Source organism: Grus americana, chromosome 1, assembly GCF_028858705.1.
Source record: "Grus americana isolate bGruAme1 chromosome 1, bGruAme1.mat, whole genome shotgun sequence".
NCBI classification, from domain to species: Eukaryota; Metazoa; Chordata; class Aves; order Gruiformes; family Gruidae; genus Grus; species Grus americana.
In genome coordinates this window covers 50,010,229-50,082,317 of record NC_072852.1, presented here as the reverse complement: position 1 = coordinate 50,082,317, position 72,089 = coordinate 50,010,229, and the positions used below count along the sequence as shown (strand labels likewise).

The following is a 72,089-nucleotide window of genomic DNA, read 5'->3' as shown; positions in this document are numbered from 1 at the left end:
GAGATCAGTGACAAGTGGCATTCCTCATGGGTCGGTACTGGGGCCGGCACTGTTTGTCAGCGACATGGACAGTGGGATAGAGTGCACCCTCAGCAAGTTTGCTGACAACATCAAGCTGTGTGGTGTGGTCAACACCCTGGAGGGAAGGGATGCCATCCAGAGGGACCTTGACAGGCTGGAGAGGTGGGCCCATGTGACCCACATGAAGTTCAACAAGGCCAAGTGCAAGGTCTTGTACGTGGGTCGGCGCAATGCCAAGCACGACTACAGGCTGGGTGGTGAATGGATTGAAAGCAGCCCTGAGGAGAAGGACTTGGGGGTGTTGGTTGATGAAAAGCTCAACAGGAGCCGGCAGTGTGCGCTTGCAGTGCAGAAAGCCAACCATATCCTGGGCTGCACTAAAACCAGTGTAACCTGCAGGTCAAAGGAGTTGATCCTGCCCCTCTACTGTGCTCTTGTGAGACCCCACCTGGAGGACTGCGTCCAGCTCTGGGGGCCCCAGTACAAGAAAGACATGGAGCTGTTGGAGCAAGTCCAGAGGAGGGCAATGAAGCTGATCAGAGGGCTGGAGCACCTCTCCTATGAGGACAGGCTGAGCGACTTGGGGTGGTTCAGCATGGAGGAGAGAAGGCTCTGGGGAGACCTTAGAGCAGCCTTCCAGTACCTGAAGGGGGCCTACAGGAAAGCTGGAGAGGGACTGTTTATGAGGGAGTGTAGTGACAGAACAAGGGGTAATGGGTTTAAGCTGAAGGAGGGTCGATTTAGATTAGATATTAGGAAGAGCTTCTTTACTGTGAGGGTGGTGAGGCACTGGAAGAGGTTGCCCAGAGAGGCTGTGGATGCTCCATCACTCGAAGTGTTTAAGGCCAGGTTGGATGGGGCTTTGGGCAATGTGATCTAGTGGAGGGCGTCCCTGCCCATGGCAGAGGGACGGGAACTATTTGATCTTTGAGGTGCCTTCCAACCCAAACCATTCTATGATTCTATGATTCTATGTTTCTATGATTTAGTCTTGTAAGAACTGGTTAAAGAGGATTTCCATAGGAAGAGACGCTATATCCCAGTAGATGAGCAGAAAGGAGGAGGAAGGAGAGCTCTATTGATATGTTATTCTGAAAACTCAAAACCTTAGATTTGGGAATATTCAGTGAAGTTAATGATGTATACATATGCTAAGGAGTCAAGTCCTGCTGGAACATGGACTTCATTAAAGAATGGGGTGATATGCAGGAGCTGATGAACCTAGCCCAGTCTAAGGTGAATCACATTCAGTTTGATCCCCTTCAGAGATCCACTTCCATAATGAAGTTGAGAATGTCATTATGAAAGTTTTGCTCAGCTGTATCAATTAATATATTTAATTAGTTCATCAGTAACTTCTAAGCTAAATATCTCTGTAAAATCTGCATTGCAGATCCACCAGGTACACGTTCTTGAAACATGGAATGTTAAGAAGTCCAAATTTGTTTACATAAGTTTGAAATTTTGAAAGTCTATTTCAAATCATGTGTAAAAGATCTTTTAAAATAGCTCAGTTACTTTGATGTTTTTCTGCAAGATTCTGGAATAAGGGAAAATGGCAACAGTGAAAATTTCCATGCACCCAGTTGCTTCCTTCTTCATATTGAACATTTACAACTTAAAAAAGGGATTATTGCATAATTATTTCAGTTATTATTTTGATCCTAGGAAGCATATTGTATAATAATACCATCCAGCAGTTCAGTGTTGTCTTTTGTAATGGATGTTTAAAAACTGATAACCTGTATTAAGCAGTTGCAACATACCATTTCATTTCAGGGGACTCTTTCATAGTGCTAAGAAGTAATAGTTTAAAAAATGATTGAGGAGCTGATTTGAGACACCTCAAAATAATCTTCAGAAAATGCTGAACACTCAAACTCATAAAAGTAGGCCTTTTCTTGAGTGGTCTGTAAGCAGTAATTTTGAAATCTTGCCCAAAGCCTTTTATTGAGAGGACCTTATCCTCTGATCAATACACCTGTAAATATTCTTCTTTAAATTAAGCATGAATAAGTAAATAACTTTTAAATAAACACTTCCCCTAGTGAAACTCTTCTATTTCAGCAAGCTATTTAGATGTTTGTGTACTTAAATGAAACACAAATTTTAGCAGTTTGTACAGACATCTAGTTCAGTGTCTACTTGTAATAAAACCTTTGAATAGCTGTAGCTTGATGCCAAGATAGACCATCACTTACAGAACAGGTGTGTTCATTTTGCTATGCAACTCATTAATATTTCCTAAATCCATGATGTAGGTTCTGATAGAAAATTGGAAAAAAATAAAATGCTATGAAGATAGATACCATAAATGGGAAATTAGAATATAGATCTTTTAGTAAGCTAAAGAAAAAGGCTTAAGGCAAATGTTTACTACATTTCATCACTGATAACAACCATGATGTTTGTATCTTCAGAGCATGAGTGCAAGGACATTCCTCAGCAGAGCAAGACATGGAGCATTTAATCAAAATCTTATCAGTGGTATTACATTCTGTTTCTGGCAGGAATGTCTTTGAATTGCTGAGATTTTGTGAGATTTGGCTGATGAAACCCTCCCAGTAATGTTGTTTTAGGATCTAATGTTTTCCTGCTTGAGTAGATCCTAAGAATTCTGGTATTCTCAGTGTAATGGGACAAATCCAGCACCCATCCAAATCAAAGGAAACATCCTTCCTTGCTGCAGTACAGTAGCATTAGCACGTCATCTACCATTGAATATCTGTAGGTCCTTGAGATAGGAGGCTGCTGTCCACTGAGTTCCTGTACAATCAGTGGACACAAAGTTAGGTATTGCCCTCTCAAAAGACACTCCTTTAACAACCAGAGAGAGGGGGAGAGACTTAAATCGGCAGGGGGCTGGAAAGCAGAATTTTAGCTTGGGAATACCAGTAAACAAATGATGACTACTAAAGGAGTGCTTCGATGAGTTTAGCTGCTTGATATGTTTATGTTTATAGGTAATGCTTTCAGATTAACAGTTTGCTTTTTCAGATTAGTAACATTTAAAATTATTGATAAATACATTTGCAAATCTCTTACACTGCTCATGTATTTTTCTTATTTCTAATTAAGGGTGTGCTGGTTGCTGAGAATGTCTACAGTATAGTTTCTCTCTAACACTTCGGTAACTGCAAACAATGTCTTAGTTCAATATTCATATGTGCTAAACACTTCAGCTCACATAGGAATCATTGCCGTGATTTGAACTTCACTTCCATTGAATGTTACAGAAAGTTCACTGACAGAAAAAACCCCAACCAACAAACAAACAGTGTAATATAACCAGAGAATTCATTAAAAATGTCATTTGAATACTGCCAGAAACATTTTCACTATTTGCCCATCTTGACTGAGGACTGAATAATGTTTATTCTCATAAAAAAAATGTGCAGGTTTCTAGGTACTTGACTACTTGAACTATTTTATTGTGCAGATTCTGTTCTGATATAACCCTTGTGCTGTGACTTACCGATGTCTCAACCAACTGATTCATTATGATCTTATATACTGGTGCTTGTTTTCTATCACAGAGAGAACGGGATACTATATAGCTTTTCACAGCAGTAAAGCTTTAATGGTTGAACCTGCTCCTTTATCTTTCTTGATTTACAATGCAGAGCGCAGTTTGCATTTAATAGAATAATAGGTATTGTTTTCTTGTTCTCAGAATCACCAGCTCTGCCGAGAATATATCGATGCTATTTTAAATCACAGAGTGTTTTCGTCCTTTCTGCTCTGCATAAAATGCACCTCTGGTTTCTCATAAACACAGTGGAGAAGAAAGTATGTCACTGAGGCACATGGTTACTAGAAATTTAAAATATTATTCCTGTATATTTTAATGCAAAAATGGCTTAAAAACATAAATACTGATGCAAGTCCTTAACTTCCATTTTGCAAGTACAGTGGAACCCCAGCTAACTGGCATATTAAGAATAATTTCCTCCAGCATATCCTGGAACTCACTAATTTAAACAGGTTGGTTAGTAATAAGCTAAATTACTGCCACCTTTGCTCCTACTGCTCATGTGGCAAACAAAATATTTTTTTCTCGGATACAACTAGTTAAAAGCTCCTGATTTTGCTTTATCTTATGCTAAAATGCTCACTGTGATAAAAAATCAGTAACACATACAAGCAACATGTATTTACACTAATAAGTACTGCATTGCAATAAGACAAGCTCATAGTGATCTGAAAATTAATGTAATTTGGGTTAAAAAGATAGAGTTATCTTTTCAAGAGACAAGTTCACATTAGTAATGTTTGCATCACTAGAATAATATTTTGCAAATAAGTTTCACTGGGTATTGAAAGCCTGTTATTGCATAAACAGATGACTTCAAATTTTCTTTTTTTTCCTGATTTTTTGTTTTCTCAGATTAGTTAGCCATCTTCCTAAGAGGCTGGACTGTATGTGAGTTCAAAAATTTCGCCAAGGACTATGAAAGAGCAGACCAGATTTTTGAGATTGGACTTGGAGCAGAAGGCTGAATTTTCTGTCTGAAAATATGTCTGTATCAGATTTGCCTGGAAAAAGGTAAAATTTACCTCAGTCTAGACTGTGATGGATGGTATAAATGTTTTATGTGTTGGCTAAAGGCCTGTACCCTGAATACAGTATATAAGTTTTTAAAGCACAGCGGCTGGCAGCAGAGCAGAAGTCAGCCCATTTACCTTGTCTGAGTGGGGCAGATAACATGAAACAAGTGTGGCAGGAAGGGAAGGAGGAACAAGGACAGACACTTAAATCTTGAGGAAATATTGCAGAGGAACCAAAAAGGACTGCGTACAGTTTGCTTCAGCTGAAAGCTGCGGGAAAGTCAATGGCTTGGAGAGCAAGACTGGGGGAAAGCAAGGCTGGCGACGATGGTATTAGTTTCAGTTCTTTAAAGCGCTCACTTTAGAAAGAAGATTTGAAGAGTTTAAACTCAAAGCTTTAGCTGACTTAAAGTCCCATCACAAAAGCTTCTGACAATACCTGTACAGCTCTTGGGTGATTCTGCACCAGGGTTATACTGGTTATTGGCCCAGAAAGCATAGAGGAATATTGGGAATAATGGTTTCAAGGCTCCATTACATTGAAGTAATAATTTATAAAGCAGTGTAAAGTATTAAAATTGGTAGAAAATAGAGCATAATCAAAAGGTTTATTTACTTTATTATACATTATATCATATTTTAAGCAGGGAAGACTGAAATCTACTTGTACCTTTTTCACCTTATTGTGCTATAAGATTATGTATTTGCTTTGAGATAGAATGCACATGCTCTGAAGCAAGAATTCCTGCGCATGAGACAGGGCTTTACTAAGTTACTGCTTAGAGAATGGATGTTTTAGACAGCACTGGTACGGACAGACAGGCATGTAGCAGCTCTAGCAGAGAATCCCAAACTGGAGGGTCTTCAGCCTCGTACTGAGGGAAGATACCACACAGCAGCAGAACAGCAGCATCTTGTCATTATAAGTGGCAGCATCTGTTGGCTCCCATGCAAACACAACTGCACGTAAACTCTTATTTGAAAGAGAAAATAACAGTGTGATATCCCACTTTTAAAGGAAGGCCCTGGAATGGGCCATCGTGCACGGACAATCTCCACTGGAATTAAGTAGAACAGGAGAAAGAAAATTAGGCAAAACAGAAGAAAGAAAATGTTATCCTTATTTTATGTTTTAAAAATGTATAAAGTGGTTATTTGACCAGAACAGAAAATTAAATAATACCTTTATATGGCCAGCTCAGGATTGTCATAACAAGAAGAACTTCCCCACCCCCACCCCATGTTCTTCTGGCCACTCTTCTCCATCCTTGTTATTCTATAAATTTGAGTGGGATAATTGCAATCCATATGTGTACAACAGGGGTGGGTTTATTTATGGTATCCTGTGAAAAAAAAAGTGAGATTGTAGAGTAAAGGCTGAGATTTTAGAAAAAGAAGAAGATCAGGATTCCAGTAAAGTTATAAAATATATGCAAACTCAGTCTTGAGCTTTAATTAGGTATTGCATGTCATGCAAGTCTTGATCTTTAATTAGGTATTGTATACCATGCTGATAAAGTAATAATGATGACAATGATTGTAAGGAAACAGCTATGAATAAAACACTTCAGAAGCATCACAGAATAAAGGTCCCCCAAGCAAAATGATTGCCTTTGGTAGGAATATTGTTATTAAAGGGGAAAAAAAAAAAAAGAAAAAGAAAAAGAGAGAGACTAGGGTTATTGAATATTTTCTTCCTCCTTATAGTATTAGGCAAATACCTTAGTTCATTCATCTGTTTTCAGACTCTACCTGTCATTACAACTGTTTTTCATTATTAGTCATTATTTATAATTTTGACATCCTAAATTCTATTTTTCGTTATATTTTCCCAAATAAATAAATAAATAAATAAATAGGTTGTAAGCATTTTGGTGCAATAAAATGTTGAAATATACAAAATTCTCAAGGATACTTTTTGTTTAAACGACTCGTAGTTTATGAAAAGGTGATTGAATAGTGAGCAAAGGATGTAGGCTTCTTTTATTTAATACTTTGATTTCAAATTCCAAAAGGGTGTTATCATTTAGCTATGCTACCTTTTATCTATCTAGCTATGTTATCATACACTGTCATCATAGCACAGCTTGTTATCATTTTTACTAGAATTTAGTGAACTTTATTATTCCTGCCATGAATGAAATCTTGTTATTTGTTTTCATTCAAAGTTAGGAAAAAAAACAACTGAGAAAGAAATCGTTTTTGAGAAGCTTTTGAAAAATCATGATGGCATTGACATTGGTATTCTTGACAAAAACCACTTTGATTTCTAAATTGTTATATTTCAATTTCTTGAACAGACACACAAAAAAATTGGCTCAGGTCAACTCAACACTAAATTTCATTTTTTGTATCGTGATTTATTGCCCGAGAGCAACTGTATGCAGCTGGGAAACACTACAATGCTGAGCTGACTCCAAACATTGTATAAATATCTATTTGCTTTTACACTGTTCTTACATTGTCTACTTCAAAGGCTGCTAAAGCGACTGCAATGTTCTTGTTGCATTTAATGGGGTCCGGATCAGGTCTCACCTTAAGGAAATGGGAACTGCTGACACCAGCATATTCCACAACCAATTTTCAGTACTGAGTATTCCAAGAAACTTGGACTTTTGGATTTTATTAATTTAACTTGAAGAGGAAAAAACTTCAACAAAAACCTTTGAGGAAAAAAAAGGTTTTGAAAAGCCTATGAGAACAAAGGTAAGAATAATTTTGCTTCAAATAGTGTATGTAATATCTTTTAGCAAAGCCAGGTAATTTTAACTTAAAGACATTGTGAATTCAGGTGCATTTATCAATATAATGACTGTCTATAATGGGCTTTAAGCTCTTACTGCTTGTTACTACCTTCTCTGAGAGCAGGCCTTAGAGAAGAGTCTCTTCTTGATGAAGAGATATGGGACAAAGAATTTAGTGAGTAAATTATTGATTTTTGGAAGTCTGAATTTAACTGTTGCTGCATTTCTGAAGGATCACCATGTTTATACTAAGAATCTCTAAGAAAACTCACTCTTTCTTTCTTTCTTTCTTTTCCAATGGTTCTGACCAGATAAAAATAAAACTTTAGATATAATTTCATTCACACTGAAATTTTAGTTTTTTCTCTTTTAAATCTCCTACAATTAGACCCTCATTCTGGGGACATGCATATGCTTACAACCTTTTGTGCGTAATTCCACTGAAGTCAGTAGGACTACTTGTATATTTAAATTATATGAAAATATGTATAACATCATATATTAGAGATGATTTTCAGTGAAGTCATTCACAGACAGAAGTTCTGATAGACTAATCAATGCCAACTGAAGACTAAGGAAATAATGGTCCATCTGGGTATCCACAAAAACAGCTGAAGTAAAGATCAAGAACTACTTTTACTCATACTGAAAAAGTATTTAATTCATGAGTCATCCTGCTGGTTTCAGTGAAGCTTTTGCTGGCACGTGATATAAGAAAAGGAGGTAAAATTCTTAGTATGCGATTCAAAGCTAGAAGCAACACCTGAATGCTTGCTTTTGCTGAGGAGCTTCTCTGGAAATTTCCCTTCAGCATTATGATTTAAATATTATTTCATAATCAAGTGAGACCTATAAGTAAATAGATATAGTTCCTTTTCCTGTAGTTCCAGATCAATTTTTGTTTTCCAAAAATATTTTAGCAATATTTGCATATCTGTTAGCATTCAGTATCTATTAACAACTTGGTAGATGACAAGAGGCAATTTGGTTTTATCATTAATTTAGTTTTTCAAATCTGTTGCCATTTCACAGGGTGCTTGGCTTATGAAAAATAGTTATGGTGCACTCCAGCATAAAGCTGGGCACAAGTATACAAACTATACAGCATTCTCTTGTACAGGATGAAAAAGCAAGGGCAAGCCCTGAAACTTCTGGAATGCAGAAAGAGTAGTAATATTCAAATCTAATGTAATCTTAAAAGTTTAGGAATTTCTGATTCCCCGTGAGGGGATGTAGAATGCTTTCCTTCTCTTTCTTGTTGATGAGTTTCATTTTTATTTCCTTTTTCCTTTCTCTTCAGGTTCTGACTTCCCTAAGCATGTTTGGTATGCACATCTGCACTTCTAGACTTGGACACTAGTCAGTGATCAGCGGGTGGCAGCCTGTCCCAGTGTTACACACCACAATCGTGATCTGTTATTACTTACTTTCCCATTTTGGGCCTCTCTCAAACAAAATCTGAGTGTGCGGTCCTGAGATCTAGTTAATAGTGGGATTTATGTGGTTGAATTAGGATGACATTATAAAAAAAGCCCAAACAAAAACAAAACCAAAAAAAGAACACAAAAGCCCACCACAGTTGACAATGAGCCCATGAGAAGCAAAACCAAAGAAATAATATTCTTGACTCTTTGCCAAACAAAACATTTCACAGAGCTCCCATTAATGGAAGAACAAAAGAATTGGTGCTTTTATTCCTTTTTCCCCTCCCTCCTCTCCGTTTGACAACCAGTTCACAGTTGACTGTGAGCATTTATTCCTACTTTCTCCCTCACGCCAATGTGATGTACAATATTCTTCTTCGGTGCGTTAGAATTAGGGCTGGCAGGGGATGGTTTCAAAACATAATTTCACACATCTTTTTTCATTTCTTCTCCTGTGTCCCTGTGCTGCCTATATAACCAATGTCGGGAAAAGAGCTCCTTGAGAGGATGCTTTCAGTGCAGAAACCCAGGTGAATTCTCTCAGTCTCTCTGTGGAGATTCCTGTCTATCCATTGGCTATATTTGGAGCCTGAGAAAACTAGCTTGCTTCTCATATAACAAGCTACTGCATTATCTGGCATAATATAAATACTCCCCAGATCATGAGAAGCTTCATTTGAAGACTTAGGCATCAGAGCTTGACTCTTACCTGGGATAAAAAGCCAAACTTCACAGCAGATGAAGAGCTACAGTGCAGTATTGCTACAAAGGATTTGGCAAAGTATTTTTGCCCCTTTCTGGCCGCTAATTAACCTGCTAATTTAACCAAGAGCAGTGGAAGTTTTTCACCATGACTGCTGCTTCCAATAAACATTTCAGGGCTCTGAAGCGATTAACAAGGGAAATGTGACTGTTACGTGTTCGCATTTGATACATACCATCTAGTGTTTGTTACATCTATCTTCTATTTGAATGGCTCCTAATAGATCTAGAACATGGTTCTGCTTGATAATAGGTAAGAAAAATCAACATGCAGTAAGAGATAAAGTAAGATTTGAAACAATGTGCATTTTGAAAATAATTCTGCCAGACAGTATTAAAAGATTTGACATGAAAATACTATGTTTTTGTAAAAAACCGCACATATCTAGTCAACTGACTTACAGCTTTAACAATGAAGGTCTTTAAAAAGAACACAGAGATATTTCACAAAAATCTTTTAGAAAATATTAGCGTTTATGACATTTGAAGTACAGCTGCTTTGGAGGCCAACATCTTCCAATATTAACAGGCCAAATGTGGCCTTTATTTCATAAGATTATCCCCACAAATCCATCATCAATTTCATTAGGGACTGGGAGCAGTTATGTCAAGACACATTTTTTTTTGTGGCTGCTTAGGCTATTTTATAAACACTGCCCTGAGTAAAAGCTGGCAAAGCCAATGGAAACTGTGATTCAGAGCTGTGATTCCAGAGATTACTGAATCTTCTCACCTTGCTGGGTTTGCAGTTTTTTACACGTCAGAGAAGTGTAGCGGGTGTCTGCAACAGCAACAAAATTACAAAGAACTTACCAGGGTCACTCAAAACCAGTTTGATAACTGAGGAGCATAAATAAGAAGCCAGGAAAATTACAGATGATGAGCAAAGAACAAAAAGGTTGTTGGAAAGGGGCCTGTGGTTTTTCAGCATGGAATGTGCACATCTTTGCAATTGTGTTTAATTACCGTATTCTTACGAGCATTCATTTTAGCCCACAGAGTAGAACTGAATTTTGAAAGGCATTTGTATAGGGAAAGGAGCTCAACTGAAATCCAGAGCCCTCACGGGCTGCAAGCATACAGGATTAGGGCCTATTATAAATATTTTAACTGAAGGCATTTGGGCCTTTGCCCAGCAAAACAGTGATGTACATGCTTAGTTGTTAATGCTTTTTACCACGTTCGTACCTTCCTGCGATTAATGTCTCACTCAGATTGGGGGAACTAAAAGCTTAGGATCATGCACGTGTTTAAATGCTTTGATGGGTCAGAGTGAAAGATGGCGAGTCTTTTAGACCAAATCTAGCACAACACTTCAGCTCCAATGTTTGACTTAGTAACATGTAGTCTCACCGAAGGCAGGCCCACACACATACTGAATTCCTCATTTGGCTGGCGCCAGAATTTGGTACTCCTTTCAAGAAAGAGGTGAGATTGCAAGAAGAATAGAAAAAAACTTAAAAAAAAAGAAAAAAGAAAAAAAAAGAATGAGTGCATGGTTTCTGTAGTACTTGGCAATATTTGATTTCTGGCACTGTAAGCATAAGTCCTAAAAAGGAAAAGACAGGAGTACAGCTCCCAAATATAACCATTTTGGGAAGCATTTTATGTATAGCTTACATGACCTGTCTTCTCATAACCTCAAATTTTAGCTCTGTCCCTCACATCTTCTAGAAAGTTATCTTTCTCCTTGTTCTCTTAATAGCTAGGATGATGTTTTATCTATTACTCCAACATGTGCCTTGCGGCAGAAGAGACTGATCAGTAGAGCAGTTTTGAACAGTCACTGTCAATTTTTAGAATCTGAATTTTGATGTTCCAAACTTAAGAGTCCTCAGGACTTCCCGTCTGGCACCAACTGTGTCTCTAAGTTCAAGCTTGCTGCACGTTTCTTTACACTTTCTCAAAGACAAAGATCTTTTGTAGGCAACAAAATAGCTATAAAACTGAAATTACTGTATATTCAAAGCTGAAACAGGCTTTTTTTTTTTTGATGAAGGAAAGAAATTGAAGTAATTTCTGCTAAAAATATTTCCATTACATTTACCATTGACCTGTTAAATCAGTCTTCTATAAAATGTCTAGACAGACAAACTGTATTTAATGTGCTCAGTATTACTCAGCCTAGCAGGGGCAGTTTAAATAATATTGTTATGTTTATTGAGTACAAAACCCACTCATACACTGTGCAAAAGATTAGTGTAGAAAGATTTGTAACTGCATCTTGAGATAATAAAAATTAGTTTCCTTTCTGTCAGGATGACCGTGCGGTGCAAATCTGGATGCATGCACCAGTAGATGAAACCTTCACATCAAGCCTGGGTTGCATGTTGGGTCCTGCTGAAGAGACGGCCACAGCTGGCTCCACGGCTCAGCAGCAGACACAATGCACACAGATCCCCTGGCTGATAAGCCCGAGGGAAATCTGCACGCCCTGAGCGCATTGGCATCAAGGTTTCTGAAAAGTTAAAGATATTATTCTCCATAGCATTGAAAAGTTAATTTGGGGAGTCATGAAATTATGAGGACCTCCTCAATGGGACGTACAGGAAGAGGCCTTTCCTCTAACTGCAGTTTGTTTGATACCTGCCTTAGAATGGGATGAATCACTGTTTGCATTGACAACTTAAGGAACTTAAAAACTAGTTTAGGGGAAGGAATGACCATTTACATGTCCAAGAGTTTGGTGACATGATTTCTATCTCTTATACTGAAGTATTGGTTAAATTCACTATCACCTGAATGAGAAATGCTGGAAACAAATAAGCTGGCATATTTTTGTGCCATATGGTTCTACAACTGAAGGAAGTATGAGAAATCAAACTCAGTCTTACTTCTTCAACCACATACTGAAATCCAACTTTGATAACTAAGTAGCTGTAAATCATCTTAAGGATATTGCACAGCATAAAGACTAGACTGCCACAAGCAGGCAGACTGGGTCTTCCTAGAGTTGTGTGATTATTCTTTCATTTTTACTTTTTGATTAATTTTGATTATTGTTATTAGAAGACTTTTTGCATGATTATGACAGTGAAATCAGGATTCTGCTTTCTGCCAAACATTTGGGCTTATTCAGTGTACCTTGTCATGGTTTTGCCCCAGCCAGCAGCTAAGCCCCATGCAGCCGCTCGCTCACCACTCCCATGGTGGGATGGGGGAGAGAATCGGAAGAGTGAAAGTGAGAAAACTTGTGGGTTGAGATAAAGACAGTTTAATAAGTAAAGAAAAAGCTGCACGTGCAAGCAAAGCAAGACAAGGAATTCATTCACCACTTCCTACGGGCAGACAGGTGTTCAGCCATCCCCAGGAAAGCAGGGCTCCATCACTCCGAACATCCTCCCCCCTTCCTTCTTCTTCCCCCAGCTTAATATGCTGAGCATGACGTCATACAGTATGGAATATCCCTTTGGTCAGTTTGGGTCAGCTGTCCCAGCTGTGTCCCCTCCCAACTCCTTGTGCACCCCCAGCTACTCGCTGGTGGGGTGGGGTGGGGTGAGAAGCAGAAAAGGCCTTGACGCTGCCTGAGCACTGCTCAGCAGTAACCAAAATATCCCGGTATTAGCAACACTGTTTTCAGCACAAATCCACAGCACAGCCCCATACCAGCTACTATGAAAAAACCTAACTCTATCCCAGCCAAAACCAGCGCATACCCCCATTCTATACCCGGACTTAATTTTCTTCCACGACCAGTGCTGTGGAACTAGCTAGATCTGACTGTCACCTCCTTTGCACAGCTGCTCAGGACACTTGGCAAAGGAACACAACACAGAAAATTTCTTAGTTCTATTTCTGCCCTTTCCACCTGTCTTGTGACATAGCTAGCAATTTATGGGTACTTGTGATGACTTTGCCTCCACAGCAAGTTATCTGAATGCATGTGCGTATGTGCTAGTGATAAATTCAGTGAGCTAAGTGTCCAAGCTTCAGTCAAGGCAGATTTGAGGAAGGCTTCAATTCCCTAAACATGGGTATTAATGCTGTTTGAGGAGGCAGGAGAATCCAAGCCACAGAGCTACCTGATACAACGCAGGGCTTACAGGAAGTCTGCACATTTGTGAAACAGCGCGGAGGTGACATGGTACATCCCGCAGCACCTGCAATTCCACCAGCTGAATCTGTTTAGGCAGCTGAATCCCACTCCAAGACAACGGACCGTAACTTAGTTCTCCCTGAATGAGGCATCCCTGGCTGCTCAGCTGAATTGCCCTCTGGGTTCCCCTGGCTGTATCGTCTAGACATCCACAGACTGTGGCAGCCCATTTAGCTAGCTCACCTAGCTTAGCTATAGACACCTACATCTACACCTATGCTTAAATTTTTCAGTCTCAAGATAATTGCCACTGTAGATGAAGCATTCACTTGGGAACAAAACCTCCCCACCTGAAATTCATAAGCTAACCCACGGTAGATGTGCTGTCATCCTGGCAAAATAATAAAATTCTTACCTGTTTGTCAGATAATTTTTTTCTCTGATTTTATGCTGTGATTCTTTCATAGGCCGGAAGATATTCTATAGAAAGCAAAGCACATTTTTTCTCCTTCTTTTTTGTTCAGTTCTTCCTGACAGAAAATGTCTTTAAAATATGTATTGCTGAACATGATGTAGCCAGGCAAATTGTGATAATGGTTTTACATATTTTAAGTCATAGAAATGTTAACTCTTTTTTTTTAAAAAGAAGACTTAATGTACTAGTATTTATGCATCCAATGCATAACAGACTGAAAGCATGAAACATCTGTGCACACATGAGCACAGAAGCCCATGTGATAAATGTTCCCTCAGCGAAGAGAATTCATTATCTGAATCCAGAGGAAATACTCAGGTGTTATTTTAGTTTGCAATGCCTCATAACCTTTTCAGCATTCATGTATGGTACCTAGTCTTAACTATAGCAAAATATATGCATTTCGTTGTTCCTTTTCTGTCAGCTAAGCCTTGCAATGGAAACTTTTGAATAAAAATCTGCTGAACCAGTTCTTTGTCATAGGTTATAGGCTTTTTCTCACTCATCCATGCAATACCTTCACTAACCATATTTCTTCATGTCCAAAAAGCACTGAAATGAATCAATTTAGATGGCTGTTTTCTTCAATATTGTCAGATTTAATGATAACAATGCTACTTAAATACAGCATTGTGAACAAAAGAACTATTCTAAGCAGCATTTGTTTATTTATTTATTTTTCCCTATGGCTTTGGTAAGTGATTTTGACTGGTCATTAAAAACTGTTTGGCGATCTTAGAACTTTCTTGTCAAATCCAGTCAGCAGCAAAATCTGATTGGTGCTTTGCAGAATTCATGTTTAAACTGCAGAAGTTTCTCTAAAAGTTAAGTAATTTATTGGTCTGAAATCAGAAACAATCCCAGTAATTTAAAACAGAAGACAGCAGACAGGAGGACAATGAATATGTCTATTTTGCAGTCCTCCACACTTTTATGAACTCAAAGTGGATTATTCCATATTATGAATTCTTACAACATACCTGTAGGCACGTCTGTTACCTTACAAAATTGGACATCTGGAATATACATGTTCTCCTATGAAAATAATTCAAACAAAAAACATGTAGAGATTTGCACTGACAATCACATCATTGAAGACATTCTTTTCTGTCCTTAATTATCCATTGATTAATTTTGCCATGACTGCTAATGCGCAAAGCATCCAATCATTTTTTACTTAGCACTATGTCTTATGCGTCATTATTATTACTATTATCATTATTAAATATATTATATATTATTAAATTATATTATTATTAAAGTAAAAGAGGATCGATTTAGATTAGATATTAGAAATAAATTCTTCACTGTGAGGCTGGTGAGGCACTGGAACAGGTTGCCCAGAGAAGCTGTGGATGCCCCATCCCTGGAAGTGTTCAAGGCCAGGTTGGATGGGCCTTTGGGCAATGTGGTCTAGTGGAGGGTGTCCCTGCCCATGGCAGGGGGGTTGGAACTAGATGATCTTTGAGGTCCCTTCCAACCCAAACCATTCTATGATTCGATAATGACAATGATGATGATGCCTTGTGCCCATGAGAATAAGTTTTAGATCCTTTCACCAATTGGCACTCACATGACATCATGATAAGTTAATCCTTTGTGAGAATAAGGACCAGCAAAGTTAGACATGATGCCTCCACATTGCATTTTGAGCTCAAAGGAGAAATTTTTGATCCTCCCTAAGGTCTTTTGGCCCATTCTTCAGGATGACTGGAAGCTGTTTCAATCTCCGGGGCAAAATACGCACATGCTTTCTCTGCCATCCTTACCACTTCAGCCTACCCATTTATTTCCCATTCTGCCCTGTGAGAATCCTTCCTGTTATCCTTCACAGAGGTGGAAATTTTGGGGTGAGACATAAGGAGAATAGGCAAATGGCACATACAGAAATTTGCTTGAACTAAATAGCTTCTCTCAGCCCTCCAGGCTCTTTAACATTGTGAAGTCCCCATGGAAATATGGTAGCTGTCCTTCCTATTGGCCCACATACACCTGACAGCCCCTTCTCAGAAGGCTTTCTTCATGGCCAGTTGGAGCATCCTCTTTCACAGTCACTGGGCTGAGTGGCGTCTTCTGTGGCAGGGCCCAAGACAGACAGCAAGAATGTTTTGAGAAATGCCCTTGTGCTTCCTCACCCTTGCAACTCATGTTGTTGTTCTTACTGAAGACAGTAAAAAGAAGACATTCCAAGCAATGCGAGGGAAGACAAAAAATTCTTATCAAGATATTTTGGATATCTAACAGCCTTTGTTGATATCATCTAGGTCAGGACAGGCTAGGGACATGAGGGAGTAAATCTGCTTCAGAAGAGAAGAGAATGGAGATGACATTTCTTAATTGAAATCATATTTATTTTTCTTGTTTCCTTTTAGTTATCTAAGAACAAGTGGATGTAACATGCTTTTGTAATATGAGCTCTTCTACAAATATGTCCAACATGCATGGGATACATATTTTTACTTTTTATTTGTCACCAATGCAAATCTGTCTTCAAAAATAAGTCCATTAAGTTGTCAAAATACAAGTATTCTATTAGAGTTGTGGGTGTGTGATTTGTTTTCTTCAAATCTCTTTGTGATTCTCACTTTAAAGAGATTTTATTAGGTATATGCGACATCATTGTAGTTTCTTATCTGTGAAAGCATTCAGACACAGCACTTCCAATTAGGGTAGTAACTCTAGCAGTATGGAATAGTAGCTTCACTGGACTAGAAAGGATTTTTCACATCAATAATAACTCTGGAGAAAAAGTGGAAGAGAGTAAGGAAAAAGAGATGGGATAATGATAGAAGGCATAGCTATATGTGGCTTCACAACAATACCAACATTTTGAGGATAAGGAAAGTGAACATTGATGCTACATCAACCACAGATATCATGCTCCAAAACAACCGTAGGGAAGCTTTGTCACTTAGGATAAAATTAAAGTAAAAACTGGTATTAGAAGCAGGCCTAATCCTGCAAACAACTTTGCCAGCAAATATATGGCTTTATCAGACATAAGTGGTCCTGAGCACTCTGGAGTTGCTACAGCAAAGACTTTAATCATGTGCTTTATTTCAGTACATCTCTTGACAAAAATTCAATTTCTCAGACTGTAAATATGTGTTTAAGTGCTTTACTGGGTGAGAGCCAGACTACTCTGCATCTTTCAGGATCAAGTCCTGGGTAACTACTGCTTTGAGTGTCTTCTGTAGGATGAATTATCACATTACTGAATGACCTACATGTAATAATGAGCATTACATGCTGTTTGCATGGTAGCTGTTTGCATGGTATGCTGTTAAGTTCTCAAAGAAATAAGACAAAGTGTTTATAACACAACAGCAAAAATCAATATTAAAATGACCTGGAAAATAAATAATAGATTGAACCATCAAATTTATCCTTATTATAAAATACTTCATAATGGCAGTGATTGGCTGTTTGTGGATAGCTGAGGGTTACTAATATGATAGATAAGAATACAGCTGAGAACATTCTAGCCATTAATAGAAGAACTAGCGATTAAACTAGGAGAACAATAGATTGAAATTTTTGCCTCAAATCTTGGGGACAGAGTTAATACCAAATTTTTCTTTCTGCCATATTCCTGTATCTGTTCAGTTTTAATGATTTTTTAAAAACTACGCTGCCAGGGGTTTGTGCGAGTTTATTTGCTATTTCCTTTAAGATGCAGATTGTTTGGAATGACTGATTTGTTTCTGTTCCCATTTTTTAAGTAATCCCTTAGCTGCTCCTTGTTAATACCCACTTTGGCAAAGTCTTCTTTATGTTGCTTGTTACAGTCAGATTTTAAACAGCGATATTTTGCCAGTTTTTGAACTCTACAGATTTAAAATTTTTCAGAAGTGCATTTAACTTTTCGTTAAAATACCCAGTGTCTCAAACGAGAAATACTTTACACAAGAATTATGTTATTTCCCACTGCTTTCATTGGCTTGTTGTTTTTATCTTTCTGACCATAGCACATTCTTTCTGAGTATGATTTCTATGCAAATCACAAGTACATTTATTCTATTTTTGGCTGCTCTTCTGTGTGTCACTGAACACTGAGAAGTAATTTGCTACTTTAAGTTATATTTAAAGTTATATTTAAAAACATGCAGGGCTTCTTGTTAAATGATGGAATTCTCATTATGACTTCAAATCAGCATACTGCTCATACATATGCGTGACTTTAAGCTCCTGTTGATTCTAATTCAAAGGCAGCAGAGAATAGTTTTGTCCTAGAGTAACAGATGCTCTCATCTGAGTAGACTGAGCTCATATATCTGTTTTGTTTATGAATTGCTTTGAAAGTCAAAATAAGGAACCCAACACAATTAGGGCAGCATCTCAAACACTTGCTAAGTTTGGGACAGTTCATCTTCATTCAGGGTCTGGTTTTAAACTGCTACTAGCTTAGTTATGGTTCTATCTGATATCAGACTAGTACCATGCCCTGCTCAACTATAAATCAAATACAGTTTCATTTTTGTAATTAAAACTGTTACAGTTGTATACTGAAAGGTCTATAATGCTCTCCATCTTCACCAGTGCGTTGTGTTAGCCTACCAAACTTAGCTGGAGTTTAAAGTCCTGATTCTCCATGCTGACATATACCCTTATGCTGGATAACTCAAGACAGGATACTGCATTAGATACATGCATGGGTTACTGCTCTAGGCCCAGGTCTGGACTTGTCATTTTTGTTTTGTGAACTAGACTGCTGCTCACAAAGCCCCAGGCACATGCTCAGCTGTCAGCATGCAGGACCAGTTGGCTGCTGGAAATGGTTCATCAGAGGTATGAAGCTTTGTTTCCTCCTACCCACAGGAAACTAAGTGATGGTGGGATGGGTCTCACTGCCTTGGAGGAGCAGGTTGGGGAAGGAGTAGGCTCTTTGCAGCCCTTTTCCCTAATGCTAAAGCTTGCCTATGTACAAGTCTGCCTAGGATAAATGACCGGTTTCAGGTCTATTACCATTCTGAAAATACATACCTGAATTTCAGAGATCTAAATAATCAAGGAAAAAAAAATGGTACCCTGTTGTTTGTCATCACTGTGCTACCTATACATGCTGTGACGCACACTGTATGCATGTATACGCATATTTTGTGAAACTTCCATTACTCGTTTGGTATTCTTCCTATGTCACTGATGATAATAAAGTTCCACCCTCTTTGAAATCAATGTGAGTCAGCTAAACTCCTTCAGAGTTTTTAGTATTTAGTGTTTGGAAAATCCCACTATGCACCAATTTACATATTTTGAAATATCTTCCATCGTCAGGCCCTTACTTTATAAAGTTCATTTTATCTTGTGATCAGAGGAAACTGTCTAGCCTTTCTATAGCACCTTAGTAAGTTTGTCACCATACTGTTATCCTTAAGTCTTCCGTGTGTGGCTCTGTAAACAATTTCACAAAACTTATTTCAACTTTGAACATCTATGAATTAAATCTCCTGAAATAAAATTAATAATAATAAAAAATAATATTCACTGTCCAGGATAATCTTATGATTTCAAATAGGGGTTTTTTGTGAGTGAAACTGGCAAGTTTTTTTCTTACATAAGGTCTTTATTGGTAGAAATGAGTATATTATTTAACCAAGAGATTTTGCAGGAGATAATCCATGACTGAATATCTACCCTGCTACTTTGCCAAAAGCCTCTTTAGAAACATTTCAAAGATCTCATCCAGTTACAGTCTTCTGATATTTTTTTCTAAATGTTTGTAAACTGAACTTTACACAGTGCACATTATGGTGGCACCAGTTTATGGAAAATTCCTCTCTGTTTGCACTCTTGCAGATTTGCCAGATTGTGGTGAGTTTGTACCAGAAACATGACTCAGACATAGGGGACTTTTCCAACCCCAGAAAATCAAATATTTATCCTCACCTCAGCAAAATATGCATTTTAGACATTTCACTTAAAACAGTATATATACAGATTTTTTTTTTTTTTAAAAAAAACCCTTTATCAAGATCAGTTACTCATATCTCAAGTCAGAATGTGAGAAACATATTAGAAGAACTAAAGAGCAGAAATCTGATTATCCAGTCTCTCATTTTTGCTACTGTTAGAAGAACTGAGCATTTAGGAGTACTTTCACAAAGTGATTTATATGCTGTGTTTCTCAGCACTACAATGCCTAACTTTGAAGCATATACTCTGAGACTGGAACCTGCAGTCTGCTGTAAATACCAAATCTTCTCCTAAACTGGGGAAACACATGGGACTTCACACAGGATCACAACAGTTAGTGTGTCAGACTGGGAGCTACCAAACTTGGCCAAGAGGAATACTGAATGTAAGGGTGAGTTTTACATCCCACCATTACTGGATGCCTAAATACTTATCTTTAGACTGCAATAAGACAAATATGTCATATTGAAATTAAAAATCCAACCCCTTTTAGATCAGTAAGGCCAGTAACTAATTTCATCGAGTAAAGCTTAGTGTGAAGTGCATTTGAAATCTTTGAAAGGTGGGTGCCCTTCTTCCAGACAAGCTTTTGAATCACTGAGCTACAGAGCTTTGACACCTCTTGTTTGCTAAAGCCCTGCAAGCTTCTGAACTGTAGGATGTCTTCAGCAGGATAAGCAGTGATTTGTAGGGACCTGTGGACCTGTGGAGAGAGGAGCCCATGCTGCAGTAGGTTTGCTGGCAGGACCTGTGACCCCATGGGGGACCCCATGGGGGACCCACATTGGAGGAGTCTGTTCCTGAAGGACTGCACCCCATGGGAAGGGCCCATGCTGGACCAGTTCATGAAGGACTGCAGCCTGTGGGAAGGACTCATATGGGAGAAGTTCATGGAGGACCATTTCCTGTGGGAGGGACCCCATGCTGGAGCAAGAGAAGAGTGTGAGGAGTCCTCCCCCTGAGGAGGAAGGAACAACAGAGACACCATGTGATGAACTGACCACAATCCCCGTTCCCTGTCCCCCTGTGCTGCTGGAGGGGAGGCGGTAGAGAATTTGAGAGTAAAGTTAAGCTTGGGAAGAAAGGGAGGGGTGGGGGGAAAGTGTTTTTAAGATTTGGGTTTATTTCTCATTATCCTACTCTGATATGATTGGTAATAATTTAAACTAATTTTTTGCCCAGTTGACTCTGTTTTGCCCATGACGGTAATTGATGAATGATCTCTCCCTGTCCTTATATTGATCCATGAGCTTTTTGTTATGTTTTCTCTTCCCTGTCCAGCTGAGGAGGAGGCGTGAGAGTGGCTTTGGTGAGCACTTGACGTCTACCCAGGGTCAGCCCACCACACAGGCTGAATAACTCATCTCACTTTCTGGGAGAGCACTCTTATCGTTAGCTGCTGGACCCTCTTTCCATCACCCACCGTAAGGGCAACATACCAAGAATTCCTATCCCATCTTCCTCCAGGTCCGGTTTTTTTGCTTCTCACTGGAGGTTACTCTCCTCCCTACTCTGCTAGTCCAGTTGTTCATCTGATAGTTCTGTTTAATGGTGCATGTTAAATATAAGAACTAGCTTTTGAGGAGAAGCTTTATTTTAAATTGGACCATGTCACTGGTCTGTTTTATTGTCTGGCCGTGCAAGGAGTTGCACTGGCACAGCTGAGGATCCTGGGCTGCATATAAAGAAGTGTAGCCAGCAGGTCAAGAGAGGTGATTCTGCCCCTTTACTTCACTCTGGTCTGGTGAGACCCCATGTGGAGTACTGCGTCCAGCTCTGGGGTCCTCAGTGCAAGCAAGACATGGAGATGTTGGAGCGGGTCCAGAGGAGGGCAGCAAAAGTAATCAGAGGGCTGGAGCACCTCTCCTGTGAGGACAGGCTGAGAGAGTTGGGGTTGTTCAGCCCAGAGAAGAGAAGGCTTCTGGGATACCTTATTGTGGCCTTTCAATGTTTAAAGGCGGCTTATAAGAAAGATGGGGACAGACTTTTTAATAGGGTCTGTAGCAATAGAACAAGGGGTAGTGGTTTTAAACTAAAAGAGGGTATGTTCAGACTATATATAAGGAAGAAATTTTTTATGATGAAGGTGGTGAGACACTGGAACAGGTTGCCCAGAGAGGTTGTAGATACCCCCTCCCTACAAACATTCAAGGCCAGGCTGTATGGGGCTTTGAGCAACCTGGTCTGTTGTGTCACTGCCCATGGAAGGGCAGTTGGACTAGATGGCCTTTAAAGGTCCATTCTGACTCAAACTATTCTGTGATTCTATGATTCTATGATGATTCTATGCTTCTATGAATAACCAGTAAGAGGACATCATTAATAAATGGCTCTAGGCAGGAGGGAATAGGGGTTTCTTAAAAAAAAATCTCTTGAGGTGAAGGATTTACAATGTGGAAATGCATCTGAGAAGGTAACAGAGAGTCTTCAAAAAAAGTATAGACACAATGATATCTATGTTTATCTAGATGATGGCAGTTCTGACCATGTGAAAGTTCTATCTGCTTCAGCCAGATTGTTAGAAAGAGGATATACTGTTGAAATTAAGCCCAAAACATAGCCTACCGGGCCTTCTTTTCAAAGTTAACACATTAAATGTCCAATTAGAAAAACAGTGTCTGAAACTGCAATATATGTCACTCTTCCTTCTTTGATTTTTATATGGACTGAGAGAAGCTGATGCTTTATGCTATCAGGAATACTCCATACTGTGGAAGTCATACAACAATCCTTCAGTACAACTTTATTCCACAGGTACTCTTCTGACAACTTTATCAGACCCTGCTGCTTACTTACTGTCTGACTTATTCTCTGTCATCAGTTCTCCTGGGTCACTTCACATCAACTTGAAGATTTTTCCCTTTCAGCTTTTGCTAGGTTTTCTTATTGCTTCATATCAATTACCTCTACCCAGTCCATTACAGAACTCAGTTCATTAACTTTTAGATAATCATTTGTCTTTTCTCTTCAGGGAAGGTTCAAAAGCTATCTATTGCAGCATACATCTTGATACTTTAAAATGTCAGTGGTTAATTAAAAACAAAACCATTGCTAATGGTCTTATGCTCTTATTTCAAGCAAATACAAAAAATATGTTCTGGATATTGTTTTTATACTAATTTTGTACCTTAGCACACTGTATATGAAGAAAACTTGGTAATTTTAGACTACGAAGCCCATAAATAATGGATGAAGAGTGGTTAACTTTTCTAATTTACTCTGCACTCAGAGATCTGTCAAGCAGGATTTCATATGCAAATGAGAAGTGGAATAAGTACCTGTATATAGCAATCTTTTGACTGAATTCCTCTGAATTGCAAAAGCTTTCTTCTTTTTATGTTTAGTACACAGAGACAAATTAGAGGCTGTCTTTTACATTCCTTTCTATTTGATATCCATACAAGTGATATAAACCAAAGAAGGGGAAGCCAGCTTGCTTCCCATTCATATGAAATCATTTTTAACTAGCTGCCACAAAACCTTGAAGCTTATGATGCCCAAAGATGTGATTCCTTAAACTGGAGATATGGATAAAACTAGGGCTGAATGTTGAAAAATTATCACACCTTTAACAATAGGCATAGGGAGATTTTGCACCTCCTGAACATTTCAGAGAGGATTCAGCAGGAATAAAAAGGATAAATTGGCCAAAAAATTTACTGTGAGCTAGGAGTCCAGAAGAAGCATGGTAAGAAAAATGTCTCTAATGGGATTTTAGGAAGTTCAGGTCAATTTGGGCAGTGTCTGCAGTTCCGTATTTTATAATCAATAAGAATTTCATGAAGAGACTTTCTTCTAGTTGCTTAGTGCTTGAATCCTCTGCTGGATGAAGGTTCAGTAGGAGACCAATGCTCAAAACAAGAGTGTTCCTCCTTTGCTATGTAGTGCTTTGAGATAGTTTTCTCCAACACAAGTGGAATGACCAGGTTGCCTGAAGTTTCTGCTCAGCCCATGTCATTCCGTCTTACAGCCACACATGACAAATGGCACAAACACTTTGAAAGCAGTGGAAAAGAAGACAAAGTAACTCTTGAAGAACCAGCCCTGACCAGGATCCCAGTTTGCAGGCTGAACCTATTTTAAAATGTTTCTGAGCCAAACGCTGTGTTCAGTTCAGTCTCCAAACCTATATGCTTAAAAATTTAGAATGGAGAGCTTGGGTTCTGCCAGTTAAAAGGAAGATGATGTGTAGGTCCTGAATCCAGAGATCAGATACAAGGTTTATATTCAGGCCTACTTATTGGAGATACATAATGTAATATAGCTAAAATATCATTCAGGTGATAGTTCATTAGGCAACTGATTGCTTTTTATCTAAATGACAGAGGCTTACCCTTTTCTTACATGTTTACATATGCAACTGTTGATGGATTCAGAAAAAAAGTACATGGTTGTAAGAAAGACTTGTGGCATGTAATATGTAATGTTATGTAAAATCAGTTTTTAATGTCAAGAAAATTTTGTATCTAGTTTGGCAGATAGATAGCATTTCTTTGTCAAATAATTTAGAAATTTAAAACAAAGTGTGAAATGTTATTGTTTTTCTTGGAAACTCTTTTTATTCTTCATCCAGAACTTTTGTTTTTGCAGCCCTTGCAATTAAATACCACAGTCCATATTCAGAACACATTATGCTGCATATATAAAACTCTTACTTCCTGGCAACATGACTAATTCCTAATTTTACTACCCAGCCTACTGCTTCCTCAAGAGGAAAAAGTCAAAGCATTAATGACGTTGTCCATGCGGGAGCTTAATGTACACTACTGAATGCTGTTATTAAGGCATGTAAAAATGATCTAATTACCAAAACTGGCATCAAATTATCCTTGCTAGCAGGAAGCAAGCCCACGGTTTAGGGAGTACTACAAAAGTGAAATCAGCGTGCACCTTTTATAAGCTGCATGATGTTATATACATCTCTCCTTCCCTCACTAAGGGGGCAGCAATAGCAGGCACAACGTATAGGACACGGACATTTTTGCTGTGTCCTCGTTGCTTTGTGAGTTCATAAGCAAACAGATAATGCTTTGCAGCTAGCTAATCAGTCATGGAAACTCCTCTGCACACCTCCCAGCATGAAGCCTTTTGAAGAGCGCGGGTTTTCAGGGGTGGCAGAAGAGAACAGGATGGATTTTGAACTGTGCCAGCTGTTTTCTGCTGGCAACAGCTATGGTGGGTATGCCTTTTGGGTCAATTTGCCCCGTACCTTAAGTTTCGGGGTAATGTTTTTCACAAACATAGGATTCAAAAAGGTCAGGTAATGCTCAGAAACATTTTTCTCCCACTTCATAAAGTGAGTTATCCACAGGCGAAAAACACTTCTGAAATACAAGACTTTCTGCTTGCTGAGCAAAATAATTAGAATTTCTTTTCAATGCTTATTAAATGTATATATTTTACAACTTTTGTGCACCAGCAGCCTCACATTACATAACCCGTTTCAGGAACCTTAAAATTAATTAAGTGCTTTTTTGCTTATTTTGTTTGGTCTACTGCAATATGATATAGAAAAGAAGCTAATGAACTGTGGAGGGGTTCCCTCTTCAGGAGAAAAATCTCAGACTTCCACTGGGAGCCAATTTTGTGATACTGATATAATGATATGAGTACAGTTTAAATACTTACTGTTGAATACACTTTTCGAAGCAGCGCATTTCTGATGGAAGCCCGAGGGTCTGAAATATTGGCAGTGCTACTTTGCCTGTGCTTAATGGCATAAAAACCCCTTACAAAATAGGTTAAATGTAGGTAGTAAAAGGCAGGGGGATTTTTTTTAATTTCCCTTGAGATACAATCAACTGTTCCTCAAGGCTGTTTGTAGTTTCGTCTGTGATTTGGAAGGAGTTCTACTGTTTAATGGCAGTAACTCTAGTCAAAACATGGCTTTGTAAAAATATATATGCAGCAGCGTACACTATAGGAGGTGAATAAGGAGCTGAAGAAAATTGGCTGTAGTTCAAAAATGCATGGTAAATGCATAGCTGAAAATGCTTACCATCCAGATGCGAAGGTTGCCATGAACATGTTTCCAAGGCAGTCTCCCTACCTACACATTTTCTAAGGTATCATTTACCACTGTGAGGCTTCTTTGACCATCTGTATGGGATTTACAGAGTCCGGGCCACTTAGTAAGCATAATGGCAGTAGTCCCAATAGCCCCATTACGGCTTAGAGAAACCTGGGAATCCAGGACTGTATGAGTTGTGCATGCACAGAATTACCCTCCACTGTGTGCAAGGTGAGGTGATGGACCTGCTTGTGTGACAAGCTGGGCTGGATGTGCTTGCATAGCAAGTCGAATCTAGTCAAAGCGATCAGACTTTTTCCACATCTATGGGCATCAGAGAAGTGATTCAGACATGACAGATCCCATACACGTTGGACTCATAAGTGGAAAGTGGTTGCAACAGTGGTTGTTGGTTTCATACATTGCACACAAACAACTTGTTGTCCAGTCAGAAATGTGGAGGCTGAGGCTACGTCTTTTTACACATCAAATGTTGCTGAGCATCTACATCGAACCTCTAAGGTGTGAGGGCTAAGCCCACGCTGACAGCAGGGGAGACTGAAGGAGCTTTGGACTTCATAGGCTGAAGTCTGCACCTCATAGGCAAGGTTAAACACAAACATTGAAAGGCTGACAGGCTGAAAAAGCTGCTGTAAGCAGGGAGGAGAAGAACAAGAATAGAAACAAACACAAGGCAATTTTAGAAATTCACAGAAACATAAGGGAGAAGAGCTGTAAAATTTGGCATGTTCTTCTCTTAACTGAAGCAAAGAAACGGACCAACTCTGCATGCCCTGCACAGGCTGAGCAGCTCTTACCTGCAGTTCAACATCCACTCATACAAGTCTGGTACGAAGTTGAAGAAATTGCAGTAATTTTTAAGCCATATTCTTTTATCCATTATTGGATACCCCATATCCCTTATTGGTTACCCCACCCCCATCTGTGTTTCTTTTGTACTTTGGAAATAATGCAAAAGGCAGAGAAGCTAACTTTAATGGGGAGCTGGGATTTTTCTAAAGTAAGGAATTTCTGGAACAGCAAAATACTTCCTGATTCACCTTATTTACACACCCAACAGACTGAAGGTGTGGCTGTGATCCAAGATGGTGCTCCAGATGACCTGAATTAAATGTAGTTGGAAAAGAGAGTTACCATATATGCCAAACAGCAAAAAAAAAATTATATTAATGTTTAAAAACTTAATTTTTATTCAATACAATTGTCTTCAGGATGTGGGATTCTTGTATTTCTTTCTTTCTCTGAAGAGCCTAGGATATTTTTTATCTTTTTTTTTTTTTTAATCTCCTGTTGAAGATGGGAAAAATTTCTCCTGGTGTGATAACTTTCTGTGTAGTAGAACCTCCACAGTCAAAGGTAAAAAATATATTTTTTTCTCTTCTCAACCTTAAAACGTTTTCTACATTTTAAATACTGATATTAGAAAATTTTACCTTCCACAATATCTATGCAGGACCTAAGTCACAATGCTTCCCTAAAGTTTCTGAAGTAAGTTGTGTAATGGTATCACCTCTACTGTATATTTTTTCCATAGTTCTAAGGCAGACAATTCTGGTTTTCAGTCAGCCGGACAAAACTTGTGCTTGTGCGAATGGGAGACATTCCACTAATTGTATGCTTCTACCGACGCTTACAATTTAACACAATTACTAATCTACCAAACCTTTGGGAAAACAAAAACAGAACAAAACCCAACAATGTGAATTTTCTGGAAATAGATCTAAAGTCTTGAAGTTCACAAGGAAGCTACAAAAATATGCAGATAATATTAGATTGTCAAATCTTCTTGCAGCTGAAGTGAATTGTATTTTAAAATATGCCATCAAATTTAGGGGTCTTTGTGCCACTATGTTCTAAACAGTGCAGCTGGAAAGACAGAGACTTTGATCTTCAGAGTCCTGCTTGACTGCTGGGTGTCAGGACAACAGCTCTATCCCCACACCACGTGCTGTTTGGCAAACTGTAAACAACCTATATCTCTATTATTGTATTCTTTGGTATGTTCCTTTGCAAAAAGGATGTGATATTTCCCATTACATGGAGACAGCAGTGTAAGAACCGCTCAAAAAGAGATTAAGAAACAGAGAGAAATGCTTTCCAGTTTTGGAAAAAAAAAAATGTTGTTCTTAGGCTGACTTACTTAACATTAGAGAAAGAAGTAGTATAAGAAGAGAAAACGTTTGTTCTTACAGAGACATCTGGGTTAAAACACATTTGAATACCATCTCTGACAGCTATTTAATTTCTTTACACGAGAGGCAATAATTTGCCTTACTGTACAATCCATTATTGACAATGTGAGCTACGAAGCACAGGTTTGTAATGTGGAATATTCAGATAATTTCTCTATTAGATATCTATCAGGAGACAGGCCTCATGTTCTAAGCTCTATATCTTCATGCAGGCTGAAACTGTCATTTTTCTGCTTTGCAAAGTTTATCTTCACGATACAGTTTCAAAATTTTAAGCTTCCAGATCAGTATGTGTCCTGAGTGCCTGAAGTAAACAACTGAATGATATAGTTTTCTGGGCACAAAGGAAAAGCAAAACAACTGTATATTTATTTGCAGAATAAATGAAAATGTTTCCTGAGGGGCTTGAGTTTTCTGGTATTACAAAGCTGGGAAAAATCAGAGGGAATAATTTTAAATGCTACTGAATCCTTAAATGCTAAAAATGAGACTATTTACTTAATACTTTTCCTGTGTGTCTCATTAAATTCTGTGCTAATTTTAAATAAATGCTAATGACCATATGCAACACTAATTTATTTTTAAGAACCTTGAGGAACATGTTTCCTTTTTGACCTTACTTGCAGTCTGTCCCAGATTGCTGAGCTGCATTTGTAAGTTTCTTTTCATTGGTCATCCTAAAATAAGACTTTGAGGCAGATCTCTCCAATTATGTGGCCTTCAGTTAAATAACGAAGTGATCGTGGAGGTCACTCTCCTTGTGCCCTGGAAAGTCAAGTGTCAATTAAAGACAGGATGGTGGAACAACATAGGTTTGTATCAAAATTATTAAGACATGTCAATAGCTTGCTAAGAAAGAGAGGCAGATTGTTTAAAGTGCCATAGAAGGGTTTACTTCTGCACTACTTCCTTAGAGTGAAGAAATGCTAACAAAACCATTGCTGAGTCCCTTCAATTTTTGTTATATTGCCTTCTCCTTTGGCAGGGGAGAATTCTAAATAGGTATAGATTTAGGCAAATATTGAAATGAAATATTTACTTTTGAATAATTTTTAAGACATAAATATGAAATGTATAAAGATATATTTGATTTAAAAAGGAAGTTTCCCAATTGTAAGGTTTGAAGTTCCTCTGCCCCACCAAAACAGTGATGGAGCAAGTGGTTTGCTCTCAGACACCAGGGTGCAACAAAAGTTACAGGACTTTCAGGTCAGGTCAGGTTATGGTGAAGGACATTTCAGGAAAATGCCTCTCATGGCAGGTTACATTATCAGTCTTCACACATAAAATAGTTAAAGCCTCAGTTAACCCCCAGGATAGTGCCTTAATTTTCTCATTAGAAGGATTTATTTTACACAGGTGCTTTATAACTTCAACAGCTAGTAAAAATTTATCCTGTGAGTTGCATTAAGTGTCATTAAAATGAGAACAAGAATTACCTTTCCCTGAGAGTGTAAGGTGGAGCATTTAAATACCTCTTAACAAAAAGCTAAAATCATAAAGTTCTGTGTCAGATCAGAAGGCAGATCAGAGCTTTGTGCTATGGTGGCTGAGGAGTTTCTCAAGGACTGATACACCACATGTAGTGAGCAATAAGAAGAGCTGTTCTCTAAAAGTGAAGTTTTCAGCGGTTGGCTCAGTTTTGAAAGGAGTTTATACAGGCAATATATAAAGTTTTTCTTTTACCAAGTATGCAATCTGAACTACTAATGAGTCTTGGGAAACAAAACTAATTCACTGTCACAGTCAAGTGATAGACATAAAAGTTGATGAAAGAGTTTACAACAATTGTTTTTTTTTCCTATATCCAGACTTTTTTTTAAAGCATAAATATTTTTAAAAAATCTCACTGATAGCATTTCAGTTAGAAATATTTTTATAGCATGCTCTGTTATAATGTGCATAGGAAACCACTGAGAAATCCCTTTCTGTTTAAGCTGCAGTGAACATTAGTCATTACTGTCCTCCTTCATGCAAAAACTAGAATCAGAATTACAGAATAATTCAAGTTGAAAGGGACATCCAGAAGTCATCCTCCTGCATGAACCAGGATAAATAACCTCTTCACAACTTCTAAAACATACGAAGTCTGTTCTGTCTAGAAAAATATTTTGGGGTGGAATACCCCCGTTGTAGTCACTGTCATGGGAACAATCCTTACAGACTGGAAATACCAGTACCTTAGAGTATGATTTCTGTGGATTCCACACATCCTACCTGCTGGCCCATTATGAGCTCCGTGTACTCAGTACTTATCCCACAATAAACATATGGGATAAAATCATCCCCTGCATTCTAAAATATTGAATATACAGGCTAAGTCTATTTGCATTTATTTTATGCAAACTAGAGCTATTCTGGAAGTATATCTCAAGCATCACTAGTGCTCAAGTGGTTGATGAAGGTAACTAGATTTTCTTTGTAAAGTCTGTAGGAAAAAACAGACATTATAGTTTTAAAGGTGCTTCATAGTTGCATACAGGAGTGAGACAGCCATCAGTAAAGGTAGCTCAGAGTCGGTTGCTCAGAAGACAGGGGGAAGGGAGTGTTCCCAAGAGTTTTCTCCATCATTTCTCACTTTGCCTAACTCTGGCCCGATTCTTCAGTCTTCAAGCAGTGGTCACCCTGAGCGACTGACGACTTCTTCCTCAAAGAGATTCTCATCCATTCCTCGTTCTAACTTCAAAGACTGTTTCAGTGTCTGTCATAGGGCTCTGAAATTTTCTTCTGGTGAGAAACTAGAAATGCATTCAGTGAGGCCCCGTAAGAGCATGAAGCCTATTTCCTTTAGGGGCTGCAGAGCCTGGATGAAAAATTGCAGCAGTCACTCATGGCTGTCTGTGGCCTCCTACATAAGCTTCTTTGAGGCCATATTTTGAAGCCTTTCCAAGCAGAAAGGAATCACTGAACTTTTGTAGCAAAACCAAGAGAACTCATATTAAGTAAGCTTTTGTGCTTTAGATAGTTACAGAGGAAGTTCAGCATAAGTTCTTTTTCTTTTTCCCTTAGGGTACTACTTCTGTCCCTGGGTTATAACATCAAAGTTAGAGGCCTGAGGGAATATCACATTTCAGCAAACAAAAATCTCAAACAGAAAACTATATTCTTAGCTTTTGTTTTCAGCGTGCTGCTTAGTTCACTCTTAAGATAGTGCAAAAGAAGAATCTTGTAATTTGTTTTGTGGAAAAACTAAGGTTTCTTTAAGGTGAATTCTATACTGAAAACAAGGTTAATTCAACAATTACATTGCTTAGTGTTCATCCACAAGGTATTGATGGAATGACTGAGTCAGTCTTCCCCTCATTCATGTGAAAAATAATTGGACTAAGAGATGTATAGTCAATTAACCGTTCTTTTCCAGCTAATAGTATTGCACCAGAAAACATGGACTCTCTTGCCAGTTCCTGCTTTTGACTGGAACAGACCAGGAGGCTCCTGGATGTCATTTTCATTTGTGTTTCTGGTATTATCTGTTACCTAGGGCAGGGACATTGCCTTCAAAGGCATTTGAAGAAGTTTAAATTCTGGGTAGGGGTTCACTGAGTAAACATAAAGGACAACAAGGGAAAATAAACTGAACTACAACCATTTATTGTGACTTTTCTTGAAGTATAAGAGCATGAGACGAATTATATTTGAATCTACAGTGACAACAAACACTTTATCATAGAGGCTACTGATTTGCAAAGGGTTTTACCAAATAATATAATGTAGCAAATGAAAAAAGTAATCAGATATATGTCAGGATTTTGGTTTATAACTCACAGAAGAGATAGGTGACAATCAGCTTAATGTAGGGACTTCTGATGTCATTATATTGATAGGATTCTCCACTGCTGAGCCTGCTGGTAAAAAAGGTAAAAAGTATGCCATGTCAGCATATTAAAAAAGCATGTCTCATGAGCAGCCTGAATGGTCCCATGTGAGGTCTTCAGGGCTTGCCTTATTGAGATTTCCCATATATAGAAAAGGGAAAAATATGTGCAGTACTGGTCAGTATAGTAATGCAAAGGGGTGTAAATATTAGGGGGTTGCTCCCAAACTCCTGCAGGAAGATGACTACAAACTAGGCGTATAAATCCCAGTTCATCGAGTTACTTAAGATACAATAGGACTATTTATGGCTAAGGAATCAGGCACTGCTCCCATGCTATCTGAACAAGAAACATAATTTCAACACCTAATTCAAGATCCTGCTTCAATCAGTGCCATATAGAAAATTTTAAATAGTTAGATTTAAAAAATGCCAGGCTTTCATAATAAAAATCCTCCACAGGTTTTGGGTTCCTGCCATTGTGTGTGACTTGGGCAGCAGAACTCAGTGCTGGGTGTGAGAACTCGCCTCTGTGGGGCTTAGCTGGCTGGAAAGCAGGGGGGAAATTACAGCATTCTTCCAATGCTGGATTAGCTCCCCAGTCCGGTTTCAGTACTGCCACTGAACAATATGGATCATGGAAACACTTCCTAGGCTGACACTGGAGCACTTCTCCAGGGCTGTACTGACAACATGGAACAAAAGACTGGATCTCACATGGACCCCATGAGGAGGTGGCTCCTGTCACGCCATAGGTACAGGCTATTCAGCAGAAGTAGCCTGTTTGAGATAATGGTAATAATTGCAGGTGTTTTGAGCTCAAGTTGAATAAATATTGAGCAAAGTAATTAAGCATCAACCTAAAAAAAAGTAATTTTTTTCCTACCCTTATGAGTAGTTTTATCTTCATAAATGTAGTAGGTACAGAAAAGTGTATGCTCTACAATAATGAAGAGACAACTATAGCTTGAAGCAGTATGTCAAGTCCATTTTTTGCTTTTGTTCAGGTTTTTATTGCTACAACTTTATTAAATGACTCAGGTTGAGAGTTCTATGATGTTTTTCTGTCACAGGAGGCTTTCAACATCTCTCATGCACTGCAGGGTGTTTGCTTGCTAGGTTTCTTTTACCTTGGCCTATTTTAGCCTTTCTTCTTTTTTTTTTCTTTTCTTTTTTTTTTTTTTTAACATGAGTCACTGTCTGGTGAAAACTCATTAATGGCCTTGGCAGATACTAATTAAAGACAGTTTAATGGCTCCCAGGAAAAGAAGCCCTTGCCCAATTTCTTTGGCTCCAAATGAAGATCATCAGTCTATTAGAAAACAAAATTGTGAGGAGAGGAAGACTTGTGTGTATTGAGGAGAGGACTGACAGAATCATATGAGCAGTATTAGTCACAGATGTGGTTGATTTTGTAATACAATTGAAAACATACAAAATTATACAGGAAAATTCATTCCTATCATTATTTTATTTCAGTCAGCCTCATGATTCTCGACAAAAAAACATTTATATGATTAACTGGAATGATACCTCCTAGTTCTGCTGAAACATTTAGTCTGAGTTTTCCAGAGTAGGTAAACATGAGTCTAGATACACAAACCTTCTTTAGCTGAATAAATCAAGATTCATAGATAAAATTTCACATTCAGTTACATTGGATATCACCATTTTAATAACGGCATGTTTTTTGCCATAATGCTGGTTTTTATGTTTACTGCATTATCATAGAATCATAGAATCATAGAATGGTTTGGGTTGGAAGGGACCACAAAGATCATCTAGTTCCAACCCCCCTGCCATGGGCAGGGACACCCTCCACTAGATCACGTTGCCCAAAGCCCCATCCAACCTGGTCTTAAACACTTCCAGGGAGGGGGCATCCACAACCTCTCTGGGCAACCTGTTCCAGTGCCTCACCACTCTAACAGTAGAGAATTTCTCTCTAACATCTAATCTAAATCAACCCTCCTTCAGCTTAAACCCATTAACCCTTGTCCTGTCACTACACTTCCTGATAAACAGTCCCTCTCCAGCTTTCCTGTAGGCCCCTTCAGGTACTGGAAGGCTGCAATTAGATCTTCCCGGAGCCTCCTCTTCTCCAGGCTGAACAACCCCAACTCTCTCAGCCAGTCTTCACAGGAGAGGTACCTCTGCCCTGTGATCATCTTCCTGGCCCTCCTCTGGGCTCGCTCCAACAGGTTCATGTCCTGCTGGGGGCCCCAGAGCTGGATGCAGTACTCCAGGTGGGGTCTCAGCAGAGTAGAGGGGAGAATCACCTCCCTCGACCTGCTGGTCACACTTCTTTTGATGCAGCCCAGGACACGGTTGGCTTTCTGGGCTGCAAGCGTGCATCGCCAACTCATGCTGAGCTTCTCATCAATCAATACCCCCAAGTCGTCCTCCTCAGGGCTGCTCTCAATCCATTCTCCGCCCAGCCTGTAGTTGTGCTTGGGATTGCGCCGACCCACGTGCAGGACCTTGCCCTTGGCCTTGTTGAACTTCATGAGGTTCACATGGTCCTACCTCTCCAGCCTGTCAAGGTCCCTCTGGATGGCATCCCTTCCCTCCAGCGTGTCAACCACACCACACAGTTTGGTGTCATTGGCAAACTTGCTGAGGGTGCACTCGATTAATAGACACATAAGAAAACTCTTTTCAAGAATAATGACTAATACTCTAGAATTAGTCTAGAGTACTAGATTAAAACATGGTATGATGGTTTCTATCCAAGTCTTGATAGATAAATAAATAATAATAAAAAATCTTTCTATTATCTTGTAGTGTTGTAGGCTTGCTTCAAAAATATGTCAGAGCCTTTAGACAGGTATGGTCTGTCAATGGTCATACCATTTAACATCCAGAAATTTTAGTTGTATGATCTGACTGCTGTTTCAAGGCAAATTACTCCTGTCCTAGGACAGATGTGTTACTCACTGAGCCTAATAGCTAATTTAACATTACCTATGCTAAGGATGTCAGTACATTAACAGACACATTAGTAAATGTGAAAAAAAAGAGTTAAAAGAGGGAGAGCTTTAAAAATTATGTTTTCTTTTTCTATTGTGATATTACAAACACAAAGAACTTCTGAAAATTTGGCTAGTTCATCTGAGAATTAATTACAGCATCAGTATAAGATATTCAGCAGGAGATAATCTCAACGTAGAAGGATTGTCCATTTATAATGGTTCTGGAGCTCCATTTGTTAAAGGACTAGTGTGGTTTGGCATGATGTAGTTCTCATACAAGCTCACGTTCACGTCCAACACTAAACAGTTGTCTGTAACAGGTTCTGTAGCAAACACAGAGCAAGAGAATTTAACAACGTGACTTATGAATTTACAATGCTCCCAACAATTAAACTGTACATGCACAGCCTCCATAAGTGAACTAGAACAATCCTGGGGCAACCCCTCTATCAGGGAACCTGAAATACTGGAAGTTAACAGCAGAAATGCTTGGACTCCACAGATATAAGAACCGGTGCTCTTTGTCTTTTCCAAAATACCTGGAAAGCCTGAGAAAAACTCTCTACAAATCTTAAATTCTTTTCAACCTGTTGTCTGCTTACTGATTATTGTGCCACAGTGTACGGTGTTATCATAATATTACAAATAGCCCAAGGTGGGAAGCAGGACCCATGGTGCAATGCACTTTACTGTACGAAACAAGCTAATAATTCACAATACAAAGGTAACAAATGACAACAAACAGCTTAAGGGCATCCAGGAGAACAATGACTAACATAATATCCTCTGCTTTTACCACTAGGCACCAAGGCTGGAATTAATTTGAGCTATTACAGATATCTGCAAAGGAGCCCTTTGTCTGAGACACTACCATAGACTGCCTTCACTGTCCATGGTACAATTTATTGAATATAAAGTAGGTCAATAAAGTAATTCAGGTGAATCATGCCTAAAAGTGTCTATATTCCTCTGTGCCATTATACATATTTGTCCACATGGTACATATTTACAATTAGATGAGACAAATCCCACTTCAAGACTTAACATTTCTGATGTTTTGTTTTATTTTTGGCACTGGTGGAATGAATCACAGAAAAGAAGTTTTAAAGATGAATGGAAAAGAAAATAATTAATCTTTTAGCTGGAATGATGTCCGAAGTCCAACAACATGGTAGCAACACACTGGAGCATGGATAAGAGTAACTCTTACTTTTTAATGGTCAGAGAGGAAACTGTCTGAAATATGTTTTTCTAAAGGAGATTTCATTTGGAATTTTCTCTGTGGATTAAAAACAAGACAAAATCCCAAACCCTTTTGTTCTGAGAACTTGTCTCTGCAGTGTTGATCCTGTTAGGCCAGGCCACCATACAGGCCACAAGATTAGTGGTGGCAGAAACTAAAATGCTAGTGGAAACTCAGCTGATAATCAGTCACAAAGGCTTCCTGGGACTTCACTGTTTAGTGGCCACTGCATATTTCATTACTATATGAACCCTGATATATACTTTTTCCCAGTTGCTCGACATTGACTTTGATACCTGACCAAGTCACATGCAGCCAAACACAGTAATCAGCTGGATAACTGCTATGTGTCCAAATCTCACAGTCAAATTCATAGTTGCTTGTTTTTCTGCCAATAAAATCTGTTCTTTAATAGAAAATCTGTATTCTACTTCTTACTCAGCCTGGAGTGCCAATCTCTGTTCTGAGAAACAAACCGAAAAGGGCAATAAGGCATTTCTGGGTCCAAAGAAAGGACAGCTGTACCATGAGAAACTTACAGTAGAAAGAATCTGAGGTTTTACAGAAGATGCAATAAAACACGTCCCAGTCATGAAGCCCAGAAAGCTCTCTGCGACAAAGGAGAGTTTTAAATGTCATCAGAAAGATGGCAACACAGTTGAGAATGTTAGGAACAAAAGATTTGTGTGGGAGAGATTAAGAGAGATTTTAGTTATATTGAACTTCAGCTGAAAGCAAATTTATATAAGGTAGTGCCAGAAGGAAGCCAAGATGGTTTTGGACACAATTCAGCCACCACTTGATCTCACGGCTAGTCCTTATTTGAAGATACCAACCTGAAATGATGTGAAAAAAGGATTAACAAGTTCAAGGACAGTGGTCCATGAAACAGCTGCAGAAAATACAGGGCGAGTAAGGAAGATCTTCTTACAAAAATCCCCTAAAATTGAAAAGAGAAAAACTGAAAGAGTACTAAGCCAAGGGAAGACCAGAGTTCAGAAGACTGTCCATCTTGGAAGTACACAAGAAATACGCCACACAAGAGTATAAAGTGGAATGGCAGAGACATCCAGACAGCACATTCATTCAAAAAAGGGAGGAAAGCAAAGGGGAAAAAAAAGATGGCACCATAAGATGCAAACAGAGTAAACACACGTGGTAAACCCTAACTAAGAGTTTAGAATATTTTTAATAAAATCCCTTCCTAAGTAACATAATTGGCAATTCACAAAATGCTGTTCAGCTTGTATTCAGTATACGAAGCACACACACAATATCAAGTTGTAAATTCTGCAGTAGATATTCCACATTTTCATCTGTTGTTTGAGGTACTGCTCTACAGTGGAAACTTATAAAAATTATATAAGTAAACACTAATCTCTCTTTCACTGTATGCCAGCCATGCTAAAATAAATACTCTAGGGAAAACATATAAATCCATTTAACCACATTTGCTTAATAACATTGATTATTTCATCCTTCTGAACTAGCAGACTTTTGTCCATAGTATAAAACTACCATGGATTTTTGTCAGACTTAATGTGTACATTCACCACATTATCAAAGCAATTTGGAAAGAAAGTACACTTTTGACACTGCTTAATAAAAGTAGGTTTATTGCAAGTTATTATGTGATGTCATAATGAAGCCATAAATTACAAAAGCTGCTGCTGCTGCTGCTGCTGATGATGATGATGAAGAGGAATGCTACATGTATTCCTATATATGTATAGGAACAAGATTTATAATTACGACTCAAATTTGGTTTTGCTTCTTTTGCTAAACACTTGGAGTCAAGCTACGTGACCACAAATGGGAAATAAATTAATGACGTTGGACTGCCAGAATGGTACCTTTGTTTTTCTTTTTAGACTAGCTATTTTGTTCTGCCAGTTGTGCTTTCTGTTGCATGTGTAATGGATTTACAGAAACAGTTGACAAATAACTGCAGGATTTGATAGGAGCAGCAGGTGTCTATTTTTTTGGTCTGAATAAACCTTTTTCTCAATAAAACTTCACACTTCAAGAAATAATTAACACTGCATGTCACAGTAGAACATTAAAACTGAAAAGAAATTATCGCAGAATTAGCAATGGCCTTTACCTGAATACATAAAAAAATTTGATCAATTTATGACTCTTTTTGGTTATAGCAAAAGCATGCAGCTGAATCATTGTCTTCCCTTGTGGCTAGGTTACTTCTGCAAAAGTAATTTTCCATTTTCTTTTTCTCCTACCAAGCCCACTTTTATATCAAATCCGCCCAAATCTCTAATATGAAAATCCTTTTCCAAACTGCCCCCCTAACCTTTCCTCCCTTGGTTATTGCTGAGTGCAATTCTGTCTTACTACTTTCATTATTCAGAAGACTGAAGTACAATACAGAAACAGCCACGGGAACCCATGAAACATTACCGTTGTGTCTGAATGAACAGTTCTTTAGAATCTCTTGTGGATGGATGTACTTTGAAACAATGCATGGTAGTAAACAAAATAGTTTAGATGACAACTGAAGCTACATTTTCAAATTCATTCTTTAGGCTTTAAAAATAAGTAAAAAAATGTTTTGAAGACAGATATGCTCCAGATTTGCTCTCAACTCAAAAATGTATGGGTGTACATGTGCAAGGGAGTGTGCCTTTGTACACAAGGTGAAGATACGTACATACATGGAGGGGAGGAATGGAAGTAATCACTTGTTACATATTTTTCAACTGAGTTAATAAGAAAGAAAATATATACATCCCCATCTTATAGAGATGAATATCCACCTTGTACAAAGACTAAAAATTTAATTAACTGTATTTCCTATAAAATACAGAATTATTATTACCACATGACCCACAGTAATCTTTGGAGACCAATACGATACTCTTCATTGGGACAATCAATATGAATGCATCAGTTTAATTGTTCTTTACATGTTTGCCTCTCTTTACTAAAATTGATGCTGGCAAGAAAATCTGAAACTCCATTTATATTCAGCAAGATATATACAGAATTGTCACAAGATCATTGATTTTTCACTAGATGCTACTTTTATTTTTACTAAATAGAGCAAAGCTTGTTGATGCTCCCCGTCTGCGCCAGAATGCAAATGTTTGGTAAACATAATTTACTTGCTTTTCATGTTGTCTGAAAAGTCATTAGCCAAATGAACATAATGACCAAATGTAAAACTGCAGCATGGATCGAGCTAAACTAAGGGTGTTAAAGTATTCCTCTTAGGAGACTGTACACTTTTCTTATACTGACTTACCTGTGATTCTCTAAGTTCCTGTGGGACTTACTCACTGGCTTTCCCTTTCCTCCAGGGTTTATCCCTTCGTCCTGTCATGGGACGTTTGTATGTACATCAACAGCAGAAGTGTGATATTTGTCTGTGGTTATGAGTCAATCATAGGGTGAAATCCACATACTTAGATGCCATCCCCTCCTCTTTCTTTTTTAAAGATGAGAACACAGAAAGGTTGGCAGTTTGATTGTGTGATGTGTCCTACTTCACAATACATGAATTATATTCTGGCATCCATCTTGGGGAACTTAATGTTATGTCCTTTACTTTTATGTACAACCAGAGGTCACAAACGAAACCAGAGCTAATTTTATGATAGCAGGGTGCCCTTCTAAAGAGGTGTTTATAAATAAATGTCCAAAACAACCCAAACAAAATAGAATATAGAATAACAAAATGGAATATTAAATTCCATTTGCACAACATTCACAGATTCTGGAAACATTATCTAATCTGACAAACCAGGAGAATCAGGGCAGCCTGACAGGAGAAAACTGGGAAAGTGTGAGTGTGAGCACATGCGTGTCCATGTGTGTATGTGTGAGAGACCACAACTGTCATAAAGTTCCTCCAGGTACCCGTTTCTAGGGTATAAAATCCAACTAGGATTTGATGGTTTCTGACACAAAAGGGAGCCTAACAACCTCGTTTCTTTCCCTACTCCAGATGCCTGGATTCCAGAATAGAACATCCAGAGTAGCAGCATTAAAAAAAAAAAAAAAAAGTAAAGAGAAAACTGTCCAATAACTCATGCAAATGTTTGAAAAAATGTTTAACGTTTTCCAGAAATCTAACTGGAGTATTAATGAGGTAATATGTAGACAGAAATACACTATGTACTGGGAGATTGTGATATTGTTCTTTTTCATTTCAGAAAATAATATCCTGATTAAGAGAGTTAATTAAAATTTGAAGATATATAAGGTGTAGCTGAACTACTACCTTATTCTGACTTATATATCTACCAGTGAACACACAGAAGGCAAGGTAGCCAGTGACGGTTTTTATGGTTACTGAAAAAGAAATCTTCCAAGAGAGAGCAGGTAGAAATCATTAATGAAGTAATGGTCATAGAAAGGGTTAGCAGAATAGAGGCAAGACACCATCACGGGAGTGAAAACCAATTGATGTAAAGCCTTTACAAATCACTTGCACTCTACTTACAAGCAGAGTTATGACCTTTGGAATTGGAAGAAGAAAAGTAGCTGGGAAACTTCTTGCCCTTTGTGTCCCTTCAGAGTGCTGTCTTCTGTGCCACATCAGCTTGCCTTAGTTCTCCTCTAACCCTCTTTGGCATTCAAATAAATTCTTTTTTTACGCTTACTCTACACTACATTCCTCCTCCTGCTCCTTGCGCCATAGTGGAAGGGCAGGGAGAGCTTTTCTGCTCTCATTTCAAAAGCAGGACACAAAACCAGACCCTCCTAAAATAGTCTCCAGCAGTTGAAAGGAGTGACTGAAGAAAAAGTCAAATTTACTCTTTCTATCCATTAAAGACCTTCAGCAGTAACAATTCTACATAGTGAATAAGCAGCTGGTGGCTGCTTATAGAGGTGGCTACTAGCCATGTGGCTGACCATGAACAGGGATTTTTTTTGAGTAAATTATATATTTTCATACCATTAGCAAAGTGTGTCTGTAACTCTAGAGTGCCTCAGTTCTATATTTCAAAGTTTGTAGGTACCAGACTGTATAATGGCATTTTCTTTAACAGAGGTACATATTGTCTGATATTAACATCGCTGAAATGTTCCAGAGGAAAATTTTAATAAAATTGAGTCTGTTTGCAATTGCTGTCTTGGAAAACTTCAGCCTGAAAAATTAAACTTGAGCAAAATTTTAAGAAACTAAAAATAGAATTTTATGATGTGAGGCACCACATTTTAACTATTGGCAAGAGCCCAGTTCTAGCTGCAGTATCATTGCATACACAGTTACGCACACATGTATGTATGTACATAAGACTACACTGAATTATTAAGATTGCAAGAACAAATACTGCATTAGGAAGTTAAAGACAGTGATGCTAATCTGAACTCCTTCACAGTAAATGCCTTAGAGTACTGTTTCTGCAAGCAGTTAACAGAAATCAGTTCATTTATCACAATTTACTATATGATCCCTTGTTTGTGTGGCTGCCATGAGGGTCTCAAGTCAGGCTTAGAGAATGAGGAAAAGAGATCAGTGGCCATCTTGGGACTGTTTGTCATGACGGCATCATGTGGTTGCAGGCTTAAGTGGTTTTGTGCTCTGTTTTGAAGAAGGAGTTAGGGAGGTAGTTAGGTTCTAATTCGCAAAGTTCAGATGGGAATCAATAGAGTTTCAGGAATTTGGCCGAAGGTACCTAGGTTCTCACAGCAGTAGATAATAAGAATTGACTCATGCTTTTATTATTTCAGTAAAATTAATAAAAAGCAATGAAGAACACATAATACATGAAAACATAATGCTTTTGCGTTAAAGGTAGATGTAATTATCAGATGTATTATTGTTAAGACAGTAATTATTCTATTCCAAGGTCTCTCTGGTATATAAAGATCAGTTTCAAACATTCTTAAATGAATTAGGGGGAACTCATAGAAGATCAATGGAAAGGAAGTTTGGAAACAATCTGTATAGCCTGAGAGGACTGGGGTTGTTAAGGCTGGAGAGGAAAACGTAGGATAACAGTGTCAGGGAGGAAATCAGAGGAAGGAACACAAAAAGTTTCAAATACATTAAATGTTATAACAAAGAGGACAGTAATGGATAACATTCCACAGTTGTAGAGCACAGGACAAGGCAAAAAAAAAAAAAAAATCAGTTTAAATCAGTTGCTTCAACCATTAAAGAGCTATTATAAAACATTCCTAATTGTAAAGATTGTCAAACAGTGGGACAGGCTACTTTGGGAAGCTGTTGAATCTCTGTGCTGAGTATTTTTTATGATTAACACAGAGGTTGTTCAGTTATACTTGACCTTGAGTCAAAGCAGGGAAGTGGACTAGCTTAATCTATGATCCTTAAATATTAACATTCTCAGGACAAGAACCATGCAGACTTCCAAAAGAAGGGGAAAAAAAAGCCTATTTTAATTTTATCTGTGCAGTTCACAGAAGAGCCATTTACAAGTCATAATGAAAAAGAACCTCTTTAAAAATACATGAAGGGCAAATGTGTTTTCTTTATCAGCCTCAACAATTTGGTGCACGTTCTAATTTCTTTCTGCTGTAGCTTCCAGGGTCCCATTGATCTTGTGGCGTGGGAGGACTCTTAGGTGGGAGTCTGTTACCCTGAGCAACATGACAGCGTTAATTCAGTTGTGCTCTGGGAAAATGAAAGTAGGCTACATGCATATTTGCATCTCTGCCAATAAACACATTAGTGCTGCAAGTGCAGGAATTTTTGCCACATTAATCAGTTTGATTCCCCTATTAGTACTTTTTTTTAGTGCTACCTGTCTTCCATCTGCTTGATAAGAAGAGGAAGAGATCTGCTTGTCGTACATTTCATATTGAACTCTGCTCAATGGGTCTGCTTTATTGCATACATTCATTTTAAAGTTCATAAATGAGAAATCCAATAATATGCAACTAGAGAAACCAGCTGGTTTTCATGCCATTTCAGCTAAATAATTATTTTTGTCTTGCTAAAACACAGAAAGCATTCTTATTTTAGGAATAATTTTAGGATTTATGGAACATAGCTTGATTCATACTCATTGCTAAAATGTTTTTTCCTCACACTCTGCTAGCACATCCAATGGCTGTTAGATCCATGAGAAATTTCTAGATATATCTCAGTGCAGTCAAGTTGGGATTCATATTGTCTAACTTTACTATGTAAGAGTTAGGCTTCTAGTCATCTAGATCCCTGCTCGGGTCACTGGGGAAAGAAGCACCTTGAGCTGGTGATTCATCTCACCTGCAGTACTTATTTTAACGTAAATGAAAACCCAGGAGTATGGAATTCCTGGGTGGTATTACACTCAGGCCAGTCCCCAGCTTGGATGAATGAAGGGCCAAGACATTGGAGAAGTGATAACATGAACCTTTACAACTCAATCTGGGTACTGTTGCAGTCTTTCTAGGGGCAGCTATAACATACTTTCCTAGTTGTAATTTGGGAAAAAATACCCTGTTAGAAAATTTCCTCCTTAAAGACAAATTTTAGAAAGGGGCTGTTTTACCTTGATTTCAGGTGGGGAGAGGTTTGTGCTGAAGTGATCCCAGAGGAGTGGAAATCAGCCAGGTTTAAAAGTACACCTTGCATTAGGACTCCTAAATGAGGCAGGTTTTCTTCCACAGGAAGGCTAGAAGCCATTGCACTGCAACTCAACAGCTGGAGAAAGTATTTCTTCAGGCTAGCTTGCAGAAAATACCAAACGGGGTCTAAATGTTCGACATAGAACATCACAGTGAGTGTTTCCGTGCACTTGTTCAGAACTCTGAATCCTTCCCTGAGGGCAGGTGCTGCACACTAGAGCAGGAGGCAGATTTCTCTATACTAGACCCACATGGTGAGAAGACTTGCCCAGAAATAGAGACTTTACCTTTGAATCCTCTACGAGCCTCAGGAGTCTTGAGTCCGTTATTCGTACTCTTCAAGGAAAGGGTCTAACCTCCAACTCTCTCCTTAAATGGGATCAACTCCCAATACCACTTATTCACTTTTACCAGTGATGTTTTAACAGATAATCACTACAAATTTACTGTGTTATTTTACAGTATTTGACAAATTACTTCTCAATTTCTTTAACTAATGATCTAATTTGGAAAGTATAACTGGCATATAGTATGAATTTTGGATGAAATGGACTATATATCAAAATGAGCAACTCGAGGTTCTTCTGACTTTCTCTAAGAAGATGACAGCAGGAACCAGGAGACTTGCTCAAAGCATGCATTATCCAAACTAAGCATGATAAGTAGAAGATAATATTGATTTATTTTTCTTTACATTAATATCTGCTTTAAATTTAAGCAAATGTGTACACTGAGTTGGGAATTAATTAAAGGTAGCATCTTGCTGCGTGTCCCTAAACTTAGAGTCATCTGCACACAGAACTTGTTGGGGTTTTTTTAAATTTCAAATCCCTACATATATTGTAGCTTTACAGACTGTAATACAGAGGAGTCAAAGCCACCATCTTCTATTTTCATTCATAATTTTTAATGAATGAGAACAATTGTGTGAAACTCGCATGTTCATAACCCAACTTGCTAAAACCCGTCTTGTGTTTGCATGCGTTTGTAAGGCAGAGAGTGAGTGATGTACAATGGGGAGTAACACAATGTTGAGACAGGAAACTTAAGACATTAATATCTTAATTTATAAATTGAAATCTCATTTTCCACATCTCCAGCCCCATGACCCTGCCCTTCAGCTGTGAAACTTAAAACAATAAATGTGAATAATCAATAGCCCTGTAAACATGTTGGGTATGTTTCCTACCAAGATGATTTGCAATTTTACGCCTAGTTTCATATCTAATGTTGGTAATTTTTCAGAATAATAGAAGTTATTTCATACTGATGAAATTTCCCTTTTGCACAGAGATCTAAACCTGTTCCTGTGCTATTACGTCAATGCAGAGTTTTGCAGATAAACAGTCCCCCTCCATGAGCTCTAGGCCCTGTGGACCTAAGCCAGCTCTGCACTGGAAGTGATACAGCAGTGGTTAGGGTAGCATTCAACTAACCAGCCATGCTGGGAGGCAAGATACATTAGGTTGGACTTACAACACGATAATATCTGTAGGCTAGTTTGGAGTGCAAATGGCTTAAGGACACATCTGTCTGAATAAGAAGTGGAGACATACCTTCCAGTCGGCCAGAAGCTCAAAATCTGTAAGCAGCATTTATGTCCTGCTTCACTACTCTTTCTCTTCCTTAAGATGAAGGGGTGGGGGAACAAGATTGTTAACGAGAAACGGTCTTTTATTCCAGTTTTCCTTGGGGTTTCCAAATGGAAAAGAGTTTCTTTCTTGGTTCATCCAAAGTAACACTGTCTTGCCCAACAGCTGTTAACATGCTTTTTATACTTCTTCTCATATTAATATCTCTAGTACTATTTTTCTGGGGTTTTGTCCCTCTTTAAGCATCCTACAATCTCCAAATTCTTTTTGGACTTGTCTACTTAATTAGGCTGAAAGAGTCAAGTATGACAGGACCTGTTGCTGCAACGAGTGGAAGTGACCTCTACCTAAAGCTTATAGAAGTAGCTCTAGTGTTGGTACCCAGACAGAAACTGATTAAAACAGACACTGCTACATGGAAATATTATTCATTTTAATAATGCCAGACAGTCTCAGGAGTATGATTGGTAATGGATTCCATCTGGTTTGGTTGTCTCTGTTCTGCCTCAGAATGACTTTATAATTAGCTTTGAATCTATTTAGCTCCATAATTTCAATCCTGAAATAAGCTAGGTGGCTTCATAAAGCTTTAAAGGTAATATACAGGCTTACACTTTCATTTTAGAAGATCTGTATAGGAAGTCAAGGATTGACTTCAGTTAATCATACATTCTGATACTTGTTTAAAAGATCAAATAGATGAACTGGATATGACTGAAGGATAGTGGATTAAATTAAAATATGCAAAATGGTCATTTGGATAAAGTAAATCTTAATGGACTTTTTATCACTGAAAAAATCCTCAGTTTTATTTACTTTAAATTGCTAATGCAGGACACTTACTAGCAATTAAAAAATAGAAATCTGAGAAGGAAAATTCCTTCATACCTCTAAAAAGTAAAATAATGATTGAAAAACTCACTCTGCCTTTACTGATGGTGTTATTAATGAGTTTGACTCATTATGCAGTATTTTTGCATCTCTTACAGAGAGACTTCTGGAATAATTTACCCCACAAATGAAACCTGGCCAGAAATCAAATTCCTATGGATACAGGAAAGACAGTAATTTTTATCATCTTCATCATAAATAATAATCTAAATTAATTTGAATTAGTATATGGTCTTCAATTATGCAGTTTATATACATCTGTCCTGGTTTTCAGCTGGGATAGAGTTAATTTTCACAAGAAGCTGGGAGGGGACACACCCAGGACAGCCGACCCAACGTGGCCAAAGGGATATTCCATACCATATGATGTCATGATCAGCATATAAGGGGTGGGGGTGGGGGAAGGGAGTGCCGGCCAGGGAGGAGGGATCACAGCTCAGGGATGGATTAGGCATTGGGTTCTGAGCAGTGAGCAAATTGCATTGTGTATCAATCACCCGCTTGCATATTCTTTTATTAGCATTGTTGTTGTTATTTTCCTTTTCCTTTGCTGTCCCAGTAAACGGTCCTTATCCCAACCTGTGAGTTTTACTTTTTTTCTTCTAATTCTGGTGGGGGCAAGAGAGAGCGAGCAGCTGTGAGGTGCTTAGTTGCCAGCTGAGGCTAAACCATGACAATATTGTTCCCCCGTGTTAGCAAGGAAATGTAACAGGATGAACACTTTTAAGCAAAGTCTTTTCTAATTATGAAGCAAAAGATCAAACTCAGCTGATCATTGACTCTAAAGCAAGAGGAAATAGGAAAGCTGTATCATAAGAATTAAAGAGATTTGGAGATGCAAAATAATACTTTCCATCGATCTTGTATAGTCAGTACAATTGTGCAGTATCTAATAGATAATTAGCTATTAGAACACTTCTAACATTAAGAATTGATTCTACAGAACATCATGAGAAGTACTTCTAGATGTTTGCATTGGATCCCTGAGAGAAATCCATCATATTAGATGTATTTCTCCAAAAAGATACATACATATATTTTAATAAAAACTGTGCAGAAATTAAGTTTCTTTAATTTCTACAGTCACCTTTGTAAAGGCCCGTGATGGTAAATCAATGGCACTGATTCAAACTGTTGGCAATGACAGGAGATGTAGTCTAGAACCAGCAAGAATGAGCTACAATGACTTTGAAATAAACTTGACATAATACTCCAAGAAGGTTCCTCATCACTACCAATAATTATGTTGCAATTCTGCACTCATGTTGAAAACTATACTTCTTCTGAGTCAGATTTCTTAGTAAATATGTTTGCATACAACTGTTGCTAGGCAAACCTCAGTAGCAGATGTTACTGGTGTTTAAAAGTTTCTAGCTAAAAGCAAAAGAGGAAATCCAAGAAAAATCATAGGAGATGACACTTCTTCGGTTCTAGTGTGAAAGGCCAGTGATATTTACAGTAGTAGTTGTAATGCTATCTACAAGCTACAACTCTGAGACATTTAATAATGTTCTGTAATAAAAAAGCAAGTAAGCGAACCTTACTTTTAGCTGGAAGTAACTTTTTTCCTTTTGAAACAATTTTGACAAAAAGATTCATAATGAAAACCCCTTGTAACACACTTTCACTGGAGTGGTGCCTTTTGATTTTTGATGTGTAAATGGAGCATGCCAAAAGGCCAAATACAAACAACAGATGTGCAGCATTTTCTCAAATCACAAAATACATGCATTGAAGCCAATGCTACCAATGTTCCATAGTTGACCTTCATTCATATCTACAACAGATTGGTCTCTCTGACTTCCTGGGTGTTCATATTTCTGACAGTCTCATAACCAGTATTATTATTACTACATCTGTAAGGCAGGACCCTCCAGTCCATTTTCCTCTCATTCAAACAATACTAAGCTTTGATTGAGACTGATTTCAATACAGCAATAAAATGAGGTGGGGCAAAGATACTGAAAGGCTTTAAAGGGTATGAAAAAAATTAAGTATTATATTCTTTTATTTTATCTGAAAATGTCTTCTGACATCTTCAAAGACAGGTCTGTTTGGATTTAAATCAAGTTATTGATAGCATCTCTTAAAACATTGGGTCCAAAAATAATTGAAAATCAATCTGTCAGATCACCAATGAGCCACAGACAAGGAGAAAAATATTCCTGTATTTCAGGGTTGGTCCAGTAAGGATGTCATCACACAGCATAACACAACTCCATGCATTGCTAGTGAATAATCCTAAAAGCAAAGCAATAGAGTAAAAATAAATAAATGAAACCGTAATGCTTTGACCTCCTACCAATCCTGTAACACAAATGTTTGGGTTTTTCCTTTGATCTAGCCTTAAGCAATCTTGAAAAAGTAACAAAGTGTACAATCTTTCTCATACATAAATTTAATCATATTTACATATACACACACCATCTAAATTAAAAACTCTTATAAAAGCCCAAAAAGCATTTAGCTACATCTACTTATATAAAAATAACCCAAATTTACTGGTGTCAAAGAAGAAAAAAAAAAGGAAAAAAGAAACATTAAAGATGTATGTGATTGCACTTTTTCTTCCTTTGCAGTGATTGTTGTTTGTTTTCCTTTCATCTGCCAAAGAATTTTCTTCTAGAGTCCGTTTTTAATAATTGGCTGAAACATCCCTTTGGCTGATATGACAGAGGTATTATTTAGCATAAAAAATTACTTTAAATTAAAAAGTAGGACTCTCTCTTGCCCAGCTTCATCATCGGGATGTTTGTATCCAGCTAGTTACAAAGTAAGAGTCAGCTCTGAATTTTAATGACATAAAGGTGTAAGATTACAAGTGGGTGAATTATTATGCATAAAAATGCACTAAGCTAGGAAAATTACTAAAACTGACACACCTCCTTGAACACACACTGAATAATTCATAATTCTGTGGTTTAAATACATATTATCTAAACAGTTTATTTTAGATAAGGCAATGCAGAAGGTTATGCTAAAAAGGCAAAATATTCTGAGGGCACTACAGGTAGGAAAGATGAGGCTCCAATCTGCACAGGGAGCTGAATTTCTTTTATTCAGACATCTTGTCTAACATTTGCAGAATTTCACCAGTTACTTGTGTTAAGTTCATAACTTCATTCACAATGACAATTTGTCCTTTGAAGGAGAACTTTTGATTTTTAGATTTCTATTACTGAACACCCTACCATTTTCCCAGTTAACTTGCACACTTAGTGCCGAAATGATGCACTGTATTTTTAGTTTGAGTTTGTTCAGCTTCGGCTTCACTTTTCAGACTTAGAACAAGTCTATTAATTTTTTGTTCTGCTTTCAATGGCATCTTCTCTCTATAAATACCTACAGGTCGTGATCTTGTCACTTCATCTCATCTTGAATAAAGTATCGACTCTCACTGAAAGCAAAATTCAGCATTGTTATAGTTCTTTTCTGGATACTTCCAACTTTTATCATTTTTCTGCCACATAAGCAGGATAGTAACTTTCACTGTTGTTATTTACAGGAAAGAAAAACCCAACATTTTTTTTAAATCTTGATATCACCTATAATATGCATCTGAACTGCATGTTAATCTTCTTATCTGAAGGAACGCACTGAGAACTCAAATGTTTTGCTACCATTAATTTTGAGTCTTTTGTAGGATCAATCCATATTCCAGTTCTCCTAGAAGTATAATTCACATTTTAGTCTTTTAGTTCTGACATTGCATTTCTAATGCTTATGGTAAAATGAAGTTACTCTGACATGTAACCCTGATCATGGTGATAGCAATTAATAACTGAAACATTAACTTATTTTAATTATAACTACTCTGCCATTTTTTTTCACCCACAAAATATTATCATCAATAAAGTCTTCTTGGTGGGCAACACAATGAACATGAGTCGGGAATACCCCTTTGAAGCAATTTATGCAAAACACATATTGGGTTGCATTAGCAAGAGCATAGCCAGCTGACCAAGGTGGGTGATTACTCTCCACTCTTCAGCAGTCATGAGTCTGCGTGTGAAGCACCATGTACTGTTGTGGGCCCCGTGGTACAGGAACGACAGTTAGAAACTCAGATGAGTTTTCTGGAAGGCCACAGATATGGTTAGGAGATGGAAGCACATGACGTACATCATGAAGGATGATGAAAGGACTAAAAGAGTTGGATGTGTTAGCCTGGAGAAATCTTGAGGAGATATTTCCCCAGAGGAAGGGGGAATTTAATTTCTGTCTTCAACAGCCTAATAGGTTGCAGTAGGGAAGACAGACTCTTCTCTAATATGCACAGCAAAAGAAGAGGACACAATGATCATAAGCTGCTGCACAGGAATTTCCATCTGGACATATACCAAAACAAAAATCACAAATAGTGTAGTTAAGCCCAGGAACAGGTTTCTCAGAAAGATTGTCTCTGGAGAAATTCAAAAGTTGACTGAACTAGGTCCTGAGAAACTTTGTCCAACTTTGAAGCTGAACCTGTTTTGAGCAGGAGATTGGTCTAGATAATCTGCTGCAGTCCTTTCCAATATAAATTATTATAAATGGATTTTTCAGTTAAAGAAACCAGAAAGAACTGATTCACAATATTTTGCATTATATAGAGGTTTTAACTTTTAAGACTGACAGGTAACCTTCTAGGATGTACAGCATCCCTAGATATGGAAAACATTGGCATTGTTTTATTCATTTTCATTTGGCCAAAAAGTCAAGCCTTCAGATTGCTCAGGTCAAGAATAGTAATACATGGAGGAAATACACTTATTACAAAGCTACAGATCTGGGATACAATATCAAAAGTAATGGGAAGTGATGCTAAAAGCAAGAAAACTCATTCATGCTTAGGTAAGCCTCAGCAGGAACAGACATGGAAAAATTAATAATGACAAAATCTCAACCTTACTTTGTTGCTTAAATCAAGACAAATATGTTAAAGCCTAATTTAAAAGGGTAGTAAGTAATGAAATTGATATTAATCTAAACCTCTGAGACATTTTCAAAATGAGTTAAATGACTTTCCTATAATAAATCTTAATATAGTTTTAGTGGGATAAAATTTTAAAGTTTTTATCCTGCACGGAACATTAAAAATAATAGTCCCTTGCCATCTGGGAATGAAGGCTGTCAAGATTTCATGGTGACCATTAAGACAAGAGCAATATGAATGTCTTCTCCTGCTACTCTCTAACAGTTACAAGTTGTGTCTCTGATTTATTCCTGAAGAATTCTATTGGGGTGCAAAATAACCACTTCCCCAGCTCCCTGAATAGATAATTCTTGAGGTTCTACTCATGCCTCCTAACTCTTCCAGTACATTTAAATATTTTCCTTCTTTCTGAGTCCTTCACAATGTCATACCCCCTGCTGAGTTAGCCTAAAGCTTTCCAGCAGAGTAGTCCACACTGGATTTGGAAGGGCACTTGGCACACTCCAACAACGGGAAGGAAAGAAGAAAAGGAAAGTTTTGGAGCTGCAATGCAAAAGGAGGGGGACAGTCCTAGATAGTCACATTTCTTACTCTTCGTGCAATCAAAGGAAAGATTGTATCCTCACCAGTAGTAGCTGTCACCCCTTAAATTGGTCCTCCTTTATCAACAGCATTTTTCCTTCATTTCTACAATACAAGCATAGGGAAGCTAAGAAGTTAGGTGAGGGTCATTTTGCTATCTTTAATAACTTTACCTATGCCTAGAGCCAAATCTGGCCTCCAGTTCCATCCATGTCCTCTATAATATTCCCACTTCAATTAATTATCATCAATCCTGTTGACTGGATAAAAGGTAATGGATAGCATAGCTGGCTGTGGGCTAGGACTGCGCTGTTTAACTAGTCAAAGCACAAGTTCTGATGGCCGGGCACGTATTGCCAGATAGAACAGGTAAAGACTGACTCTCCTTCTGTCTTTTCCTCTGTAACAACACTAATCATATAGATCCTTAATCTGCTTGGTCAGTTCCACAGAACCATTAGGAACTTAACATCACTGAGACTCTTTGCCTTTATATCAAATTAAGCTGAAATTCATCATCTGCTTCAAAAATTGTTAGTTAGTGGCACTGACACACCTATGCATATTGACAGTGAAAACAGTTTGGAAAACCACAATTAAGAAAACAGGCTATAAGTGAAAACATATCCAGAAAATAAAATTAGGAAGAATCCATCAGGACAATTACTTTAGTACAGCTTCCCTCAGGGAAGAAATGCGAATGGTGGTTGCTCCTTCAAATTGAAGCCTGAGTTTTGCATTTGGGGGGTGGGAGACAGAAGTCTAAGACATGGAATTAATTAATTCTGGTGGCAACGGAGTAATTTTTTTGTTGTATTACCAGCCTGAATTCAGTACAAAATCTGCACTAAACAGAATAAAAAGCAAGGTATATTTACATAGTTTCATAAAATTAATTGCAAAAATTAATAAAACTTACAATATGCAGAAAAATCAATCGCTAGAAAAATACTTTTAGTATTCAGTATACAATAAAGGTATCAAGAAGATAGAACTTTCTAATGACTTACTAATAATAACAAATAAATACATTTCTAAATGTCTGCATCGTAGTCATGGCTTAACCCAGGCAACAGCTAAATCAACTACACAACCTCACTCCCCACCCCCCCGCCAGTGGGACAGGGGAGACAATCGAAAATGAAAAAAAACAAAGGAAAAAAAAAAGTAAAACTTGTAGGTTGAGATAAAGACAGTTTAATAGGACAGAAAGGGAAGATAACAACAACAACAACAATAATAATAATAATAATAAACTCACCACCCAAAGTCAATGCTCAGCTAGTTCCTGAGCTGTCCCACCTCCTGGCCAACCCCCCTGTTATAAACAAAGCGTGATGTCATATAGTATGGAATATCCCTTTGGCCAGTTTGGGTCAGCTGTCCTGGGTCTGTCCCCTCCCAGCTTCTTGGGTGCACTCCCCCTCTTCTCGTTGGCAGGCCGGTATGAGAAGCTGAAAAATCCTTCACTGCTTAGCAACAACTAAAATTTTAGTACGCTGTCAACGTTATTCTCATCCTAAATCCAAAACACAGCACTATACCAGCTGCTAGGAAGAAAATTAACTCTGTCCCTGCTGAAACCAAGACAATCATTCAAAAATATGAATTGTCATGGCTTGTGAACATTAAGTCATCAACAGAAAGACCTATTATCTGTGAATTGTAATGGTAGCCTATAAGTACAGAAGGCATATATGGTAGCTTGCTGTTAATAATACAAAGGGCCTGCATTTTCATAAATTATCTGTTTAGAATGCGTGGTTTGACTGCCTCTGACTACTGCACTTTGCTTATTAATACTTGAGGCTTTGGCTTTATTAAGTATATTGAACATGTCTCTGTTGTATTGCTTATGAGTGCAGTAACTGGGAAATCATGTTTAGGAAAATTAAGAAAGTTAATTTAAATCTTTTTTTTTTCAGCTTTAGTAAAGTCTAAAGCTTCTGCTTAATCACAAATGCTTAAAATGTACACCAATAACCCCCATGAATTAAATGTTAGAAAATATTTCTTAGCAGAGTTCAACTCACTATATATGGTTAGAAGACGGATTACCTACATTCTAGTTACTATCTGTGACTGTATTAATCTGGAATAAGTACTTTAGTCTGATTAAAAAAAAAAAAAAGAAAAAATATTTGTAAAAGTGTACTGATTTTGGCTGGGATAGAGTTGATTTTCTTCATAGTAGCTAGTACGGGGATATGTTTTGGATTTGTGCTGGAAACAGCATTGATAATATAGAGATGTTTTTGTTCTATGGACCTGTTGTTGTTGAGCAGTGCTTACACAGAGCCAAGGCCTTTTCTGCTTCTCACACTGCCCTACCAGCGGGATGGCTGGGGGTGCACAAGGAGCTGGGAGGGGACACAGACAGGACAGGTGACCCAAACTGACCAAAGGGATATTCCATACCATTTGACATCATGCTCAGTTTATAAGGAGCTTGGGGGAAGAGGGAGAGGGGGGGTGGCAGCATTCGGAGTGATGGCATTTATCTTCCCAAGTAACCGTTACGCGTGACAGAGCCCTGCTTTCCTGGGGATGGCTGAACACCTGCCTGCCGATGGGGAGTGGGGAATGAATTCCTTGCTTTGCTTTGCTTGTGCACGCGGCTTTTGCTTTACCTATTAAATTGTCTTTATCTCAACCCACGAGTTTTCTCACTTTTACCCTTCTGATTCTCTCCCCCATCGCACTGTGGGGGAGGTGAGTGAGCAGCTGTGTGGTGCTTAGCTGCCAGCTGGGCTTAAACCACAACAGGACAAAAAGTTAAAAGACAATTTTTTAAAAAATGTCTTTCCTATTTGTGGAGTACTTTGATTTTTCTTTACAGACCAAAATGCTATCAATTTTTGGCCAATAGAAAAAGTTATTTTTCTTAAAACTTTTGGGTATCTCTAAAGAATAATCCTGTTTTGTTGTTTTTACTTAATAGAGGGAAGCAAATATTTTCTGTCAAGCTCCATAGCAATATTATTTCATACAGTTCCTTCTTCCATAGATCTCAAAAGTCTCACAGCAGGTCTTTGAAGCTGGGAAACTTTATGTCCAATTCATTGTAACAGAGAAAAAGTGTAGATTTAAAGAATCATCAGTAAGCACTAAATATATTTTAGGCAATGAACGAAACCACTGCAATCTTGAAAAGCCCTTCATCGTAGATACCAAATGCTTGACAGAGATACGTTCTGCTGGTGCCAGCACTTTGGACCATGATATTCTCTAGGTACACAAATATAGAAGTCCAAATCTATACAGATTTTGAGAGTTTTCATAACCCATTTCGCATCTAAATTCTATTGCTGACCAACTATATGCAAATTGCAACAGAGCATCACATAAAATGGCAGCAGCCTCTGATTTAGTAGGCATTCTAAGACACACCTCACCCACCTCATTTCTGCACAGAAATGGGCAATCCCAGTCTCTTTCATTCAAAGGCCTGTCTTCAAGGAGGAGTTGGGTAGCATTATATACCTTTAGTATCATAGCTGGGTAGATCAGTCAATTAGGAAATATTAAATCTGATTTCCATCCACTTCACTAAATGTAGAAATTTAAATCTAGAACTTATCCATTTGGGAAAGGTGCGCTAGCCACCCAGGCACAGGATAAAAAGAGGAGACAGTCCCATTATTTCGGGCAAAAATGAGCAAGCTGATGCCTGACTCTGTAGTCCAGTGATTAGGGCACTTGGCTGTGGTCTAGGACACTACTGTACTTTCATTGCAAGGCATGTCTTTTCCTACAGTTGTCAGGAAACTTCACTGGTGAGGTTAAAAATTTTAATTAGCTTGCTAATCCATGGATTATTGATGTACCCTTTTACTTTAGTTTATGTTATTACATTAATTAAAGCCACATTTCTACTGGCCTAACCACCTAATTGTCCAAATGAATTATGAAATGAGTAAGTATGGATATTCTTCAGTGTAACAATGAACGTGGTTCATTTTCTTGTGGCAGTCAGGACTTAGAATATTATTTTTTGCTGGGAAATCAGGAGCTTCAGTTCTGTAAAGCAGTTAACATATGTCCAGTCTTCAATTTTTACTCAAATTCATCTTCATTTGCTAGATAGCTTTGGCATATGTTTAAAAATAAGTCATATAAAAACCTCACTGTTTTAGAAGTTAAACACACACGATACTGCTCTGAATATGAATATATGATTTCTGCAGCTGTATCAGCATGTTACTAAAGCCAATATCTACTTCCCAGATCCATACTAATATTAATCTGCTGTAAAAAAGTGTTGTGTAATATTGAAAGTAGTTACTTTGCTTTTACTTTTACACTTTTGCTTCGACATGTTAATTCAGACATCATTCGTAAGTGTTGAAACCAATTCAAGCCCACAAATACAGATATTTGTGCTTGTGATAAACTTGCTCCACACTGATAAGACAAAATTTGCTATATGAGTTATCATACTTAATTACATGGTTTAATTATTAGGATAAATCAGAAAACCTGTGAACCAATCTTAGTATTTTATTGAAATATTTATCTAAACACACTTTTGCCCTATTAATTTAATTTCTGTGAAGTTAAGAATAAATACTTGGCTTGACTAAAGTCATATGAGAAGCAATAATGTGCTTCTGGAAGTATGAGAAACTTGATCAAATATATTTACCCTCAACAAATTATTCTCAAGATGTGTCGTGGTTTAGGCCCAGCCGGTAGCTGGGTGCCACGCGGCCGCTCACTCACCCCTCCCCCAGCGGGACGGGAAGGAGAAGTATAACAAAAGGCTTGGGTCGAGATCACTCACTAATTACCGTCACGAGCAAAACAGACTGAACATACAGAGAAGATTCATCTGATTTATTACTAGGCAAAACAGAGTAGAGCAATGAGAAAATACAATCAACTCTTAAAACACCTCCCCCCACCCCTCCCATCTTCCCAGGCTCAACTTCACTCCCGGCTTCAACCTCCTCCCCCCTCAGCGGCACAGGGGGACAGGGAATGGGGGTTGCGGTCAGTTCAGCACACATCGTCTCTGCCGCTTCTTTGTCCTCAGGGGGAGGACTCCTCTCATCGTTCCCCTGCTCCAGCATGGAGCCTCTCCCACGGGCTACAGTCCTTCATGAACTGCTCCAGCGTGGTCTCTCCCACGGGGTGCAGACCTTCAGGAGCAAACTGCTCCAGCGTGGGGTCCCCCACGGGGTCACAAGTCCTGCCAGCAAACCTGCCCTGGCGTGGGCTCCCCTCTTCACAGGTCTACCGGTCCGGCCAGGAACTTGCTCCAGCGCGGGCTTCCCACGGGCCACAGCCTCCTTCAGGTGCCTCCACCTGCTCCGGCGTGGGGTCCTCCACGGGCTGCAGGTGGAATCTCTACACCCCCTCATCCTTCCTCCATGGGCTGCAGGGGGACAGCCTGCTTCACCATGGTCTTCACCACAGGCTGCAGGGGGATCTCTGCTCTGGTGTCTGGAGCACCTCCTCCCCCTCCTTCTTCACTGACCGTGGGGTCTGCAGAGATTCTAACATCTTCTCACCCCTCTCTCCGGTTGCAAAAGCTTTTCTAACCCTTTTGTTTTCCTTCTTAAATATGTTATCACAGAGGCGCTGATTGGCTTGGCCTTGGCCAGGGGCGGGTCCATCTTGGAGCCGGCTGGCATTGGCTCTATCAGACACAGGGGAAGCTTCTAGCAGCTTCTCACAGAAGCCACCCCCCACTACCAAAACCTTGCCACACAGAACCCAACACAAGATGTCTTCCTCTTTCAGCACTTCGTTGTCTGCTGTAGAGAATACTGTACTCACCAAGAGCATTGAAAGAGATCTATAGTTCAGAAAAGTTGTGTAACCTGTAATTCACTAAAATACGAGTGACATATCCTCTAGTTGAACTGAAAACATGATCTAGAGAGAATCATATTTCTAATAGAAATAAGTTAGAAGTGTTTAGTACTTTAATAATGAGCACCATAGAAATCTCTTAAATAAATAAGGAAAAAATGAGAAAAAATCTGTGTCTAGGATGGGTGAAGATCATACTGCATCTGCTAGGTAATACCACATAATACTGAAATAATTGAATGTATTGCATTTGGAGGATCTTTCTCTCAGATTATTCATTTTGCAGGAGTGCTTTACCCAAGAAGGTTGGCTTCCGTGCCAACCTATGCTCAGAACTGCAGGAGACAAAATCAAGTTATGTATACATTATGAAGAGCAATGGAAAATACAGACACTGAGCTAGTTCAGGAGCTATAAACATTCTTAATATGCTAGAATGGAGTGCAATATGTCTTGCATTATCCTACCTAGAAAAAGACTGGTAGCTGGGGAATTCCATTTGACTGACAGGACAATCTACACAGACAAGACAGGAGATGAAACAAAATTACAGAATGACAAAGGGAAATAGCAGAGTTTATCTAGCTCGACAATATCATAACAAGGAATAAGGCCAATGTCTCCAGTTGATTTCCCAAAACTTATGCTGTCTTCTTGATTTTTTAATGAGGTATGAATGGAAGGGGCAATCTACATCATAAACTCTTGGAAAGATCATGTGGGATTTGCTTCTTTGTTTGGAAATGCTTACCTCTATCTAACCATGTCCTTTACAATATTGAGAAAGATAGAAGAAAACTTACCTCGTTTATGGAGATACTTGTATCATACATACACACATATGCAGAAACACACAACTAGAGACTTTAAGTAGACTTTCAGCAATGGTTTTAATTCAGGGTCCATAATGTTATATTGCAAGCATGTTCAACTAACAGGGAAAATTGCATTGACTTCAGGAGGTCTTGGGAGCCATAGTATTCAGATGGGCAGGAGAACAACATGCAAGTACATTTATTTTTCTCATGAGCTGAAAGTAAATTACAAGGCAATTTTACTCTGACCTAAAGTAGAAATTATGCAGTCATAAAGATCACTAATTCTCTGTACTGGAAAGTTTAATATATTTTTATGAATTTTCCATTAAAACTATTTTAGTGAAGGGAGTCCTGAAAGGTCTCATATATGCTCTCATTGCACTAAGGCGGAATGGATGTCTTGAAAATTCATTGTCCTTCTACTAGTAATATAAGCCTGGATTATCATAGCTAACCTAAATATGAGTACCTGTGTGTTTATAGCTATTAGATCAGAACCAAAACGTTTGCCATGCTTCAGGATGGAGCACAGGTTGGGCAGACAACAGGAGGTGACTTTATCACTACAAGTTCTACTGGAGTACCAAATTATGACTAACAGTAGTGTTAGTCAAAACAAGCAGCTTGACATTCCTATCCATTAATTATCAAGTGATGAGGAATTCCAAACAGTATATATTTGCAAAGATTACTACTGATAGTGAAAGTTTATTCTGCACTAATGGAGTGTCATGAGTGGTTGATACATTGGGCACCACCAAACTGTTACATTAGAAGCCCCACTAGTATGGATCTTTTTCATCAGGGACTTATATGCTATTCTTTCTGGAGGGATAATCCTGCTCACAAATTGGGGTTTCTCAAATTTAAAATATGGATTTCCCATTAAATTTCCAAGTAAAGTAACTGGGGGGAAAAAAAAAAAAGAAAAAAGACGTTTGCCAATATACTTAGAACATTTTCTTTCTAAAATGGATCAAGGTTATTATGCTGAAAACAGACATGGCAACTAGTTTTAGCAAGTAATCTTCAGTAAGAGCTGTGTTTTAAATCAACCATTTTTAACCATGTTAATAGCTATTTGGATTATGAAATGAGTAAATAATTGAGGGTCTTTGCTATCTCATATTAATGTGTTAACTGGAATCATTTAATGTGTAGTTTCTGCATGGTTAGATATCTGTGTACCATGAGCATGAGTAATTCTTTGCTCCTTTGTGTTTTTGCTTTGTTTAATGTATCAGTAATAGTAACACTGCAGTTCCTTATAAATTCTAAAACAATGCTGCTCGGAAAGCAAACATGACTGCAGTAGCTGATTTTTTTTTTTTATATCAGTAAGGTATCATGAGTGTGTGTGAGGGGGATTCAATTGTTCTGATTTATTTTTTTACTAGTAAACTGAGTTTGATGCTTGTGCAATTACTGACTATATCTTCAGAAAGAAATTAAGTTGCACCATGCTCAAGCACTGCCCCAGGATCATCTGTATCATTTAATTATTTCCACGTTCACTAGAACAGACTTGGCCTGAGCCAAATAGTTTAATCCCAAACAGTTTAGGGGCCTGATCAGAGGGACAATGTGGGGGTCAGTAAAGGGTATGGATGAAGCCAGCCTGTTTGTTGGAAAAAAGAAGTCTAACCAGCTAAACTGGTTAGACTACCATTCGGTGGTTTCAGGGTTAGGGAGCATTATTTTGCTATTAGAGATGTGCCACTCTGTTAGAAATATCAGGACTGAGCTGTAGTAAGTCTGGGGTAAAATGCTAATATCTATTCTGAAGGAGAATAAGGAGGCAAAACTACTCTAAGCTGTCTGTGATCAATGGAGAGGATTTCTGCAGAGCAGGGTCTATGGAAAATAGCCAGAGTGATGTAAGTAATACAAGAATACAGTATCAAAGAATGCAGTACCAAGAATACAGTACCAAGAATACAATATGAAAGCCTGCTGTCTCTCCTGGGCTACAGCTATGCTGAGTATGTGGAAGGCAGAGCTAACATTGCCTGTATTATGGACATTTTGGATGATAATGGGATTTGGAAAGTCTGTAAACATTTTATGGCCATGCTTAAAGCTTCCCAGTTTTGCATGAATGTGTCTAGCCTTGCAGCTGTTTTGAGGCATGACGGAAATGCACCTCAAGGAGCTGAAAGACCACCCAGGGATACTGCAGTTCTTATTCCAAGTTGGAGGCTCTTGTACTCCACTCAAAGTCTGCTGCAGCTTCCTCAATTTATTTTTCTTGTCCATTCTGGAAGGTACTACAGCAAAATAGATTAAAGGCAACACAAAACCAGATTTGACTCTTTTAGACTAGTGTATTTACAGTTCCAAGGAGGAACCTGCAGGGCTCTAATACGCATTAAACAAGTACTGAGGAGACAGCCTCATCCCTTACCAAAAAGTGTTTACTTCTGGAATATAAAGAGGTATCTCTTTAACTACTTAGATTATCTCCAACATGGTTAAGGGGAAGAAAAAAAATTTAAAAAAACATGAAGAGTAACACAGGCATTTAACCCACACTTGAAAATGAGATGAGTGAAATGGAGTTGACACTGTAAAGTCTGGCTCAAATGCAAGCATCAGTATAGCAACTCCTGCAAAAATTGCAGTGAGGTCACTAATAGCCAATAGCAGTCAGAAAGGACTGCAGTTCTAAATGGTATTCACAGTGAGCATTTCCACTAGTTTTGTGATATCCAACATGTCCTGAGGAGAGTCTACAGATGCACTGCAGGCACGTTATGTGGGTTTTTTTGGATGATCAGATGCTAATTTTCAGATAGTGACTGACTGCAGCACGTTTTGAGTTCATCTGTAAATCAATGTGCATCAGTGTACATAATCATCCTGTTGAAGGTACTCTTCATCACATAAAATAAGCACTGCTAAGTAAGTTACTTTTGCCTTCTGAAAGGAAAAGCTACTTTGAAAAGTACAAGGAATTATCACCTACAAAATGGGTATATCAGTAGTTTGTCTACAGGTATGCTTAAAAAGTATTTTATATATTTCAGACATCCATACACCACATAATTTCACATATATTAAAGTTGGTGAGTATCATATATTCAGAATATAGCTTACCCTGATGTTTTTAGATGCCAGTTTCTGGATTTTTTTTTCTTTTTCTTCTATGAGAAGCCTAGAATTGACAGAAGAATGTCTTCACTGTAAAGGATATATACTTTTCATTATTTACTTTGAATAAATATAAGGTCTAAAGGGTATATGCAGCTTAATTTCTGTCACTTATTTAATATTCAGTCAAATATAGTGAATCCAGCTCTACTCAAGAGAAAATAATAAGTTTTAGATTGAAAAGGAAGAAGGAGAATGATTTTTGTCAGGCAGTCTACTATGTTTGTCAGTCATGTTGTTAACAGTAGTAATTAATCTCCTGTCAATTATTTCTATAAATACAGCAATGCTCTCAAATTTCTGAGACTCCAGTTAGAATGGGAGATGCATTACTTCTGTCGTATACAATACACTGTTTCAGAGAGATAGCTAATTTCTTGGCTTAAAGTTCAACATTAGAAAATTAGGAATGTCCTGTTAGTTTTGCTTTCACTAGCACATGTCATATTTTTAGTATCTATCAACAATTCTTTTCATGGTTATTAAAATAAGAATTTATCAGTGTCAACATCATGTGTCTGCATTTGGAAATTTGGTGCCAAAAAGAGTATATTCATTTAGTGCAACAGTAAAAGTCTTTTATAACCAAGACAACTAACATGATTCATCATTACTGGAGAAGACAAATTTCTACAGGATTTTCTCACATGACTGTGGTTAATGTTCAGTGGGCATTCATATTACAAACCAAGGTCTGTGCGGGCTTATGCATCTCACCATTTTGACTTACGATGAGCCAAGACTGAGATTTCAGATCACTTGTATTTACATGTATCTACATGAAGTGGAAACAAATAAAAAAATGCTGGAATCTCTCTAGACCAGGAATCTGTGTGAAATACAATTAACGTCTCCCCTCCAATGCTGATTATAAACTGCATATTTCCTCATTTCCAACTCTATGTGTAAAAGCTGATCAATGCTAAATTCACTTTCAGTGGTCCTCTTTAATGTCGATAGGGACAATCATTAATAGTCAAGTCATCCATCACTAATGGCTGTTCATCATTCCAGCCTCAGGACTACTCTGGGAAGATAACACAGGTGTAGCCAGAGGGCCTTCCGGTCAAGAATGACAAGACATTTAAAGTGTCATCATTCATATTACAGTGATGAAGGGGAGGGGGAAGTGGGGGGAAAAAAAAGAGCTTTGTTCCAGGTATGCTTGTGTAACAGACTCCCCACTCTATCAGTACTCTCCTGTTGCTCTGTCCTTAAAGACTGAGGTGTTAAACAGCAGGTGCTTAAAATTCACTTGTCATTCAGCTTCACAATGCATGGGCTGGTTTTGACAGATGTTGGATACTCCAGCATTTGGTCTGATGTTCCTACAGGTAGAGAGTCAGACATTTTGTATACAGAAAATAAGCATTCTTCATAAAACTACCAAAAGGTTGTTGCAGAAAAGGTTCAATTTATGTCAGTTCTAAATTTAAAATAAAGATTTAAGAAAAGTTCAGAGTAGCATATCTTGATCTTTCGAAATGAAGAGTTCATTTTTTCATAAGAAATAACATTTTAAAAAGTACAACTTCGTTTATGTAAAGAGTTAAAAGTTTAAATCAAAACACAATGCTTTGAAATTACTAAAACAGTTCTATTACTTTGACCTGAAATGCATGATTTACACTTCTGATTTGAGAAAACCACTAAGATTTTCATCTGAAGATATCTTTCCAGATTTTTTTTTCCTCTGTTATCATGACAGTTTCTATCTAACTTTCCTCTTTGATCACGAGTTGGAAGTTTAAGCAGCAGTTTTGGAAAACCTTTACTCTTGAACATTCATGTGATGACAGTTTCTTGAATATGCGTGGTGCTGTTGAGTAAGAGTAAATGAAAGATCTGTATAAATTAAATTTCAGCGTCCATGAATCATATTAGTGTTTGTGTAACTCTCCACATATTTGGCAAAGGAACTCAAGTCTGTATCTAATAACCCCAGTGAAGTCTTTAACCTTTCCTGATGAAATGCCAGTCAGTCATGTTAAACGGAACAGTGGACACATCATCAGATGAAAATAAATGTGCAGTATGCTCTGGAATAAGATGATCAAATTCATTTTAATCTGTGACATGCTAATGAACTAAATCACTCTATAACCTGTCCTGAACATAGAAACCTAGAAACTTCTGCAAACCTAAGCAATCAAACACCAGTATTTTCAAAATGCCAATTGAGCTGTAAAATAGTTGCCTGAATGAGTTCTCTCCTTGAGGAGAAAGCATGATTTGCTCCTAAGTAATCCTCAGAATTGCTATTGCTTTTAGTTTTTAATATTAGTGCAAGTTGATCTGAAAGCAGATCAGAGCCTCAAGGAAGCTTTTGACTGATTTTGATAGGATGTTGGTCAAGGATCTGGTATGCTTTTTAACATCTATCTTTCTGCACCGAGCTACATGCTGAAATTTGAAAGCCAAACACATTCCTGAAGCAGATACTGCTACATGAGTGTTTCTTCTCTCCTACAGGAGGCCACATTTCTACACAAAAATATATATGTATTGAGGTTTCTGAAAACAAGAAAAATAAGCAATTGAGTAGATAATGAGAAAACTCTGTACTTTTTGACGAGGAGAAAAGTATGAGGTGAACACCTTTAAATAAGCACACCTTTAAGCGAAAGATACTAATTATGGCCATAGAAAAGCTTACATACATAACTCCTGTCCATTAAGTTGATGATATGAAATTTAAAAAGCAGGGCACTCTCAAGGTTTGACATGTTCACAAATTCTTCTTCACCACTTTTTTTTTTTTTTTTAATTAAATCTTCAGATTATCTTGCTTTTGCTTTGGTTTCAACAGCAAGTAATGGACTGGAAAAGTCTGTGTGAATCTGCTGACAAGTCAGAGCGGTGTTGGCTTTAGTCCAGTATGTTGAGACTGGGGTGGAAGTTACATGGACTGTTTTGTGGTTTTGAGGCTTGGGGATAGACCTGAAGGTGGAATACTTATCCCCTGACATGACTGTATACTGACACAGTTAAAGCACCCTAGAAGCAATCAGTACAAAAATGTTGGCAAGTGCAGCCATTCAGTGCAATCGATTCAGGCAGCAGAGAGTGTTCCCAGTATTCAGAAAACTTTGCGGTGTTCAGAAATGAACCAATCCATGGCACATCATGCACGTAAACATGTATCCTCTATACAGAAACAAAGAATAGGAACAAGACAGAAAATCAAGGACTTTCCCTTCCATTTGAGTTCTTTACCAAAAAGGCCAATAAATACAACCATCATTAGGTTGCTGTAAAAGAAACAGTGATCTAAAGGAAAGCATTGGTTGCTATCTAAGGGCAATACGATGGTAAAAGTGTTTATTTTATAATAGGCATGGTGCCTATTCCTTTTTTTCCAAGAAGTGATGTCATAATAAACAGGCCTCTGACAGAATGGGCATTGTCAGCAGAAACTGGAGATGTTTTCATTGTTATGAAGAGGAAGATAATTCAAGAGACCATGACACTTTTGTGCAGAAGCTCAGCCAAGAAAATACTGTCATTTCTTCCAAAGCGCACAGCTATTTGTCTTCCCACTCAAAAAAATAAAAGAAACCAAACAAGAGAGGAAAGACTGTTTTCCTTTCATCGCACAATAAAAAAAATATTAAAAAATACACTAATAGTGAGGTAGGACATTTTAAATTACTATGAAAATTAGGAATGTTACTGTTGGAATGGAAATGGTCCTGTTAGTTCCATATTAACACTACTACTGCTTTAAGGGTGAATCGTTATGCTAACATTTTACTGGGAAATACAAATTCTGTCTGCTTTTCTGCTCATATTTCATTTCTTTGCATTACTAGTAAAAAGGGATACTACTTAAACCTTACGAAATGTTCATAAATAATATTTGTGAAATATGTACAGTCAGGTTAACTGTGTCAATATTCAAGCACCACTTCCTCCAAGCTCAAGATTGGTGCATCCCTAGGAGTAAGAAATCAAGCAAAGGAGGCAGGAGACCTGCATGTATGAGCAAAGAGGTTCTGGAAAAACTCAAAGAGAAGAGGGAAGTTTACAGAATGTGGAAAAAGGGACTGGCCACGTGGGAGGAATAGAGGAACATAGTCAGATTATGCAGGGATACAATGAGGAAGGCTAAGGCCCACTTGGAATTAAAACTGGCAAGGGATGTCAAGGACAACAAGAAGAGCTTCTTCGAGTACATCAGCAGCAAAAGGAAGACTAGGGAAAATGTGATACCGCTGCAGAACACTCACTTTACCCCGTTTGTGAAAAGGAAAACAGATGGTAAATGAGGTAGACATAAGGAAGTACGCAGAGTTAGGAAAAACAGGTCATATGAAAGAGGGCAACAGAAGAAAAAGGCGTGTGGGCAGAAAGAGTAACACTGCAGACTTTAAGGAGAAGATTTTAAGAGAATTCAGTAAAGGATTCCCCAGAAACAGAAAATAATTGTGTTCAAAGGGCTACTTGTGCATCTGTGAGCATCAATTAACACTTCCTGGTTTTTAAGTGAAATCCCAGGGCAAACTGTCTAACTTTAACAGTAATAAAGTAACTTATCAAGATGCTTACTTAGAAAAATGCTCCTAAAGTATCTTTGTGTTATGTATGGATTCAAACTAGGGCTTGGAGATGCACAAAATATTTTAGATTGGATTCACTTGTGTTGGCTAAACTTCAACATGACTAAATCTCAAGTGGCAGTAGCTTTTAAACTCAAATAGCAGTGTGGAATATGGCTATAGTATGTCCCTTTTCATCTAAGTAGGAAAATGAGCATGACTTCATAACCACACTGACAGATGCGAGAGATCTGTACTTTTCAGGTTTAGCAACAGAGACAGGTGAATGTTAGCAAGAGAATTTTGTCTGTAAGCAAGCAAAAATTAAATCTATGTGATTTCTTCTGTTTAATTTGCAGCTTCTCAAATGCCTCTGTTCTTTTCTGCCCGTGTATTTTCTATTTATGTATTAGATCTTACTTCTTCCTTTCTAAGTAATAACGTTAAAAAATAATTGTTGTCTGCAGTAATCAACAATATTGGCCTTCAGAATTTGTATACCCTGCTGATATTCTTAGTTTTCTCACCTAGTCTTTCTTTAAGAGGCTAGGAGCTGTTACGAACAGTGCTTCTAGCTGACTTCATATAGCTGCTGAGATTTGATGTGGTGTATCAGGCATTCCCTGTTTTATACCTTTTCCACATTATTCAACTTCAGCTGTTACAGAGTTGGTCACACAGTCAAAACTAATCTCAAGTCCTTTAGCCAGGGAGAGACACAGAGGAAGATACACCCCATTTTGAGACAGATGTGCACAGTAAGACAAATGACTCTCCTTCCACTGACCAGCGCACATAAAAACAGTGTAGATGAATGTCTGCCAGTTATACTGTGCAAAGGAGAAGGATGAATCCTTACCCTTCCTGCTAGACATGTAAATGATGCATTTTGCTGCCATTCAGGTGAATCCTTCCCAGGCCCTTTCTACACATCCCTGTGCATCTCTGTGCAGCACTGTAGATTGTCTGCTCTTGGAAGGAGAGTAATACTGACAGAAAGACTCTCTGTTCCTGTAAAGGAGAATATGGCTGGTTTTGCAGCTGACTCCATAAAAACTGTCATTAGCAGAGCGAAGATGAAAGTGATCTGAGGTTCTGAATTTTAGTCTTAGCACTACCTGGCTGAAATGCCATTTTACATATAAGCATCTCACATATATATATTTCACTGCAAGGAAAGGCTTTCTTTTCTTCCATTGTAGCCATGCCTCCATTTCCTGAAGATGCTGTAAAATGTGTTGTCTTTCTAAAGTTCTTGCAAATAAGGATAACAGTACACTGCAAGCAGCTACTATTCAATGCCACTGTTGCCTTAAGTGGGAAAAAGTTGTCCCAGTACCAAGCAGGGACATCTAAAGGAAGTTCCTGCTGATGCTGAAAAGGCTTGAAAACTTTCGGTGCTTTTAGAGTCAGAATTACTGAATCATCTTCCCTCAATTATCTTTTCATTAATCTGTTATGACATGGAAAAATTACAAAATAACTTACACGAGGATAATCTTTGTTTCAGATACCAAGTAGGTAGTCTGCAGTTGACACATATACATATATATTTAAGAAATAGATTTTTTTTTTTAATTAAGACAGAAAAAAAATAAGTAAAAGGACTTAGTTGAAAATAAAAATAAAAGAATGCCTCTGGACTAAATTAAACAAGGAAAACATCAAATGAAGAGGAACGTGACTGCTAAAGTAATGAACAACTGAGAAGGTGGGCTACCATGGAAATTGTCTTTCTAACTGAATAATCCCAACCAGTGAACAATAAACAAGAGACATTTAAAGTTTTATCTGCGTCATTTGTTATTTTCAAAGATTAGAAATGAGGTCTGGATCAAGTTGATCTACTTTAAGAGAAGATCCTGAGGCTAGGAAATTTTACAGTGTTTCATATTGTCCGTTGTTGAAGGGGGGATATTGCATTAGTCTTAAACTTTGGCAGAAATTGTACCTTCTTTAAAAAAAAACAAATCAACCTCATGAAACAAGAATGAGGTTGTGAAGATTTTTGGTGAGCATTTGAGGTTTCAAAAATTTACACACTCATTTTTGTGGAAATGTGAGAATTGACAGAAAAAGCTAAAGGCTGAATCAGAAAAAAAAAATTTTAGTTACTTGAAAATGTAATTTCTTTCAGGAAGCTTCTACACATCCCAAGTCCTTTGTGCAAAGAACAAAAAAGAGCTGGATCTAATCCAGCTTTTTAATAAAGAATGTACACACATGCCATCGGATTTATTTTACCTAACTATGACAAGGTAAAACAGTTGGTGGTGATCCCAATAAACAGGTCTCTTCCCAGCTCACATCTGGACTGAGATGGGGTCAAAAGTGACATCAAATTTCCATGTCACCAAAGCCCTTGAAGCCAGTGGCTAAACATTTCCAGCTGAGTTTCAGTTTCTTCTAAAATTCACCTAATATTAGTGTGGTGGGTTGACCCAGGCAGGAGGCCAGGTGCCCACCAGAGCCGCTCTATTACTTCCTCTCCTTCACTAGACAGGGGAGAGAAGGTGCAATGAAACGCTTGTGGGTTGAGATGAGAATAGGGAGAGATCACTCACTAATTGTCGTCACGAGCAAAACAGACTGAACTTAGAGAAAAATTAATCTATTATCAAGCAAAGCAGAGGAATGAGAAATAAAATCAAATCTTAAAACACCTCCCCCCACCCCTCCCATCTTCCCAGGCTCAACTTCACTCCCGGCTTCAACCTCCTCCCCCCTCAGCGGCACAGGGGGACAGGGAATGGGGGTTGCGGTCAGTTCATCTCACGGTGTTTCTGCCGCTTCTTCATCCTCAGGGGGAGGACTCCTCTCATCGTTCCCCTGCTCCAACATGGAGTCCCTCTCATGGGAGACAGTCCTTCATGAACTGCTCCAGCGTGGTCTCTCCCACGGGGTGCAGACCTTCAGGAGCAAACTGCTCCAGCGTGGGTCCCCCACGGGGTCACAAGTCCTGCCAGCAAACCTGCCCTGGTGTGGGCTACTCTCTCCACGGGTCCACAGGTCCTGCCAGGAGCTTGCTCCAGTGTGGGCTTCCCATGGGCCACAGCCTCCTTCAGGTGCCTCCACCTGCTCCGGCGTGGGGTCCTCCATGGGCTGCAGGTAGAATCTCTACACCCCCTCATCCTTCCTCCATGGGCTGCAGGGGGACAGCCTGCTTCACCATGGTCTTCACCACGGGCTGCAGGGGGATCTCTGCTCCAGCGCCTGGAGCACCTCCTCCCCCTCCTTCTGCACTGACCTTGGTGTCTGCAGAGTTTCTTACATCTTCTCACTCCTCTCTCCGGTTGCAAAAGCTTTCCCTAACTGTTTTTTTCCTTCTTAAATATGTTATCACACAGGCGCTGATGGGCTCGGCCTTGGCCAGCAGCGGGTCCGTCTTGGAGCCGGCTGGCATTGGCTCTGTCAGACACAGGGGAAGCTTCTAGCAGCCTCTCGCAGAAACCACCCCTGTAGCCCCCCCCCCCCCACTACCAAAACCTTGCCATGCAAACCTAATACAATTAGGCACACATACTATGTTAGAGCAGAAAAGGAAAGCTCTAATAGTTTGTGTTGCTTTAGCATAATACTAAGGGGTGTGTGTTGAAACCTGACCAAAGGTACCTTATTCAGCAGTCTGGACTCAGGAAGGCTGAAGGAACAGGTTTGGACCTAATTACAGACACAACTTGGTTAATGAAGGATTTGGGGTTAAGTAGCCCACCAGTGGGCTGCCACCTGTAAAACAAAATTTAAATATGATTACTTCAGGCATAGAGTTAATATACCTGCTCCACGATACCTGAAAATGAAAGTAAAATGCCTGTACATGACCAGCCAGGCCAGTCAGACACCAGCAAGGTGTCCCTGCTCAGTGTGACTACAGGCCATTCTTCCCTTCCGCCAGGCAGGCAGCAATGTCCTCCAGAGCCTGGCCAGGGTGGGGACCAAGGCCTGCAGACACTGTTCAGCTCTTACTATGTCAAGAAGTATTTCAGTCATACTCTTTGAGCCAAAGGATCCTGCTCAGCTATCAAAAGGGGAATTTCTGACAAAATACAACTTGGGGAAGGTGGCAGGAGCTGGAAATCTCACACTGTGGACAGTCTAACGACTCCTATGTGTGCCAGTCACATTTAGGAGTGCAAAGACCACTTAACTGTTCCAACAAATACCTCCATTTACACTGATGAAATAACATCACTTGATTCATTGCAGAATGCTTTATTCACATTTTGCTAATAGTACTGTGAAAGAATTGTGTGGAAACACTAGAGACAAGAGATGGGTTGTAATGCGTACCTCAGCTGTGGATGAACCTTGGCAAAGTTTGGGCTCAAATCTGAATTTTGGAATATCATCTGCAGGAAACTTCAAGAGCTCAGAAAAAAGTGCAGATGAAGCTTCTGCAGAGTGGTGGCACTTAAAACTCACTTTCAGGTTTTAGAGAAATTGTCTATACAAAAAATGGGGAATACTACTACACACTAAAAATCATTCAGTGGAGCTGGAATGGGCATCAGTAGGGCACATCCTGTAAATAGCTAAAACACTCTATATTGATCTACCATTCAATCATTATTATGCATTTCCTGATAAGTGATATGCCTTAACCATCATTGAAGATGTTTTGCTATCTAAATAGTAACACGATGATCACTAGAAATGCTGCACAAATGGTTTACACTTATTTATGGTCGATTTTCTTCTCTGTTTCTGAGCAGAAGTGGTTGAAAATGGCTAAAGAATGAATGAACAAGGATTTTCCCACTCTGCCTCCAGCATCAGCCACCACAGAATTTAGTAGCACACATCATTTATGCCTGGGAGAAAACCAAAAGGAAGGGCTCTGTGTTTCATTTTATTCTGTGGAAGGTTATAGCTGGGCACAACCTAGGATCCTCTCTTTTCAATTCAAAACAGAGAGACTGCTCCTAAACTAAAAACCTATTTTACAGCTTGACTATGTCTTTCCATAAAAAGTCAGTGGAAGAGGTAAAACAATCTGATCTGTTCTTAGCTTATAAATTAGATCTTTCTGTCTTTCAGTACCAATAAATGAGTTGTATTTCCTCCTTTTTTTTCAGTTGTTGGCGGAGGTGTTCAGTCTTACAAGTGCAATTGGCATCTTCAGATCTTTTACTTGGGCAACATTTCCATGGTCATTAACACTGAAACCAGGCCTTGTCCCCACCTGACCTGAATCAGGTCTAGAAGAGCACTGCGGTTTTCCCTGGTTATCCACAAGCCTCAGTGAGGAATCATAACATCACACTCACATGGCACTGAGCTTTGCTACCTGCTTGGGGATGGATGGATGGATGGATGGATGGATGGATGGATGGGTGGATGGATGGATGGATGGATAGATAGATAGATAGATAGATAGATAGATAGATAGGGCTGACCAAACCTCAAGTTAGGATGGAACGGACAGATGTCTCTGATCTCACAGGAAGCCTGCATTTGAACTGTCGTAGTAAGATGATGGATCAATACTTCAACACAGCTTTTTTTGATGTGGTGCCAGGAGCTCTAAAGTTAGATTTAATGTATTGTCAAACCACAGCCTCAGGGTGAGGTTCATGCCTCTGTGCAAGGCCAGTAAAAGGCCTGAAAAACATTTAAGTTTTACTCAGCACCTCTAAATAGATCTTAAATGAGACTTTACTGTTTGGTAAGTCTTGCATTAGTTCTTGGTACAGAGAAAAATTCACCTCCCTGAATGTCCAGAACAAATATTAGGAGGAAGGACAGTACCGTAAACTAATCCAACACAATACGTGCCAGACATGTGCTGGATACAAGCATCTATTCAGGCAGGACTATGCTGCAAGGCAGAACATCTATCCATGCATAATAACACATGTCTTTTGTTCAGCACCATTAATATGATGCTTCCGGCCAACCATGCCACTGGCCCACAAAGAAAAGGTCAAAGAAGGAAAATTAAGATTTTCCATTATTTTTGTGGTTTGTGTACTCTTATTTCAGGTTTTCAGTGATATGCAGCCACCATGTTGTCTGGTCAAAATATGCTGTTTGCCTTCACCTTGTAGCACAACAATTCATTGTGAACCTTGT

The 72,089-nt window shown here is 38.4% G+C and overlaps 1 long non-coding RNA gene across 1 annotated transcript; it reads right to left on the bottom strand.

Annotated features, from left to right (window-relative positions):
- Positions 1-32,783: 32,783 nt before the first annotated feature.
- LOC129215395 (uncharacterized) lies at positions 32,784-53,092 on the bottom strand. The gene is made up of 4 exons (XR_008579988.1): positions 52,956-53,092; positions 51,739-51,799; positions 37,012-37,115; positions 32,784-35,255 (listed from the first exon to the last, which is right to left on the bottom strand). It is a non-coding gene; the product is annotated as an uncharacterized LOC129215395 (long non-coding RNA).
- Between the last annotated feature and the right edge of the window lie 18,997 nt (positions 53,093-72,089).